Source organism: Nuphar pumila, chromosome 17 (assembly GCF_984573655.1).
Source record: "Nuphar pumila chromosome 17, dmNupPumi1.hap1.1, whole genome shotgun sequence".
In the NCBI taxonomy this organism is placed as follows: Eukaryota; Viridiplantae; Streptophyta; class Magnoliopsida; order Nymphaeales; family Nymphaeaceae; genus Nuphar; species Nuphar pumila.
The window spans coordinates 75588959-75648472 of record NC_143265.1 but is presented as its reverse complement, the minus strand read 5'-3'; the positions used below and the strand labels follow the sequence as shown (position 1 = coordinate 75648472).

Genomic DNA, 59514 nt, shown 5'->3' with positions numbered 1-59514 from the left:
TCGTTGACCCTAATGACATCAGGAATTTACGGTAGTGCCACTCTCCCTCCAACATGGATACCGCGTGCTGGATAAACGGACGTTAAACGTTCTGCCGTCAAACTAAACGGTGCCCTACCAACGACGTGGACGTCCTACCTGATCTGACGTGGAGGAATGCGGCCGTGACATCACCATTTTCCGTACTTCCAGGGTCACATCGCTCTCATCTCCATCTTGCCGTCCACGTGGACGCTGACGATGGGCCCTACGATGGACGATGTCTCCCGCACCTTGACGAGAACAAATCGGTGGACTTTTGGAATTACTAAATTACCCCACCCGTGGGCTGGGCTCTGAGTGAACCGGTTCCCTTCCCTAGTTCCGACTGGAGAAAAAGAATCGGTATTTGTACGGTTCATCTTGAAAGATGGACCACGACCCGATTCAGACCGGTTTTGGAGCAGCATATCGGTCGAGCCTGCCCCGTTCGTACGCATCCAGATCGGGTATGGAAATTGACAATTTGTCACAGATTTCTAATTTGCAAATAAGCCAATGTGAATTGTGTTTGTACGTTTCAGTTTGGAATTTGAAAATTGGAACTTTGATGTTAGTATTGCCATTTGATTGATTGGTACATCGATAAGGCGACCCATGGTAAAGTATTAGTTACATGAAGATAATATAACATGGTTTTCTCCGTGAACCCTAAAGCTAAAAACCCATTTTATATCTAATGCTGGGAACAACACTATATCAATCATAAAGCTATGATTGGATGAGTTTCTTATTGTATAAACTAGCTAGGCCCTAGAGGCCTAGACACCATTAACTATTTGGTTCACTATAAAATGTTCTTCCACCGCACCGCACCCCACCCCACCCCACCCAAGTTGAGGATGTGGGGTTTCATGTATGAAATTCATAAAAAAAAAAGAGTAAAAGCATGATTTTGTGAGTGGCTTGCTGTTCCTATGTGCTCTATGGAAAAACTGTTCAATCATCAATACAAATGATATTTATATGATTAGCTATGGTTGGTGTCAATGCATGATATCATATGATCATGGATAGGGTCTATGCTGCCTAGCACATACATGCCATGGACATGGTCTTTAATTTGATAGTGCCATAATCCTTTTCTGTTCTATTCTTTAGGTATTTCCTCTACATGGAACCATGTGTAAGGTCACATACAGAATTGGCATGTCTAAAAAAAAAATATTCACATGAAAATAGATGGTGCATTCTAGCTCTCACCTGTAAACTTTGAATCTCCCATGTGTGGATGCATGAGAGTAGAGACCGGCTTAGGATAGCAAAGTGGAACATACTACGTTAGAGGATGGCTGACTCGAGGAGCAATACTTTTGTCAATTTAATAAGGAAAGCATCATATAAAAGTAAAGTTTTATAACAAAAAAGCAAAGAAGGGAAAGAAAAGCAAGGGGGAGTTAGTTTTGACACATCTATGAATAATTGAATATTCATTGCCAATTGTTGTTTTTGCAGTTTGGGATGCTCCTTTTCTTTCAGTCTACGACCCCACAAGGGACAAAAAGAGGATGGGGCCCACTTCCATCAAGGCTCAGGAAAAAGAAATGATGAGAATCTCCTTTCCCACGCACCCACAAACACTAAAATAAAAGTTTTTTGGTTAGTGTGCCCCGTCTCTCTCTCTCTCTCTCTTCTCTTTCCTTCTTTCTCTCTGCCCCCATGTGCAAGACCTGCAACCTGCCACCTCTATTTCTCTGCCAGCCCGTACAGAGGGAGAGCTTGTCACATTGAAAACGACCCCCAGTTGGCTCACGCAGAGTGAGGCGTGTGCCCAAGCGTGTGATCAAGAACGTAACAGGAAAGGAGATTTCCTGCAAGTTGCAAGAGTAAAGCAAAATTACCAACTGAGTTTGGAGGGAAAAGAGCTCACAAAAAAAGGTAAATGGGCAGCAAAAGAAATACGATTCCTTCTCTGTTCTTCTGGTCTACGCCACTAGATCGGGGGCCTAAAAAGTTTTGAGAGAAAAAAAAGAGTGAAAGAAGTGAGGAAAATGGAACGTTTCCCAATCATAAGCACGACTTTTGAGATTGATGTTTTTGTCAAGGAGCTAGAATAGTTTAGTCAGTCTCCCTCAAAGGTCGTGCAGGGACACACCATTTTGGAGACTGCTCCGAGTTCACATCACCACCAAAATAAAAAGCATCTCTCTCTCTATATATATATATATATAACAACGGCTATTTTAGTGATCCTCCAAGGGCTAGGTGGTGTTACATTGCCCATGGTCATCTTTTGATTTCCAGTGAAACTGTCCGAATACTTTTTTTTGTTTATTTGAATGATTCAAGGTAAAACTAACCGTCCCCATCACCGACCTTACATGGGCTAGCCTTCCAGTCAGTGAAACTCTTAGGTCGAACTTGCTTACCGACACAACAAGAAAAATGTTAATTAGCGACGGAAATTTGTGATGAATTTTTTTCGTTGTAAATTAGCGACGAATTAGCTAGAGAAAACTTTCTTCATGAATCCGTCGCTAAGTAGCGATGGATTAGCGATGAAAGTTTTATCTAGCTAATTCATTGCTAATTAGCGACAGATTAACGACAATAATTGTTTCGTCGCTAATTCTTAATACAAGAAAAACATTTTAGCGAGGGAATTTTTTCGTCGCTAATTAGCGGCGGAAAAATTCCCTCGCTAAATCCCTCACTAATTTTCGATTTAAACCGAGCGCGAAATTTTCCCTCTTTCTGTTTAAAATTTAAATCGATCGCGCTCGATTTAAACCGACTTCTTCGGAGGACGGCAACGTCGGAGAACGCGTTGGAGAGTGGAGGACGGCAACGCCGGAGGACGGTCAGCGATCACTGGAGGACGTCAGCGCCGGTTCACGGCGGACGACGACGCCGGTTGACGGAGGACGGCGATGCTGGTTCACGGAAGATGACGACGACGCCGGTTCACGGAAGATGACGACGCCGCCGATTCACGGAAGATGACGGTGACAACGAAGAGCACCAGTTCACGGAGGACGGGGATGCCGGAGGACGGTCGGCGATCGCTGGAGGACGTCGGCGCTGGTTCACAGAGGACAGCGACACTGGTTCACGAAAGATGACGACGACAGTTCATGGAGGACGGCGCCGTAGAGCATCGGTTCACGGAGGACGGTGACGCCGGTTCACGGAGGACGGTGACGCCGGTTTACGAAGGACGGCGACACCGGTTCACGGAGAACGGCGATGCCGGAAAGCACCGATTCACAGAGGACGATACAAGTCCGGCGACGAGACTGAGTGATCATTCTGTGCAATGTCTATCGGGTGCGGTATAAGTTCGGCTTATTGCTGCCGGAATACCGCCCGACAAAGATCATTTTTTTTTATTTTTTTTTAAAATTTAGCGACGAATAATGTCTGTCGCTAATCTGTCACAAATTAGTGACAGAATTAACGATAGATAAGTTTTTCTGTTAATTAGTGAGCAAAAATTCACGATGGCCTCTATCCATCGCTAATTCATCGCTAAACAGTTTAGCGACGGCTTAACGACGAATTAACAATGAATATAAGCCGTCGCTAATCCACAATTTTCTTGTTGTGCGAGGCTTGCAACAAGTGACACCACCTGTGGATTTCAAACTTGTGAGATTCCATCAACATGGTGACTTAACAATCCGTCCCTACCACATGAGCGAAGCCCTTGTAGGCAGCGAGTATTCTTTTGAACCTTCAAGAATAGTTTCTTGTTAGTTTGAACTGAACTTTATGACAAAGGATCTATGTTTTTGACATGATTAACATCTAGTGTAAGAACTCTTGCCGTACGTGTCTACTGGAGAGAGCATCTAATAAAAGCTTTTCTGTTTTCAACATGGGCATATATACTGTTGTCACGGCCTCTTTCACCACCCTATTTACCAGAGTAACCAGACTACTTGAGGCAGTACTCGCTACTGCTCAAAAACAAAAGAGCACTGAGTAGTTTTTTGAATATTTCTCCCCCTCCCCCACACATTCCACAGTTTCCATCATCACCATCTTCCATCACCCCCACCAATACTGCATTATTTTACACTTTTTTAACATCCCAAAGTTGACATGTTATATCATCCCCACCTTAAACAAACACGATAAGGAGAAAGTTTTAGAGATCCTATATGCAATAGTGCAAGTCATCATCCCAAGTGGAACTATTTTTCAGCCGTTCATTTTGAAAACCTTAGACGCTGTTCATCCAGCTGCAGGGCATCGACGGCTCTGAAAAAAAAAAACGTAGGACCCATTTAAAAGGCGTAAAATCCATCATGGTATTTGAGATTCCGTTCATCTCGTATCGATGAACGGCATCAGAGCAAGCACTCAGCGCTTGCTTTGACCTGACGCACACTCTATGCAATACCTTTCCTTGTTCAACACTCTCATCACAACTCCTCAATATACGTTCAATTATAAACGTTCAATTATAAAATCATTACTAGTGAATGTGGAAATGATACTGAGGTAATCATGCAACCACCAGCAAAACGCCCATCACCGTACGTATCCGACAGTAAAACCATATAAAAGTTCAATTATAAAATCATTACTAGTGAATATGTGGAAATGATAATGAGGTAATCATGCAACCACCAGCAAAATGCCCATCACGAGAGCAACCCTATAAAGGAAAGATAAACCCCACTATGGTAAAAAAACACAAACAAAAATGGTGACAAGAAACGGTCAACTCACATCACTCACCGGAAACCACATGGGAAAAAAAGAAAGAACCAACCAAACAAGGGAGTTGGTTTTCCGAGGATTCACATTCTTAATCTTATTTCCTGGCACTGATCTACCTGGTTTTTCTTTATTCACATCACTTCCCCCTTTTTCCCTTAGGAAAATTTTGTACACCAGCCCAGAAAAGAGACATAAATACATTAAAAAACCCCAATTTTACAAAACCGCTCCCTGTTCCATCCCTTCTCTTCTGCACTCCCCCCTGATTTCCCAGGAATTCCTTTTCCTGTGTTTGTTTCTTCTCTTTCCTTTCCTACTTTCATGTCCATTGGTCGGAATAGTACCATGGTAGAGTAGGGGGCTGCTCGTCGTTGAAGAAGTAGCATGACTCCTCAGAGTTGAGGAAGTTGTGCTCTTCCATCCTCAGGAATTGATGGAAGGTTTTGTGAGAGGATGACGATGGTGAAGGTGGGGAGATAGAGAAGTTGAATTTCATCGTTGGGTTGGTGAATTGCTGGGGGAAGATCCCTGCTGTGATGGGCCTGCTGTGGGGGCTGTTGTCATCGTTCAGGATTGCACTGGAGTCGCTGTCATCGGATCCATTATCCTTGACATCACGGAAGATTGCACCACCATGAAGGCTGGGCTTCTCATCGATGGAGTTGTTCATCTCTGCCGATTCGTTCGCTACCATCATGTTGTTGTTGCTCTGCTCCGTCGCCCTGATCTCGTCCTCGCCTATCATCTCGATCTCTTCTTGTTGGCTGATCACGGAGTCCCTCGTGACGATGCCGGACTCCTGTAGCTTATCTTTTAGGTCTCTCACCTAATTTTTTAAGGAAGGATATAAAGACATAAACAGTCTTAGTCTTTGTAGTGTTGATCCCAAGAAAAGGAAAAATATATGTTTTTTCTTGTTTTGTTGTTTGTTTTGTTTATTTATGAAGTTGGGGGTTGAGTTGAGACTTCAGAGTTTGGTTGGGTGAATCAGAGTTGATTAGTGATCCCAACAAAAAGGAAATGGGTTACGTTGTTTCTCCCGTCCTTTTTGGTGTTTCTTAGGAGTTGGGGGTTGAAAACCTGCCTGCAAAATCAGAATTTCTTAATGATCCCAAGGAAACAAGAAATGGGTTTTTCTTCTTTTGTTGGTCTTTGGAACTTGGTTTGACAGTCTCTTACAAATGATTAGAATTTGTGGATGATCCCAAGGAAAAGGAGAAGTTGGTCTAATTAGAATTTCATCTTCAAATCAAACCTTTCTTATTGATCCTAACACAAATTTCAGAAACTGACTTCTTCCTAAACACCAAAAAGCTAAAAATTCATGATGATTTGGTGCTGGAGGATTGGTTATGATGGTTACCTCTTGCACGAGAGACTCCTTTTCCTTCTGAAGGGACTCGTAGCTGACCTTGAGAGTCTCGTAGTTTGCCTTTAGTGTGCTGTAGTCTCTCTCTAGCTGCTTCGTTTTCCAACGGGCTCTCCTGTTCTGGAACCACACAGCAACCTGCCTAGGCTGCAGGCCCAACTCCTGAGCAAGCTTCACTTTCCTCTCGGGTTCGAGCTTGTTCTCCAGCTCGAAATTCTTCTCCAAGGCCTTCACCTGATCCATTGTCAGGCGCCTCTTCTTCTCTGCAATCCGACCCGCTTCCTCACTGCAATCATCCTCATCAAAACCACCTAGAATACTCTGGAAGCTCCTGCTGTAGTTGCCTCCTCCTCCATTCTTCTCTTCTACGAAACAATTTATACAGACCCCACAAAAACAGAAAAATAAATATGAATAATCGTGCAAAGCACTAACTGGGTATCTTCCATGACACCATAAACATATTGTTTAGAAAAAGAGAAAGTGAGGAGATGAGTACTAAAACAAGGAAAAAGGATACCAACCTGAAGTTGGGCAGATAGGAAGCAAGCCTCCCAAAGAGTCTGAGCTTTCCATCCTCTTCATGGCTGTTGAAAAGTGTGTTGTGTGTATATATGGGTATGTATATATGAAGAAACAAAAGCGCTAGAGAGAAAGCGGAAGTGGGGGAAGAGTGCAATTAATAATGTTCTATGCTTTTAGTTTTTGGGGTGGGCGGATGGGGATGTGCTTCTTCTACTTGTGGGAAGCAGTTGTTGAAGGGAAACCCATGCGAAAGCCCTGTGAAGGTGCAAGGATTTCTTGATGGTCTCTCCATCTTGCTTGTTTTCCCCTGCCTCTTCTCCTTCAGCGCCCATCATGGGAAAGGAGAGAGAGGAAAGATCAGTTGTGTGGCTTAGATCTACCCACCATTAACCTTCATAGAACTTTGAGAAGAGAAGATGCGATGATACTCAGATTTTTGCCTTATGGAAGAAGATATGGAGAGGAAAACTTGTTGGAAGGGAAAGAAACAGAGGAAAAACTAGTATTTACAGACTCAACTCTCTCTCTCTCTCTCTCTGTATGTTACTATTATATCTCCGTTCATGGCTCTGTTTAAATAAACCTTACGTGGGTTGATCGAGGGGTTACAAATTTGACTTGAGTGGTTAAGCAAGTGACTTGTTCTAGAGGGACGGCAAAAATGAAATGCAGCCAAATTCATCTCAAATGAAAACTCTCTCTCTCTCTCTCTCTCTCTCTCACACACACACACACATCCCCTCACCTACGCTACGTTACGTTACGTAACACTCACTGTAGGTGTAGGCCATTCTAGATTTTACTAAAAAACCGTTTGAAAAAATATTTTTTTACGACAAAGAACCCTTGCCAAAGCGAGAAAAACCCCCGGTCGAGCCCACCATCACCCTGCCTTGTGTGACCCACCTCTGAAAGGCTACAGACACACCGTGTGCCAGTGGAGTTTGATCCCTTGCCTTCATCTCAGCACCCTCACAACCACAAGGCACACAAACATTTATAACCCATCTGATCAACGTTAACATTGGCCTGGAATACGTTAGTGCCCCTACAAGAATAATTCTCAGTTTCCGATTCCATCTTTTGTAACCTTCTTTTTTTTTTGATAGGCAAGCTGGGGTTAGTCCGACCCCTACCAGACATCTCTTAAGCCCTATGTGACAGAGGGATTCTAACCTGGGCCTTCAGTTTGGCACATGACCCGGCTTACCACATGGGATACCACCTCGGTGCCATTTTGAAAAAAAAAAAAAAAACAGATTAGAACATGGCAACCCATTAGAAAAACTTCGTAGCTTTATATGCATTTTGTTTAATATTGTGATGTGATTACTTGAAATTATTTTCCCATTTGGTCCAAAAAGGTGGAGCCTATGTTTCTCCCCCTTTTTTACTCATTTTTTACAGTTTTCGAACGTTGGTGAAACATTTTACTTGGCCTACTGGGTCCCACCATATGGGGATGCCCTCAAAGTGTTTGTTTGGAAGTGAGTCTCTTCTTTTCTCTTGTTTTACTTCGATGGAAAGAAATATCATATAGAATATAGAATTGACATGGTTTTGAGGTTAAGAACGGATCAAGTTTGAGCAGAGAGAAGGCGATTCGGTTGATGTCAGCGGATCGTTGGGTGCAATCGGCGTGGTTTAGTAGGTTGGCTCCTTTGCAGTGAGCAAATTCTTCCCAGACTTTGCCAAGGAAATTAAGTTGGCTTATCAGAATGGGTTGGAATTAGCCTGAATAACCACCTCACTGATTCAATTGAAGATGGGCCTAAATCAGTTTTCTTTTTTCTTTTAATTTTGTGATAATTATGATATTTGTAAGGCTGTCAATACCCGATTGAATGATGAATCCATTAGTCAGAATCCAATAAGAAAACTGAAATCAATTAGTAATGAGATTTGGGTTCAGTTTAGGCTCTTGTTGGGAGCCGGTGTTGGAGATGAGATGAGAGGGGTGATGGGAGTGGAGATGAAAATGAGATATGAGGCTAAAGTTGTCGGCAACATCGATCATTGTGAGGATACCAACACGGGCTCCGCGTGGTTGGTAAAAGCTGTCGGTGCCCGTCACCTTGTGGTGGGACGTTACTGGTTCAAACCCTTTGAATAATAACTGGTGGGGGTCTGCCTAACCCAGTTTGCCTTTAAAAAAAAAAACATGGTTGTAAGGATTTAGTTAAAAAAAGGTCCATACTCACTCCCAACACCATTCCCATCTCCCAAAACAGTGTTCCCGAACACACTTGGGGGATAGGAGGTATTAATTACACCCCTCTCAAATCTGGCTCTCAAATTTGGTATTGGTCCACTCACCCTAATTTGAACTGTTTATATATAGGATTAATGTTAGACCTGTGATAGATTCAACTTTATAAAAATTGATCAAAATACTTTTAAAAATGTATAGCTACCTTTTGGGTATTACGGTCTTTTTAACTTTATTAATTCATTTAAATTTACCTTCTCAACCTCAACATATAATATTCAAAAATATCATTTTTAAGAGTATTTTAGTCAATTTAATATAGTTAAAATTCGTACACTTAGTTTAATGTTATATATATATATATATATGGCCGTACTTTTTTTACCGTCACCTTACTATGGTCGTACAAATTTAATAGCCCTTGAATTGGGTGAGATCCAACGGCTATTTTTTATTCTCTAAAAGTTGACATCATTTCTCAAGGATAAAGAGTCGGGGCTGGCTCTTACATGGGGAAGTGCTAGTTCACACTCTCCCCGACGCCACTTTCAGATCAAGGTGGCCATGCATCTTGGGTGATACCAAATATGCTCCGGCTGTCTGCTGGCTAATTCAGCTTCCCAATGTTCTCTGTAAAATGCACCCAGATCTGTGCCAAGCTGAAATTCGAATCCCTCTGTCACATGGAGCTAATTAAGAGATATCTAGTAGGGGTCCGCCGAACACCAGCTTGAGTCTGGATCCGGTTTTATATGACTGCACAAAAATTATGTATTAAGTATCGGATTGCCCTTCATCAGGTCTTGGGTCCTACACCTGACATGCCCTGTCTCCAAGATGGAGGATGATCAGGTGCTGAATGCACAAATATTTATGCAAACATGTTGCACCTGATCTTTTGACCCCCAGCTTGCCTTTAAAAAAAAAAAGTACCCAGCTCTCCTTTTGGAGACTAAAGAAAATTTGAAAAGGCCATGAACTGCACCAAAGTAGTATTAGTGGAGAGAAAAAAGAAAAGAAAAGAGAAAACAAAAGATGGGAACATATAAAACAGGAGCTCAACCATAAAATCTTATGAAAGGAAGATACAAGAAGATACAAACCAATATTTTTTTGTCAAAATGACAAACACCAATAATGAGACCATGATTATCCACGAGTGCCGCTGGTGCCTTAAACCCACCTTATTCATAGTCAGAATATACTCTGCCCCCAACCCATACAACAGAGCAATGTTATCAGTATCGGTGTGTATCTGACGATATATGCATCGTATCGGGCAGAAAATTGATACATTGCAAGACTGAATCAGTTATTTTTTAATAAATATAAAAAATACCAAAACACATTCATATTATTTTAATAATTTTAACACGTATTAACATATAATAATTTTTTATTATTTTGAGCTGATACATAACGATTCACTTGAGTATTGAGTATCGGTGTCGGACAATACAACTGAATCGATGACCAAACATTGCACAAGGGGGCTTATACATTGATTTTGTTGAGCTCCTCTCACTGCTTGTTTGCTGCAAAAAGTTAGAAAAGGAATGACTTCATGCCAAACGTGTGGCGCCATTCTCGTTCTACAAGTGGTGAAACCACGATACGACACAGCATGTGTCATTTGTTATTTCGAAGAAGACAAAGAAGTGAGGCTTTCCATGTAAGAGCCAGCTTTCATGCGAGAGCCGGCTTCTATGTTTGGAGAATCAAAATCTCATCTAAGCCAACGGCTCTTAAATCTGCACCACGTGGCACAGAACCATCATATATATATATATATATACATAAGAATGAAATGTGAGAAGTAGAATATGAAAATTAAAAGTATTAGGCATTTCCAGCACTTTTTTTTTTCAAAACCCAAGCATGTGGATGTGCTTTGGCACGGTGAATTTGCTAGGAATCAACCATTGGATCATGTATTTTTAGGTAAAAGTGTGATTTTTGAATGCTTGAATATTTTTAAAGATTATAAGTTATTGATTTTAAAAGCTTAAAAAATCATGTTTATGCATTGTCAAGAGCCGGTTCTTATAAAACCAAACATGTAGATCCCATCCACACAGTTAGGTTCAAGAGAAAAGAATAAAAAATCCATGAAAACAGCATATCACACATTAGTTCTCATATTTTCAGTTCTTATATTCTAGTGATTATATATATATATATATATATATATATATAGAGAGAGAGAGAGAGAGAGAGTGAGAGATGGGTAGGTTATGCGCTTTCAGTGTTTTTTCTCATTTTTGACCCCATAAATGTGTTGGTTATGATTAATTTACGAGGAAGTCACACTTGGATCATGTGTTTTCCATGAAAAAAATGATATTTAGAGCCTCAAAATTTTATAAAGAGTTTGAACCATTGATTTTTTGAACCTTATAAAAACCTACCCATGTGTTGGAATCGAACCCTTCAAGAGCTAATCCCTATAAAATCAAGTACATAAATCACATCTGTGTACAGTTAGAATTTAAAATAAAAAAAACCTTTAAAAACTCATTTAGCACATCTCATTTAGCACCTACCCATTACTATATATATATGTACACTTTGCAAACCTATTTCCAGCCTACCACGAGGTAATGGGCATTTTCAAGTTGTTTTTCCCAAATTAGACCCTACGGAAAATTTCAGCATGGTTGATTTGCTAGGAATTGACTCTTGAATCATTTTTTTTTGATAAAAAATAATTTTTTAAGCTTCAAATATTTTTAAAAAATTTAGACAGTTGATTTTTAAATCTTATAAAACCTTAACTGCACGTCAAAAAAAATCAAGAGTCAATTCCTATAAAATTAAGCATGTAGATCATATTAATATAGTCAGATTTAAGGAAAACTTGAAAAAAACCCTTCAAAGTCACCGTAGGCTTCTCTCTCTCTCTCTCTATATATATATATATATATATATATATATATATATATATATATATATATATATAAAAGAAGAGAGTAGCTGCCTATGGCAGCCTACCACAAGCTAGGAGGGTTTCCTAGTTGTTATTGCCCGCGTCCAACAAGGTTGATTTGCTAGGAAACAACACTTGGATCATGTTTTGTCCATAAAATGATGTCCATAAAATGATAAGAAGTATTGAATATTTATGATATTTATAAAAGTTTTACATCATCAGTTTTCAAACCTTATAAAAATAAATCAAATGATGCAAGAGTCCATTTCTATAAATTCAAACACACATAATACATCTATAGGCAGTGATAAACATGGATCGGTGCAGGCAACTGCGCACGCACATACACACGTCTATGCATACCCTAATTTGGATTTCTAGCTCTGCCTCTGCAACCGAATACATCGTCTTCGACCTTCCTTCGGCAAGAGACACACTGCGTATTTCCAACTCATGATGTCCAGTCAAATACCAGATGAACCGAACTCATGATCTTGTGAGCTTGTTTGATATTACATCGTTTAAGCACTGTGCTTATTTTATAAGTCGATACCCCACGAGTCATCATATACTTCATTTCTTTGTTTTCCTAATTTTAAATAAAATTTCCTCAAGTGTTTTGTTTTCTTATTTTTATATGAATTTTTATTTTTTAAATCAAAATTTTTGGGCCGATTCAACACTCAATTCAATCTGGTTCAGGACGATTTTCTGAACCCTTTTGAAAACAAACAATTCGGTTCAGAAACCGATTTTGACAACATTGCCAAAAACTCGGCATTTAATCGGATACTGCAGAGTGTTCTCTTTATGAGAAAGGGATATGCATGTAACAAAAAAATTAACTGTATGGCAGGGAGCAATGTTATCAGTATCAGTGCGTATCGTATCTAGGGATGGCAGTGGACCGGGAGAGAGGAGCCCCACCCTGTTTGGACCGGGGATGAAGGGCATGAAACGGAGATGGAGGCGGGGATGAAGGTTAAAATCCATCCCCGTGCAGGGATGGACTTATGCTTTCCCCCGCCCCGTCCCTGTCTCGATCCCCGCCTTGCCCCACCCCGCCCCATCCCAATCTTTCTAAGGGATGACACTAAACCGAGGGGAAATGGGATCCCGCCCCGCCTCGCCCCCGTTTGGAATGGGGATGGAGGACATGAAACGGGGGTGGAGGTTAAAATCCATCCCTGTGCAGGGATGAAGGTGGGGATGGAGGTTCGGATTTTGAGACGGGGCGGGGGTGGAGACCTTGTCCCCCGCTCCCGCTCCGGCCCCCGCTCCAGCCCCAGTCCATTGCCATCCCTAATTGTATCAGCAGAAAATGGATAGGCATCACCCCTGAATAGGCTATTTTTTAATAAATATAAAAATTGTTAAAATCTATTTTTTAATAATTTTAAATACTATTTTAATAGTTTTAACACATGTCACCGTTCTGATTGACACGTAATATTTTTTTTTGGACGATACAGAAGGATTCACTTGAGTATTGGTATCAACCGATACAGCTGAATCATTGGCCAACCGATTCAGGGCCGATACCGATGCTCAAAACATTGGCAGAAAGCCAAACTCAGACAGTGAGATGCCTATATTGGCCAATTTTAGGTGCCGTTTACTTGTCAAATCTCTCTCTCTCTCTCTCCTTTTTAATGAGGATTCATCAAGTCTTGGTCAAGTACAGAAAATAACTTAAAAAAGAGAGGGTAAAATCTTTCTCTCTCTCTCCAACCGAATTGCCCCTCTTAAAGTGAAAGTACTTAATTATTCTTACCCAATTAGCTTAATTGTTAGATACTTATTTATGAAGCTGAGGTTAGAAAGACCTCTACCAGTTATACAACTATACCATTGGATTTTGAATCTGCAACTTCCCAACACAAGGTAACGTGCCCCCCCCCCTTGTTGTTAGGTACTTATTTGTAGCTTCACCTTTCTGAGATGATTGAGATACTTGTATAATCCACAGCATTGTTCATGCTTGTCTTGCTTGTGTATCCCAATATTCAAATAATGTACGATGGAAACCCAACCTGTACTACAATTAAAGACTAGGGTGTCTATGAGTAAAGCTCTAAACTAAACATGATCCGGATCCCATAAGAAACCCCACACAGTATGTCAAATTCCTACCACCAAGATGGCCAATATGACAGAATGATGGAGACAAAATGGAAAATCAAATGTGTACAAATCCTGGATGTGCATACATTATATATATATATATATATATATATATATATATATAGAGAGAGAGAGAGAGAGAGAGAGAGAGAGTAATGGGTCGGTGTTAAATTCATTTGGTGTTAAACAGTGTGCTAAATAGGTTTTCGGGCTTTTTTCATTTTATTTTAAGTTCTGACCGTGCACTATGTACTTGATTTTAGAGGGATTAACTCTTGGAACATTTGATTCCAACACATTTGTGGGTTTTTATAAAGTTTGAAAAAACCGTTCAAAATCTTTGTAAACTTTCAATGCTCCAAAAGTCATTTTTTTATCAAAAGCACATGATCCACGTATGGATGCTTAGTAAATCGACCATGCCCAATACATTTATGGGGCTGGAACCACATAAAAAACACCGGAGAAGCTCGAAAAACCCATTTAGCATGCGGTTTATCACCAAATTGGTTTAGCAAAGACCCATTACTCATATATATATATATATATATATATATATATATATATATATATATATATATATATATATATAATGAGAAATCATTGTTATGGTTTGGACGTCCCGTTACATACTTAGAGATGTCAAATTGATCGTTTGATCCTTGTCCACAATGTAAAACTTTGCAAGTACTCTCCAGAGATGCAAATAGGTTGGATCTGGGATGGAGGCTGTGCAATTTTTGGCTGTTTTAGATTGGATTCTGATCTGATCCATATCACCATGTATTTAGCTGTTCCTGATCTGAACCATTTGCATCCCCACTCCCCTCTGCCTATCAAGGATGGTTTCCCATTAATTTCGACCTCGCGGCAAGGGATGCACACTTTTGAGGATCAAACCTATTTGTTTTCATGCGTTTGGTAGTAATTAAGCTTTAACTTTTTTTTGTTCAAATCATATTTCTTACAAATGATGATCTAGTACTTTGTAAGTTTCCTAGGCAATTGTAGGAGTTACAGTCATTTGGAAACATGAGATGGAAAAACTTCAAGAACACTCTTAACAATGGATCAGGGAGAGTGACAGGACTTTAGAGCTCTTCAATTTGGTCCATGAGATATCAATGTGGAAAAGAAGATGGGCCCACAAACTAAGCCGGATTTGCCTTCATGCCCTTAGGCAATGTTGTCAGTATCTGTGTCTGCCCTGTATCGTTTGGCCAACGATTCAGGTGAACCGGCCAATACCGATACTCAAGTGAATCTTTCTGAATCTGTCAAAACATAATTAAAAAATATTATGTGTCAATACACGTGTTAAAATAATATTAAAAACAATTTTAAATATTTTTTTACATTTATTAAAAATAACCGATACAGGCTGATACGCACAGATACTGACAACAATGAGATGTCAATAGCAATGGGGCATGGCATTGATGTTAGGTGTATGGACCTGAGTTTTATTCATTTTATTCATTTTATTTATTTATTCAAAGTTTTCAATCTTCAATATCCAATCGTGATGGTGGTCCACAAGTGAACTGCAGAAAATGAAATGAGAAAGAGATTCTATATATGAACATGTGCTGATTTGAGGTCCCATATCACAGTCTTGCTGCTGAGTTAAATAGCAATACTTTGATGGTGTACAAAGGGATGATCAGACATTTAAACCATGGTGATTCATCAAAGTAACTAAACTCAACCAAGTTATTTTTTTTTACATTTATCATGATCATGATTTAATGGCAATGCAACCTAGTTTTGAATGTTGATTCACTTAAGTTTGGTTGCATCTCATGTGATTTCACATGAGATTTAGAAAGTGAATCTCATTTGAAAAGTACTCCAAAAGCAACCAAACATTAAACAAAAAAGTTTGGCACTTGGCACATAATCCCAAAAGCAATCCTCATAAAAAAAATAAGAACATAATCTTAAAAGTGAGATTTAAACTCATTAGTTTGAGATAAAATTTCTTAATGGGTCTTATAAGATTTGAAATCTCATGAGACTTTGAAAGTAAATATCTTTTGAACAGTATTCTTCACTTTTCAAAAACACAACCAAACATAACAGGTGACCATTTTCATTTGTCATTGTCACCACCACCACCACCACCATCGCTTTCATTTGCCATTGATTCAAGTTCACCACCATCATCATCAAGTACATTAGAGAGAGTGCCAGCAACCACCCATTACCCCTCCTTGATGCCAAGAGAGTGAGTCCAAAGTTCAAATTATCCAGACACGTTTGGTGAATGAGCTTCCTTCCAAGTAGGTCACACAAATTTTCTATTTTGACCCTGTATGGTCCCCTCTTATATGCTAGGCTTATTGAAAACTTCATAAAATTAGTTGTATCCATGTGACAACAAGTTTACGATTTAAAATTTGAAATAAATAATTTTGGGTAGCTTCCTTTCTTGCAAAGGTTCATATTTTTTTTATTAGAAGGTTGTTCACTTTCCATGGGATGAGAGTGATAAGGCTCCATATGGTGAGAGCACCATGATGTCGGGTGGTAGAACAACAGAGTCCTAAAATATGTGCAAAGCATGCGCTATAGGGGAAAAAACCATGAATTGTAGTTACTCATAGCATAGGCAATATATGCAATAAAAAAGGTTTTCTTGCATGTGGGGAGATTTAGTTATAGATGTTTCCAGCCATGACACAATAAAGTAGGTCTTGGTTAATTGCTTTTGACCAAAAAATGCTAAAAGAAGCACAATGATTGGTGGTACTGAACATTCAAAGAAAATTTGTGATAAATTATACATGGTAGGCAAGCTATGGCTGAGAAATCCAAAATTGAGGATTTGGATGCAAATCCATCCAGAAACTCAGAATTGAAGGCTGCTAGCGCAATGCTATCGTAATGCTCATATTTTCATCTTGGAAGCTAGAGCACCTTTTTAAAAAAAATTGTCAAAATCCTCAGCAATTATTCAAATGCTTTGTACTTTTAGCCTATGGTTATGGATAGGAGTAGGGATGGCAATGGACCGGAGCGGGGCGGGGGACAAGGTCTCCACCCCCACCCCATCTCAAAATCCGAACCTTCACCCCCGCCTCCATCCCAGCACGGGGATGGATTTTAACCTCCATCCCCGTTTCATGTCCTTCATCCCCGGTCCAAACGGGGTGAGGCGGGGCGGGGCCCCGTTTCCCCTCGGTCTATTGTCATCCTTTAGAAGGATTGGGGATGGAGCGGGCGGGGCGGGGGAAAGCGTAAGTCCACCCCTACTTCCATCCCCGCACGGGGATGGATTTTAACCTTCATCCCCGTTTCATGCCCTTCATCCCCGGTCCAAACGGGGCGAGGCGGGGTGGGGCTCCACTTTCCCCCGGTCCACTGCCATCCCTAGATAGGAGAAAAGCTGTTGGTCAAAACAGAAAATCACACACAAAATCATCTTTGAGCATAACAGCTCTTGACATCAAATCACTCAATCCAAAGCAGGTGTACTTGATCTGTAACTCAGCAAAATCAATAGCATATTTGCCAAAGCTCACCAACTATTGGAGTCTACTGAAAAACTAAGTCGTACCTTGGAATTTTTATATCCATGTTCCCTTAAAATGTCAAAACCAGGTGATGAAGCTCCACATGGCTAAGGCATCTCTCAATTGAAAGCATCTTTGGTACTAAATGGAAGATGACCATCACATCCTATCACTGGTTTTATAGCCTGCTGTAATTACAGTACTCACTGGATTCAAGAATCCCAACATAGAACATTAGTCAAAAGAAACTTTCTGGTAGTACCACTATTGTTGAGCTTGTAAAAGAAAATAGGGAAAAGAGTTATCAGTAACTTGGCTAAAATTACAGTAAAGTTGGCTGTCAGTCGAACCATGTAGAACAATTTAAAAACCATAAACTGGGCCACTGGCGAGTTTTTTGTTCATTACTTGTCACACCAAGAGATAGCCAATACCTATTGAGTATGATCTCAGATGGCCCACATTGCTAATGAATACCTACCCAATTGGGAGCTAGATTCCAAGCACTGATTGTAAATCTTTATTCATTCTTTAATGAACAATTACAACAGGAGTGGGCAGTTGGGGACCTAGTTGGAAGCATTTATTTTCTTCATTTTTTCACTTTCCTCCCGAATGGCCAAACAGAAGGCTCTGAAAGAAAAAAAAAATCAGGTATCCCACTGCAAAGGCACTCACTCAGGAAATTACCTATTCTTTGGTCTATAGAAACTTCCTACAAAGTTCATCGCCCTCGGTTCAAAGAATTTTGTATAAAGGATAGTTCAGATTCCAAAATGACAAGTAAAAGCTCAGAAGACACCAACCACAGGTCCAGAATGGAGGTGGACCCAACACCAGGGGGGTCCCAACTTTGGGGTGTCAACGGGTTGGGTTTGGTTCAAAATCAAGTGGGATCAAACCCATATGTGATATAAGATGCTGGTACCAGGTTCAATTGGACCTACCATAAAAGAAACCAGACCCGGACCATACCTGGTAAAATAATACTTTTTTATATTGAAAAGTTGCCGATCTTAGTCGGAACTCAGTCGGGCTGGGTCTGGTATGAAATTTCATAAACCATACCCAGCTCCATATATTTAACCGAATCCTTTGAATCTGACCCAGACTCTAATCGGACCACGTTGTTTATCACCAGACCCTGACCCTGTAGGGATTGGTAGTGGTCGGTTTCCCAACCAATTGACACCCCTAGTCCCAGCCAAGTCCAAGCATATCCATGCTGAATCTATTCCTGTCTTCATTCTTAACCTATGTTTTACTACTAGATCCACTGGTTGGATGGTATCTTGCTGATCGGTAGTTGACAAACGAACCCTGTTGCAACCGTACAAGCTGCAGACCACTCCTGTCCTATAGCAGCAGCTTGATGCAATGGAGTGAATTCACACGGCATGATATTTGGCAGATCCAGAACACCAAGTTTGTCTTTTTTTTTTTGAGTAACAGAACGCCAAGTTTGTCAAATAGCTAAAAGTAACACTGGGGGCAATGTAAATGAGTGATCTTAACAAGTTACCATTATCCATGCACAAAAAAGACAGAGATGTACTTTTGCTAAAAACAAGTTCTGAACACTAGCATGCATATAGGATGTGTGCATGTGGGTGAATGAACTCGGGCACATGTAATCGCCTTCCAAGTATGATAAAAAAGAAGAAGATGGTTTTCAATGTTCATTACAATAATGGGGCATTTCATTTCGACCATCACGGTTATCACCAATGAATTCCATGTGGGCGACTGAGTTGCCTTTTCATCTCTAGAAAAAAGACAAGTTGGCAGACAAACATGGTATCTAGAAGTGAAAAAAGTACTCTTGCAAGAAATTTTTTAATTGAGATTGATAAGCCTTACTGTGGTTGAAAAGGATGCCAGAAGGGTAAAAGTCCATGCCATGTAATGGTTAGATAAACATTGAACAAAAAGAAACATGTTATCGTAAAATTGATCAATCGATTGCCCGATTAATAATTTTAACTACGTGGGCTAGGGAAAACATAGACACCATCAGGTCAATCATCCAGTAAATGCAGTTTCAAGAAACCATCATATCTTTAACCCTATAAAAGTTGCTCTCTGTTTCCTCTAGTTTGGACAGTCAAAACGACAGCTGCCCAGGTAAAATGGTATTCAGGCTCCTCGATTCTTCCAATCCAGAAGGGCTTTTGGATAACAATCCGAAACTGTAAGATCTGAGTATATATATATATATATATATATATATATATATATATATATATATATATATATATATATATATATATATCGGATCCAGGTTGGATCCAAGCCGGATCTGGTTCCCAGCCCATGCATTGCGTGGGCTATTTAAACGGGGGGGTGTGTGTGTTTCTCTTTACGAAAAAAGGAAACCCTCTGGCCGTACTCTCCCGCTCCCGTCTCTCGCTCTCTCTCCCTCCCCTCTCCTTGTTGTTTTGCCCTGTGTCAAGGGCTGACTAGAGCCACTCGCTCGCAAAAAGGGAGGGTGCTGAGCAACCTTTCCCTTTTCCTCTTTCTTTATCAGCAGCAACGGTAGGCTGACTACCGACAGGGGGTGTCGATTCCCCTGCCGCAAACCCTTGGTATTCCCCCCTCCCCGCTCAGCCAAGCTAAGCCCCGACAGGGCCAGCTCCTGTCACACCCTACTCAGTCGAGCTGAGTCCCGACAGGGCCAATCCCTGTCGCAATCCCTTGGTACTCCCCCCTGCCTGCTCAGCCAAGCTGAGTCCCAACAAGGCCAGCCCCTGTCGCACCTCGCTCAGCCAAGCTAAGTCCCGACATGACTAACCCCTGTCTCACCCCGCTCAGCCGAGCTGAGCCCCGAAAAGGCCAACCCCTGTCACGCCTCTTGTACCAAGCTTGGCTCGGTCTGGTCGGCTCGAACTGGGTTCAGGTTTGACCCATGAGAGACGAGCATCACTTATTCTATTAAATTAAAACTTGTTTTATCATTTTTTTTGCAGCACGATAAAAATTACCATTTAGCGCACCACATCGGCACAATGAACAAGACACGCTTACCAAAGCATAAGTCTACACTCGAAATTGTCAACAAGTTCGACCATCTCCGAAGTAGGAAAAAGTTGCATACAAGAACAAATGGTAGAACACTTCTAATAAATATAATTTAAGAACGCAGTTTTATGTATTCTTGTCCATTTAAAATTTATGTCATTTACTTGCGTTGAGCTATTACATGTACATACTACTGCTTACGTAATTTATTTAACTGATGTACAATTTCATATATCGTGTCTCGCTTACGCAGTTTATTTAGCTCAATGTGTGGTTTCACACATCGAGTTTTGCTTTGCCATTTACTTGTCGTCGCGCTATTATGTGCATAGGCTACTATTTATGAAATTTATTTGGCCGATGTACGATTTTGTATATCGTGCACTACTTATGCAATTTATTTAATCAATGTACGGTTGTATACACCGTGCATCGCTTACATAGTTTATTTAGCTCAATGTGTGGTTTCACATATTGAGTATTGCTTTATATCATTTACTTTGCCGTCACGTTATAATATGCACAAACTTATGTTTTAATATATATATATATAGCTTTATAAAGCATACAATTTTGTGTACTCCTGCCTACCTTGCATTAGGCTTGCATTTAAAAACGCAGATTTGTGCATGATCATCAAATCTTTAAAGAAAAAGAAGATTTCACGTGCGAGATTTCAAAACTCATAATATTCGTTGTTTCAAAAAGCAAAAACGAATATTTGACGATTGCATATTTGCAACCAAGTCTTTTCCTCAACCCTACGTAGCCCTAAGTGGTACGTACAACTTTTATTTTGATATCCAAATAACTCAAATATCCCTGGCCCAAAGCATGGGAGTTTGAAATTTGAAAAAAATGTTGGGGTTTCCTTTTGAAAAATCGATATCTCTCTCATCGTAATGATACTATCAGACATACACAGCATGTGAGTATTACGATGATTGGATGAAAGGTTTATAGCAACCTCGTAAGGTGCAAATACACAATGAGAACATGAAAAACACATAAATTATGATAATCACCTTCATAGGCAAGATGGTCAAGTTGATTTGAAAGACCAAAGCATGCAGAATGACTCATCAATTAAAATAAAACCTGACATACTCATTCGTCTCTTTGGTTTCGTCAAGAGAAAGTATAAAATGATATAAAAAATCTGCTGGACAAGTTGTTAACAACTATACTCCTCAAGTAACAATTGACTCGATATCCTCGATTATCGAAGCTAAAAAATAAAACTACCAAAAATTATCCTAGGTGGTAAATCTCATAAACGTCTACAGAAGTTGGATGCATTCCTTGCCACGAATACCTCTGAAAAAATCTCTTTCGATCACTAGTCGTCCCCTTTGAAACAAACTTGGCTAGCTGTCAAAGGTATCGAAATATAGAGAATAACAAATCCTCAGAGAGTCTCAGTTGTTTTTACATGTCTCCTATATGTACTTTCACAGTTAATATCAAAACAAAGTTATCATGTTCATTTACTTATGTTGAATTGCATATCACGAAAGAAACATGTGTTAGTCTTATTCTAAATTGCTATATCTATGCACATATCAAATTTTCATCAATCTGACTCGTTTCATAGGTACAAGTGATGATTAGGTTGAAATGAAAGACATGATATCAACATTTTACTGTTTCTCTGGCATTTTATTCCTAAATACATCTTTTTATAAATTTTGTATAAGAGTTTTATAAAAAAAAATCGTTTATATGAATTGTAAATTATTAAAAACCTCATTTTGAATCTATATGGTTTCAACGATTATACGGAGATACAAATCCGTTGCGTAAAGAAGGGTTCGCCGTAATGCACCCAAATCTATCGACTTGTTATTTCAAATATCCCTTGAACCGCTATTTTAAAATTCTGAAAAATGAATGATTACAAGGCTTTTCAAATTCTTCCTAAAAGTTACAAGTTCAAGATTTTGAGATGTTGCAGAAACAATGACTGGCTCAATGCATGACTAGGCTAGCTGATGATTGGAGACGGACACTGATTATGAACAGCTCTGCAAGTTGCTGTTGCAGTAGAATGTGCAGAATGTGATTAGTCTTTGGAATTTTCACTATTCAAATACTGAGAAATGAACCTCTGATCAATCTGATGTGAACCTGGATAGGTGCGTGGCAATGACACATTCAGTTTGATTGTGAAAGACTAATATGAATACAAAAGATTAGGGAATCAACACTTATACAACTATGGGAACTCAAAAGAGGCCCAAAAACTTCTACCAGAAGGTTCTTACCACTCCTCAAATCACAGCAACAATAAACCCCTAGCTTGAAATCCTCCAGAAGCTCCACATATCCCACTGGAAATAGGAAAAATTACAGATTCAATTAGAAGCACAACTAAGAAATGGTCATACAAGTCGCAAGGATAAGGAACAGTACATTTCTGCTATGAAATTCTTTCTAAGAAACATACAAGTTCATTTTAGAAAGCTTAACGGAAGGAAAGGTGGTACAACACGCTGCCTGTGTAGTTAAGGATGTTAATCATTGGATCTAGGTCAGAACCAAGTGGACCTGAACCCATACCCGACCACAGCAATGGGTAAACAGGAGTTCGATCAGATCCAACAAGGTCTAATGTATATTCAGGTCAGGAACAGATATACATCCTCTTGTTGACCGGGTCCTAACCTCTCTCTCTCTCTCTCTATATATATATATATATATATATATATATATATATATAGTAGTTCTGTACCATGATGCCATGCAGTGGTATCTAGCATAGATCTAACCATCGGAATGTATTTAGCATGGTTTACTTACTATGTTAGAAGGTTTTATCATGTCTAATACACCACAAGATTCCATTTGAGATGGTGAAATCAACGGCTCACAATTCATGAAAATAAGGGCTGTCAAGAAATGGTATAAAACATCATACTTGAATCAACTTTAGAACATGAAAATGGTAAATAGAACATGCTCATTTAGAGCTTAGATCTATGTAAATCAAGTGTGTATCACCATAAGTTATGGTAGTACAGTACCACCATAGAATCAGGGAGTTACTGCTGATGGCTTAGATACAAACCAGGTACAGATGCACTTTTGAAGGGGTTTTTTCTATTTTTTGAAAGCTGACCATATAGATGTGATTTACATACTTGATTTTGTATGATTTTTCCCTTGGATTGCCCGATTATGACAAGTGAGCAGGTTTTTGTTAGGGCTTGGAAATCCATGGCCCATAATTTTCATAAATATTCAAACCTCAAAAGATCATGTTTTTCAACAAAAAAGACATGATCAAACAGTCCATCCCTAGCAAATGAACCAAGCCAACATCTACTGGTTGGATTCTATCAAGAGTTTCCTTACATCTATTTGAATTACAATCTCTATTTTGTGAGTTGCTCACTTTCTGTCATTCAAATGTGAATTGACCCTTATCTAACAATCCATAATGCACAATAGCCTTGTCTATCCATTTGCCAGCAACACAGATTATTGTAAGTGTATACATTATGCTCGTGCATGTGTAAAGAGCATGCATATGACGTTACTAATAACACAGAGTATACCTTAGTCGCCCTAGCTCACCTCCTTGATATTATTGGGCCTTGACCTCCTATGACTCCACAAATAACTCAACAAAGAGTCTCTTGTGACTTATATGAGCACCCGATTATCATGCCCATATCCTTCTGCTTATGCTATAGAAAGAAAAAGATCTTAAGTTGAGTTTGGGAAAGAAAAAGTCGCAATAGCAACTCCAAAATTTTTGGCAAAATGAAAAATATAACGCCATTCTGTAAAGCTGGAATCACGATATTCCTCGTTAATCCTGCCAATTTTCTTCTAATCATCATCAGATCTCAGCAACAACTTTATGATACCGGTGACACTAGGGAAACTCAAGAATTTCATTCCCAACATTGGTTACACATCTATCATTTTAGTTCACAATATTTTCTCTCTACCAAACTATCATATGAAAACTACCCACTATGGGAATCACAATTAAAGCATGTGCTCAAGAGTCACATATGACCTAGTGGTCGGGTTGATGGATCAAAAATATGCCCAGCCAAGTTCAAGGCTGGTTCTAAAACTGAAATCAACTCAAAATATGTACAATGGCATGGAAAAGACCAAATTCTCATGAGTTGGCTAATCTCTTCATTGACTGAGGTTGTTCACAGCCAGGTTGTGGGTTTGGCCACATCATTTAAGTGCAGAATGCATTAAAACAGCCGTATGCATCCAACTCAAGATCTAGAAATATTCATTGAAATCAGAGCTTCAAGACCTAAGAGAGGACACCATTCAGTTGATGTATATTTTGAGAGTGTAAAGATGATTGTTCATCAGCTTGCAGTTGCATGCAAACCAGTCCCAAAAGAGAGCCTAGTTATGCAGTAATCAAAGGATTGCCACCTAAGTACGCTGCATTCAAAATTGCCATTACAACATGCATGGATCCAATTTCTTTGTATGAACGACATGGATTACTATTTAATGTAAGAAGAACAAGTTGTTGAACAAGAGGAAAGTTCAGATATTATAAAACGAACCACAAATCTGTCTCAACAACAAGGTCAAACACAGGCTACAACTAGTCCACAATTTATGTTTCTGTTTCAAGCTCAGAATCCTCAAGCTTATCATGCATCACCAATTGCGTTTGGTGATGAAAGTTGGTACACATACTTTTTTTTAATGTGTTCCCCTGACATTGTTCCTAACTGTGTTTTACTATTCCATGGATGCAGTGGACGTGCTCCAACACTTTTTTTTTAAATGTGTTCCCATGTCCCTGTTTCTAGCATAACGCAGGGGTGGAGGGGGGTTGTGTGTCCGCAATGGCCATTGTTTGATGGGCACAACATCCTTCATGACATGCCATCAAACACGGCCTAAGTGCTTTGTTATAGAGACCATTTTTTAAGCAGTGGAACTGCATGGTTAACATTTTATTTTATATTTAACCCGGTATGGAGACTTAGTCGCCATCCAGGGGTAGGCAAACACCAGGGCTACAGTGGCGGAGCCAGGGGTGGGCATGGGTGGGGGTCGCCCACCCCAAAATTTCTTATTGGACCCGGGTCGGGTCTGGACCCGACCTGGATCCAAGAACCCAATAGGGTTAAGTTAGTAGGGTCGCGGGGAAGGGCTCGCAACGCCTTTCCCTGCGCCACCCTCCCCCTTCCTCCTCACCTCCCGTAACGGCCATCGTCTGCCGTTGCGTTACCAATGGTCGTTGGCTCCCTCTCGTCCTCTCTGTTTCCCCCTCTACGATTTTCGGCGGGCCAATCCCCCACGCCAACCCTGTCGCGATGAGCACCGGCGCCTCATGCAGGTAAACCCCTTCTATTTTTCTTTTCTCGTTCGATCGGGATCGCCGGAGGACCGACAGAGGGTCGATCAGAGTTACCAGTCAAGGAAGCGATACGGGAAGCGGGAAGCGAGGCACTTTAAAAAATTTAGGAAGCGGGGAAGCGTGGGACCACTTAGAAGAAAACTATGAATCGTCTCGGAAGCGAACCAGAAGCGAGGGGGAAGCGGAAAAAAATGGAAAAATGGGGCTTAGAAAATAGTTTTGATTAACCTTTTCTGCTATTGATGCTTAGAAAATTCTAGAGGGGTGAATGAAGAATATGGGTTTTGGTAAACGTGGTTTAAAAAAAGACTTGGTCCCAAGTTTGAACTATAGACAGCTTAACCAAGGCCCATCAACTTGTAACACTATTAAGTATGAATTACATAAATAGGTATTATCTTTGACATTCCCAACCATTTAAATTATGAAATCAAATTCTTGTTGACAGGCCTTTACATTTAAAACCAAATAAGTTAGCCCGTGGCATGTGTTTCAAAATTTAAATAGCTCCTGTTTCCACAAACTGCTGAGACAATGAGATATCATTTATCTCAATGTCACATGGATATGGCCATATATAGGGGATATAAACATTTTATGCATTTGGTCAAAATTAATATTCACAATGTTGTACAATATTATTGTCTAGCTGCCACACCGAGTTTCACTTGGCCAAAATTGGAGTCAAGATTAACTATATAATTTCCACTACAAAATGTAAAACTACATTAAATATTCTTGTTATCAGTTACATGAAATAAAAAGGACAAGAGAGAGAGGGGGAATCTTCTGAGAATGTCAGCAATAAAAATTAAATGAAATGGAATGATTTTCTTGTCCAATATGAGGAGCAATATAAATCATGTCTGTGTGTCTTGTTACCTATTCCAACAAAAAAAATGACCATTAAAAGGTCATGAGCAAAAAATATGAAGCACGACATGGACCTAGGAAGTATAATAAAAAAACTTTGCTAATGGAATATTTAATTCTGTGGAATTCTGTGGTGAAAATAGGAATAGGAGAAGAGAACTACCTGTCTTAGCAGGGTCATAAGATCTCCACCAACACAATACTCTAATACCAGCCATAAATGTGCCGAAGTTTCATTACTGTTGGCAGGCCAGCAGAGCAAGGTGGGAACTCAATCCCACCTGACCGATTAGTTGTTGGCATACCAGCATGGCCATTAGCAAGGTGGGAATGAGCTTCCCAAAAAGCCAGCCTGGGGTCAACATGAATGAAGGGGAACACATCGGCAAGTCTGATAGAAAACCCATGCCAACCCCTTTTCACCGAGGACCCAGCAGAGAGAGTGAGAGAGCGTGAGAGAGAGGAGAAAGAAGAAATAGAGTGAGAGAAGAGAAGTGAGCGTACCTGAATGGATTCATCGCCAGAAGTAGGGAGGAGGTCGCCGGAGGTCGCTGGAACTCGGAACTCGCCGAAAACTCGAGAGAGAGAGAGAGAGAGAGAGAGAGAGAGAGACTCGGATGCGTGAAAAAATAAAACCCTAAGCCCTCAGGGTTTTGTTTTTTCACGGGTTTTGTAAAATGCCGATTTTACCCTTAGTTAAATGGCATATTCACGTGTTGATTTTTAAAGCACACGTGTAAAAAAAAATATTTAAGGGCAAACTAGTCATAACCTTGAAAGCGTCCCCTTTTAAAGGGGTACGCGTACCCCTTTAAAGGGGGACGCGCTTCCTTAATGAAACATGCGCTTCCCCACGCGTTTCGGAAGCGTCGCGTTTCGCGCTTCCAAAGTGTGTCTCGGGAAGCACGCTTCCCCTATCCCATGAGTGTTTCCGGTAATTCTGGGGTCGATGCCCTCTACCGAAGCCTTCCTCTTTCCCCGTGACGGTTGGAGGTCCGGCAGAGGGCCGGTGACCTCTGTTGGAGCCTCCCCCTTCCCCTGGGGCTGTCGAAGGTCCGACAGAGGATCAGGTGGCCTCTGCCGGAGCCTCCCCCTTTTCCTTCAGTGGTTGTCGGAGAGCCGACAAGGCCCGACTGCCTCTATCAGGCCCTTCCCACCCATCTGAGGTCGGTGGGTGGGGTGAGGAGGGGGGGGGGGGGGGGGGCTCCGCCCCTGTCCTCATGCCTGCCGGCAGGGAGCTTTGCCCTCTGTCCCTTTGTTCTTTCTGGCATGACAGGGGAGGCTCCGCCCCTGTCCTCGTGCCTGCCGGTAGGGGGCTTTGCCCCCTGCCCCTTTTATCTTTCCGGCAGGACAGGGGGCTCGCCCCTGTCCTCGAGTCTGCCGGCAGGGGGCTTTGCCCACTGACCCTTTGATATTTCCGGCAGGACAGGGGGCTCCACCCCCTGTCATTTTGATTGTCGCCAGGAGCAAAGCCTTATTAGTCATAGGCTGAATGCTTCTCTTATGTGATTTTCTTGAAACATGCAGAACTTGGATACTTTTTTTTATCTTTTTAATGATTTGGCATTACTTGCAAACTGAAAATCGGGTTTGGACTTACTTGACATTACTTCAGATGAGGTAAACTGATTATTTCATGTAAGAGGAAGATCCGGAGATCACATCGGGTTTGGACTTTGGAGAATATTACAAGCAGTTGAAGAAACATTTTGTAAGAATAAATTAAGCATATCAAGTTTGCATGGACAGGGTTATGATGGAGCAAGTAATATGAGAGGGGAGTTTAATGGATTGAAAAGTCTTATATTACATGAAAATGCATTTGCATATTATATGCATTGTTTTACACATCAACTTCAATTGGCATTAGTTGGTGTTGTTAAAAAAAATCATTGCTTGATGTGCTTTTCAATATATTAGGCAGGTTGTCAACTTTTTTCTCCACTTCATGCAAGAGATGTGAGCTTATTCGAGAAGCATAATTTATGCGAATTGCTAAAGCACTTGCATTGGGTGAACTTGAAACAGGATGAGGATTAAATCAAGAAATAAGTTTCAAACGACCTGGTGATACTTTGTGGGGTTCTCATTACGATGCTTTAGTTAATTTACTATGTATGTATTCTTCTGTTATTCAAGTGTTAGATTTCGTTGCAGAAGATACATATTCAGGAAAAAATTCATATGCAATTATTTTATATCATCAATTGCAAGATTTTGAATTTTTTTTTTCTTACATTTGATGTATAAAGTTTTGGGAATAACTGATGACCTTTCACAAGCACTTTAGCCAAAAGATCAAGACAGTGTGAATGCTATGAGTTTAGTCACTACATCAAAACAATGCCTTCAAGGTTTGAGAAAAAATTGATGGGACTCTCTCATAAACAAAGTGTCCATATTTTGTAAGAGATTTGATATTTTGATTCCTGATCTAGGGGGCTCATATACACCACAAGGACGACCAAGACGTAAGGTTGAAAAGATCATCACATTGCATCATTATTATATTGATGTGTTTTATGCTATTATTGATTTGCAACTTCAAGAGTTGAATGATCGTTTCACTGAAGCAAATACAGAGCTCCTCCTTTCAATGACATGCTTGAGTCCAAAGAATTCTTTTTCTGCTTTTGATAAAGATAAGTTGATTCGTCTTACTGAGCTTTACACTAAGGACTTTTCTAGAGTAAACATAATTAGACTTGAAAATCAATTGGATATATATATTGCAGAAATGCGAAATAGTGATCAGTTTTCAAGTTTAAAATCTTTAGCAGAGCTAGCAGAGATGAAGCACATTGTATTTTCTCATGTGTATCTATTAATTAAGTTGACATTAACTTTACCAGTTGCAACAATAAGTGTTGAAAGAGCATTTTCAGCTATGAACAATATCAAAAGTCATCTACGTAATAGAATGGGAGATGAATGGATCAATGATGCTTAATTTGATTACTTACATAGAGAAAGAGACATTTGATACCATCAGTGATGATGTAATTATGAATTGTTTTCAAAATATGAAAAATAGAAGATGCCCGTTGTAAAATTTTCATAAATTTAGTTGTTTGTATTTCTCAAGTGAACAATCTTTATTTTAGTTTAAAAGTACAATTTAAGGTTTTATCTTATTATGTTCATAAATTTAGTTGTTTGTGTTTGTAACAATTGTTATTTTAATTCAAAGGCTTATTTAAGTTTTATCTCTCCACGAACGATTGTTCCTCCAGCGATTTTTTTTTGGCTCTGCCACTGGTCCGAATAAATGGATCGTCCTTCAAGACCATAGCATTGTCCCCGAGACCCGAAGTCTGCCCACCCAACGAAAAACTTCCGCCACTGCAGTGCTAGGACCCTCACCCCACCCCCAGGGCCTAGTCTTATGCAAGGAGAGTACCGCCCACAGGAGTCCTACCCTGACTGCTCATCTAACATCCAAGGCCCGCTCCAACTATGCTATCCCCTTTGGGGTACTGCATGCTTGGCAGTAGTTAACATGCAGCTCTACTACTGCTGACTATCCATCTCAACCTTTCTTGGGACAAAAACACCCATCACAAAGAAATGCCAATATAGAGGATTGTCAAGCAGATCGCTGCAGCAACGCTGCATATAACGTGAAGTCTTTCTTATACATTTTTTTTTGTTGTACAAAATTATGTCCGGGTCAGGATGGATACACCCGAAACAGTCCGACCTATAGACAGCACTGACTCATCACCAAAACACCAAGCCCACCCTAGCTTTACCTGCTGGAAAACTGCACGGACTCACCTCCCTTGCAACTCTCGTGCTTCATGTGGGAGGCAAAAATAAAGGAAGGACAGTGACGACTAGGGGTGTCAACGGGTCTGGTTTACCCGGACCAAACCTTATACAGTCCGGGTATGGTGATAAATAATAAGATCCGATTAAGACCTGGATCTGGATCTGAAGGTCAGATTAATACATGGATCGGGGTATAGTTTGTAAAATTTTATACCAGACCCGGGCCCGATCTGAGTTCTGATTAAGACCCACAAATTTTCAATGTAAAAATGATAAAAAATATTATTTTACCAGGTATGATCCGGGTCTGGTTCATGTAGTTCTTATCGTTCTGGGTATGGTTTCTCTTATAGTGGACCCAATTAGACCTGGGTATGAACTCGATACCATACCCGAAAATCGGACCCAAGTTTGGTTCTACCTAGGTCCGAACCAAACCCGACCCGTTACACCCTAGTGACCATACTCATGGCACCATATCCCTGAATTACCAAACTACCTAGCGTTCTAAATCTATATGAAGATAGGTTTTCCTGTTTTCATAATCTAAGGTGAAGCTACTGTAGCTCAAGTTGCTTTGGATAGCCTCAGATTGGGTGAGGAATAGGGAGACAAGCAAGCAAGTTAGTAGCGGATCTGCAGATCCGCTCAAGCAATCTATGTTGTTTTTAGGTTAGAAAACAAAACAAAGCAAGGTGACGAAAGTGAAAGTCATGTTCATGTACTTAAAGATATGGAAGGTGGTAGGGGTAGTTTTATCCTTAAAAGGACAAAGGCTACTTCTGTCATTATCTGTATTATGGTGCCCTATATTAATTGTTTGTTAATGACAACTCGTTCTTCAGCAACTATAAAAGTAGAGAATGGGGAAGCCTTAGCAGAGCAGTTCATAAAAGAAAGAGTCAAGTAGGAAAAAATATGAGGTTGGAAAAATCTATAGCAGTTTCTACAATTTTTTCTATTTTCTATTTATTTTTATTTTCGCTTCATTTATTTTAATATGCATTCAATTGTTTGCAGGTGTTGATTCGCAAAGAAAATCCACGATCCAAATGCTAGCAGGTGAGTGAAATTTTCTTTCTGCTCTCTCAAGTTTCATCTTGTAAATCGTGTCTCAACTTTCATGACACGTGAAAGTGATACTTTCTCAAGTTACTGTGATTATAAATCACAACCACAGAACTTTTACAGTGCAATACAAACATGTCTTAAGTAACTCCAAGGAAGGTTGGCACAGTGGGGTGGGGCTTTGGCGGCTAGATGGGCAGTCAAAGTTCAATTCTCATGAGCGTCACACCCCTCTGCAAAAGCCAACGCCCAGCATAGGCCCTGAGGGTAAGGGTACTAGCCTCGGAGTTTTGTGGCATCGACATGATGACCTTAGGTATGACATGCAGGCCGAGCCAGCGCGACTAGATCTTCATGTCGAGTACGGTTATTTCAAGTTATAAATAAAAAAAACTTCATTGTAAATACAAACATGTCTAAGTTGAATCACTCACTAGGAATCACTGTAATTCTATACATATTCTAACCTGTAAAAGTTGGTCATAAGATTCAACTTATGACAAAAAATCACAGTTGTGACCAAAACAAATGTATGATGTGTCATCGTGATTTTCTGTTGTTGGATATACTAATTAAATGTATTACACAAGGAGGAAAGAACCCTCCACTTATTTATTTTTGGGTTTTTTTACAAATTATTCCCAGTCTTATTAGTGAGTTACAAAATAGTCCCTATCTTATGAGGTTTTACAAATTGGACCCTACCATTTGCAGCGTTATTGCAAAATAGTCCTTCCATTACGTTGGCGTCAACCTAGCCACACAGACATTGACAATGGTCATAACCTAACAAAAATAACCATTATACCCTCTAAAATGTACTCCTTTTTTGCAATTCAGTCCATGCTTTATTTTTTTATTACAAAATGGTCCGTCTTATTTATTTTTTTGCAAAATGGGTCTCCCAAATATACAGAACCATCAATGTGTCTTCCCTAAAACGGCTGTTAACCTCAAGAACTAGTTTGCAAAGGATAACCAAAAGGCAGACTAATTTGCAAAATCTCATAAGGCAAGGACTATTTTGCAAAACACCCATAAGGCGGGGACAATTTTGCAAAAAAACCCTTTATTTTGATTTTTTTTTTTTGTACAGAGTAAGCTGGGGTAGGCAGATCCCTACCAGATATACAACCATATACTATTGGGATTCGAACTTGTAACGTCCCTGTCTTATGCATTCATAGATGTGTTAATTTGTTTAACAAAATAAAAAATATCTAATCTAATACATGTTTTTACACTAAACATGCCGTGGAAATAATATATGTAGGCATTTATTTTTTGTGACCTTGAGGTTTCCATACCCTGTAATAGAAATATCTGGTTGCAAGTTTGATTTAGTTAATTAGACCTGTAGATGTGTTTGCTGTGACTTGTTTCCTAAGAAAACTCTTTTTTTTAGAGAAACTTGTTTCCTAAGAAACACATTTGTAATCATTTCGTAGATCATGGGTCTTTTTTTTTTCATGTCCACGCCTGAAAACCTTATATCATCGATTAGAAAAAACTAGAGTAATCTATAGATAGCGCCCCATGTATATCAAAATTATGTTTAGCAGCCTTAAATTTCAAGCATTTAAGATAAAATCTAACCGATTTCATCATATAATCGCATTACTTTTACTCATTCAAATTATTTATTTTCCCTTAACTATAGCGACAAATATGTAGAGAAAAAGTTAAACGACTCTTTTTCAAGAGTTAAAATTTGAATATTTAAAAACTAAGGCACTTCTAAGTAAATTAACCAAATAACTACTTTTTTTTATGATGAGGAACCCTCACCGAAAACTGGGTCACGCCTATTCCACTACAAGGTAAACCCTGGGTGGGGTCACTGACACCCAAACCCTTATGAAGCCCACCAGTTGAAGACTTGAACATTCGGCAGGATTTGAACCTATGACGAATAAGTCAGCACCTTCTCTTCAGACCTACTGCCACTTGGGTGACTCAGACGGGTGTAACTACAAATATACCGAGCAATTAAGAAAAAACATTAGCCACGCAACCACCATGCCTTGTGCATAGTGACAAACGTTTTTATCGGCAAAATTTCATAAATCTCGCATTTTTGGCAAAATCTCGGCAATAAAAAAATAAATTAAAATATATAAAACTTATTTTTTATAAGAAAATATTAATAAAATTTATTTAAAAATAAAAATACATGATTTTTTCGCGATAAATAGCCGTTAAAAACGTAAATATCGTATTTAAATCACGGTATTTATGTTTTTTTCATAAATCTCGCGAGAAATTGCCGTTTAAAACTTTCAGACAATTTCTCGTGATATTATCGCGAGATTTTCAGAAATCTCACGATATTTGTCACTATGGCCTTATGTGGCCCACCTGGAGGAAGTGAGAAAAACCCCAAGTGAGGCCCCGCAACCACCATGCCTTATGTGGCCCACCTCTAAATACCACCGAACTGGGGCTTGATCCGGTGCCTTCATCTCAACACCATCACTACCACCCCATTCGCCATGCGGGTGAATTTGTGGTGGCCAACATTTTAAGATATTAACTCAGGTCAAATGTCAGAGTTTAACAGTTGCTTCTTGACAATTTTCAGTAAAAGTTTTGTCTGTTTCAGGAAAATCAGAAAAGGTGAGACTTAACATTAAATATCAAGAAGTGGGTCTATATCAAAAAATTGCTCTTTCATAAATAATATGAGCAATCGAAATATTGTGCTCCAAGCCACAAAAATTGACCTTTCTAAAAAGTAATATTCTGAAACAAGCGGACTTCAATTTTTTCTCACCACCTACCACTTTTTAAGTGTAAATCATTTTACGTGAGAATCAAACAAACAGGCCATAAGTGTCTGCAAATTTAAGAAAGCATCAGCTGAACAAGAATTGGTACTCACCCATGGTGTGATACTTTCAAGTATTGGTACTCACTTGAGCCCATGGTGTGATACTTTCAAGTGTATTAAGTATTTTGCAGATATGCATACACAAGTATACATGCACAAGCACCCTTTGTTCATGCTTGACTCATTTGCCTTTGGTAAGGTGAGGAAACCAGACCATAATGCACTTCTATTAAGCAGTCAAACTAGGAATACAGTGGCCTCGTCATTTAAGTTCTTTCGGTTTTGGACGATTCAAGAGGGATGCAAAGACGTCATCACGATGCTGGGCCAAGAGAGTGCATGGCTGCCCAATGTTTAAAATGATCACGAAGTTAGACGCAGTTAAAAAAGGACTCAATGAGTAGAGTAGAGAACAAATCCGCCAGATTTCAAACATAATCAATAAAATTAAAGAGGATTTAGAGATAAGCCATCAGAAATTAGAGAAGGAAAATCACAATCAATTATCTAAAGAATTGCAACTTAGAGATGAGCTCCACACCCTTATGCATGAAAGAAGGGATGTGGAAGAAAAAATTAGGATGCAAATGGATTAAAGAGGATGACATGAATACTAAATTCTTTCATGAGGTATTCAATAAAAACACAATGGGTAAGAACATATCTTTCATTAAGAAATAAGATGGGTGGAGGTCAGAGGAAAAAAAGAGATTAAGAAAGAGGCAGTGACTTATTTCAGGAGTTTGTCTGAAGGGAAAGTGCCGGAGATAGGGGAGGAAGAGGAGATAGAATAATCACAAGTAGTGGGACATATGGAGATCCAGAAGGCGGTCATTGATTTGAACCTTGATAGTGCGCCCAGGAGTCTTCTTCCAAAAATACTGCGAGAACTCTATAAGATATTGACATGTCGGTTTAATGTCACAAGAGTTGTATATAATTCGCATGCTTCTAACTAACAACTCCTAATCGAGGCAATATATATATATATATATATATATATATATATATATATATATATATATATATACACTAACCATACCTGGAACTAAAATAAAAAAATAAAAATGACACTAAGTAATGAAGTACAAGTGTGACAAAATGAGTATGTGGGTCCTATGACCGAGAACTAATGGTTTATGCTCTCGTTGAGGAAATGAACCTATGTGGGGACTTTCCACTAGAGAGATTGATTTCTAAAATGGTGAGGCGCACAAGCACACACTTAATGATCTACCAATCCGACTAGACACGTGTTTATACACAATGTAACTATATGCAAAAATTATAGAGATGGATTAATTGGGCACACAATCAATGTGAGTTTAACCCCTAAATGCGTGTAAACATATAAAGATGTGAATCTGCAAAACACATGACAAAATTCACAAAAACTCAGCATAATTCAGCTCATTGCAGCATTACATCAAACACATGGTGTGTACTTTGTACAGAAATTTGGACAGGTGTTCTCTTGTAATTTCAACACGAATAACCATGAAAACACTCAATATATTATCAATACGACTCAAGCAATTAATCAAAAGACAACTCTGTTTTAATCCAACATCAATGAAATAGATAATAATAGGAATATCAGTTCTTAAAAATCAGAATTTTAGAGAAAAATGCAAATAGGATTCGCATAACAGGTTCTGAAAATATCACACACTATAACGATGGAAAATACATTCAAATGCAATCTAATAAACAGAGAATATGTCCTACCAGATTATTTATGCTGGAAGTTAACATCAGTCAAATAAGCAGACCAAGGGACGATTCCAATGGGTGAATCGTCCAACTAAAAGCTATCAAATTTTTGAAACAAAATGAATACAATAAACAGGAATACATCCAGCAAATATGCTACAAGACACATGCTCTCAAATGGGAACAATCTCAAACCTAGGCCCGTTTGAGGGAGGGAATCAACCAATGGGACAGGGTGTTATCAGCTCTGACGACTTGCAGTGGCCGAACGAAATCCACACCAATAGCTCACGAAAAAGAAATGGCTCACAGGAAAGAACAACAACAAGTTCATCCTGGCCTAGTCTCAAGGGCAACTCGAACTTATCGATGGTGTGTCCAAGGAGGTAGCAACGGAGGGCATCTCAGCAACAAAAAAATCCCTCTTTTATTCATGCCCTTTTCTTTTAACAACAAAAAAAAATCTCTCTCTCATTTCGTTCTTTTTTAGGCACTGCCTCCGAGGACCCAGGTCCTTGGGGAGTTCCAACTAGGGGTGGCAAAATCTGACCCGCCCGCCAGCCTGCTTCTTAGCCGGGTTAGGGTTTGGCTTAAACCAGTTCGTGTCTTAAACCGGTCGACCCGCCTAACCCGTTTATTAAACCCGTTGTGTTCGTGTTAGGGGTATGCCAACCCGTTTGACCCGTCTAATAAACGGGTTAGGAGGGTGGGTTAACCCGTTTACACGAACCCATCAACCCGCAACCCATTATATATATATATATATATATATATATATATATATATATATATATATATAAACTTATCTAATCTTAACTCCTAACTTTACACTTTAGTCACCCACCTAACTCCTTCCTACCCAGCCGCAGCCTAGAGCCCGAGACCTCTCCTCTCCAGTGATGGTGTGCGGTTATCGTGTCTATGTTATCGGGTTAACCCGTTTAATAAACGGGTCGCTGTGTCGTGTAATTGTGTTGTGTCGACCCGACCCATTTATTAAACGGGTTAATCGTGTCGTGTCGGGTTACCCGTTTAATAAATAAGTCGTGTTTGCCACATTCGACCCGTTTAATAAACGAGTTGTGTTCGTGTTGAAGTATTCTAACCCGCCGACCCAACCCGATTGCCACCCCTAGTTCCAACATGTGGGAGGCTTAAAAGCCCCTCTCCCAGCTGGATGTATGTTGGATCCAGACTCACTCCAGTTTGGATCCATCATGGCTAATTTATTGAATCTAAAATAAAAATTGCAAAAACTGTAAAACCTGCCCGACAAACCCGTTAGAACTAGTCCTAATAAAAATTAAAATTTATTTTGACTTGAACTTTACGCAAAATATCTTGGATATGAGCGAGTATGCTCTACAAAATGGAGTCCGGCTTTATCACACCAACTTGGTCTTAACATTCGGGTTCGATCTCCTCAAACTCACCCAAATGCGCTGCATCAGATAGTGGAAAAGGAGCTGTGTGAGGCGATCACTAATTTTTTTAAGACTGGTAAATTGCTTAAGCGCCTTAACCTCACAAATATAGTTATTATCCCGAAGGTGAAAAGAGCATGCGGGTTCAGTCAGTTTAGACCAATTAGCTTATGCAACTTTGTCTACAAGGGCATTACTAAAATCATGGTTAACAAAATATGAGTGCTTGATAAAATCATTAGCAAAAATCAGATGATCTTTTTTAGAGGGAGGTCAATCCAAGCTAGTATTCTCGTAGAACACGAGATGATAGATCACTTAATGGCATTAGGATACAATATGTGTTTTATATTCAAAACTGACCTAGGAAAAGCATATGATAGGATAGGGTGGATTTTTTTAGCCAGCAATCTTCCAAAGTTTAGATTTAAGCAGAAGTGGGTTGAGCTCATCAGTGTGTCGATCAGCACCCTCCAGTTTGCAGTGATCATCAATAGAAAAGCCAGTGAGATTTTGGCATCAGGAAGGGAGATCATATGTCACCCTACTTATTCTTGTTGCTTATGAAAAGATTGACAAGATGGATGAACCTGAAGGCTAGGGCAGGAAGAGTAATCCTGGTTAAGATTAAGAGTTTCTCTTGACACCATAGCTTTTATGGTGATGACACACTCTTTTTTCTGCAGGATAAGAGAGAATCGATAATGCATTTCCTCTTGTTAATGAAAAAAATTTGAGAAACAGTTGGGTCTTCATGTTAGTAAGAAGAAGACAATTTTCATTTCCTTCAACCTTTCACACTTTCGGATAACCCATATTCAATAATAGATAACCTATATTCAATAATAGACGGGTTGATAATCCAAGAAATTACCTGTCACTTACCTGGGCCTTCCTCTATTGAAAGAGAAGTAAAAAAAAAAAAAGATGTGTGCCAAGTTAGTAGAGAAGTTCATATCCCAAGTAGAGTTGTGGCACGAGAAACTCCTAGTCTTGGCGGCGAGAATTATTCTTATATGATCAATCCTTGAATCTTATCCAATATTACGAGTGGACAACTTTCGCCCCTCAACATCTATATCCAAGAAACTGAAACAAATTATACGAAGGTTTCTATGACATGAGTCAGAAGGATATAGGCACTATCATCCCATGAGTTGGCATCATGTATGTAGGCAGAAGCTGGAAGGAGGTCATGGCATTAAAACTATCGATGATACTAATAGAGCTTCCTTAGCCAAGTCTGCTTGGAAACTCTGTCACAATAGTAAAAGCCCATGGGTAGAAGCGGTGCAAGTCAAATATTTTGGAAAAAAATAGTCAATTTAGGTTCTTAGAAAGAATGTAGTGGCTTTGCATGGATTGAGAGGAGTCAGGTGGGAAGCTGGAGCACTTATTGATGGAGTTGAATGGGAGATAGATGGGTGACAGAGACACAGAGTTCTGGTTTGATCTGTGGGATAACAAAGAGCCTTCTTATAAATCGATTGCCCCTTAATTCCCAGTTAATTCTGTATAATGATTTGCTTTACATTACCGTTGAGCAAGTGGTAGACATGAACTCGACCATAGCTAAAACTTACAGATGCCATAACCCATTTGCCACCCCAAATCATGAGAGAGGTGGAGCATAAATGATGCCAGGAGAGAAAGGATGGAAGGCTAAGGAGGGGTTGAAACCTAATCAGGAAGGAGGAGCAAATGGATAAGATTCTAAAAATGGTTTGGCATAAGAAAGCTCTACCAAACGTAGCTATCACTCTGAGATTTGCCTTAAAAAATAGACTTCTCATACAATCCCACCCTAAAAAGCTAAGATTTCAATTTTCAAGTGTGAATTTTGTAAAAAAGAAGAGGATGGAGACCACCTATTGACGATGAACGGCATTAAATCACTGCAATTCAATTTCTTATGGTGCAGATGTGACCCACAAAACCATTGATGCTTTGGCATCTCCAATGAATGGCTGAAAGCAAAAAACATATGGCGATTGCGTGCCGTTGATCTAATGGATGAGTTGCATCCCAGGGTACCCCTGATATGATTCACACTCATTCTCCTGAAACAGAAACATATATAAAAATGAAGGCCTCAATTCGAGTGGCAGTCTAGGGTTGGTAAATTAGCTGAAGAAACCGAACAAGGGTTGTTCGGGCTCTGCTCGTTTACAGCAAGACACTGCTCAGCTCAACTCATATGGCTTGTGCGAGCCGAGCCCGAGCTTGTATGAGCCCTAAGCAGATGAGGCATGGGCCTGTATTCTGGCCGAACACCCATTGTTCATGCTCGGCTCGGTTATGCTATTCGACCAGCTCATGGTTCATCTTGCCAAGCCAACTTGACGATCATGTACGAGCTTCAGGCGAGCTGAACCGAGCCAAGCAAAGAGCTGCTGGGTTCATTTACCAGCCCTAAGCGGCACAAGGACAGGCAATGCCAATTGAACCATAGAAACTGTGCCTAAACTAACCAATAACAAAATCCAAATCACCAAGGAACCAAACCCACCGAACCTAACACGGATCTAACCGAGTCTCTTTTAAGCGCCACCCAACCAAAGGGCCCATCTAGATTCGACCTTGATCCACCTGTGCCCCAACACTCTTTCCTAATAACCAATGAACGAACTTTCTGATTCGCTTTTGTATTGTAGCCGTCTCTTGCAGGGCACTGCGATCGTTATCGGTGGGTGGTACGAGCGAGGTGAGGTAGGGACTCAAGTCAGAGCTGCGATCGTTATCGGTGGGTGGTACGAGCGAGGTGAGGTAGGGACTCAAGTCAGAGCTGCGATCGTTATCGGTGGGTGGTACGAGCGAGGTGAGGTAGGGACTCAAGTCAGAGAAGCACAACGTTCTCGTGGTTATTTATAGCACACCCAACTCCTCTCTCTCTCTCTCTCTCTCTCTCTCTCTCTCTCAACCATTGGTGCACAATAATCACCATCGGATCCCCAATCAGCTACATTTCAGCGTCTCTGTGCATTTGCAGAGAAGGTACGCCATCTAACCATCGAATTCTGATGTGAATCCGTTGATACTGTGATGGGTAATTCGTTTCTTATTGCGGGTCGTCTCCCTCTCTTCTGCAGATTGATTGATTCCCGTTCTGAAGGAACCCCACGTCTCGATTCTGCTCATTGCGAATGGCGGCAGCGAGGGGATTGGGTTGCTTGACAGTATCTTGCCCCACAACGGAGATGTAAGCTTCTCGGCCGGTTTTATGACTTTGGTTCGATCTAGAAATGTTGTTCGGAGTCGAGATTTCTTGGTTGAGTGTTTTTTTTTATTTGGTCCAAAATTCGTTCTGTTTCGCTTGACATTAACTTGAAATGATGTATCTGAAAAAATATGTATCTGTTTTCTTGGCAAAGTCGGAAGGATTTTCATTAAGAAGTTAGTTCCAATTCTCACTTCAACAAAGGCGTTTCTCTAAAGCAAATCAAGCATACTGAGTGTAATGTATAGCTTCCATACCATTTATCTCCCAAAACGTCCCAGAGTGCACATTACTCCCAAAACGTCCCAGAGTGCACTCAGGTGGAAGTCTGGGAGATAAATGGTCTGGAAACTGCACATTACTCCAAGCATAATGGAGATATGTCGCTTTTGTATAGTTTCTTAGTAACAAAGAAAATGGAAATATGATTTCTAGTTACAAGATGAAGAGATACTCTTGCTTAGTTTATCTCCTGTGATTTCGGATATATTGCAGCTGAAAAGATTTATAGTATCATTAGGAATATCTTTAGAAACTAAACAGCTGTAGGTCTCTATATGAGATGCAAAGTTGTCTGATATATATGAGCTGATTATGCTTAGCATCATTAATATGGATTCTTGTACTTTATTTTAATTGCATGCATCTGTTTTTCCCTTTTCTCTCAGGGGTCAGAAGTTACTACATGAGGCTACAGGGCTACGATTACCAAGAAATTTAAGAACTTGGAACTCATTGTTGATGAGCTCCAGAAAGGAGAGTGCAATCTGCTTTAGCGGGAAAGGTGATGGTGGAATTTCTGTTGCACAGAGAACTGGAGGCGGCGAGCCTTCCTTTCAAGGTGGTCTGCCTTCAGAAAATATTGATGAAGTTCGAACTAATGCTCTGGAAGTTAGATCAGGTGAAGCCAGTGTTGTTCTAGATGGTGATGACTTTTTTGTACAGCAGAGCAACAGCCCTGATGGAAATCTGGATTGCCCTTCAGAAGGGCTCCATTCCATACAGGAAGCAATTGAGGATATTCGCCAAGGCAAGGTTAGCTTTGACAATGCTACATTTCCCCCCCTTCCCCTCATAATTTCTGTTCTTACTGTGAGATTCTTACCATACTCCTTGGACATCTGCTATTTGAACTTGCAGTTTGTAATAATTGTAGATGACGAAAGCCGAGAAAATGAAGGAGATCTCATAATGTCAGCCTCCATGGTAACACCAGAAGCCATGGCCTTTATTGTAAAGCATGGAACTGGAATTGTATGTGTGGCCATGAAGGGAGAACACCTGGAGAGATTAGATATTCCTTTAATGGTTTCCCGTAAGGAAAATGAAGAGAAGCTTTGTACTGCATTCACGGTATCAGTGGTATGTACTGGCTGCATAATACATGCATCAGTTTTTTATGATGCGGAGTCTGATTGTGTGCATTATACCTTGCAAATTCCCAAGGGCATCTGGTTGACTAAATGTTTAGAGTGGTCATTAGTCATTATAGGGATGGAAATAAATGGGAGTGTCATTTGTTGATCAAAGGTTACAAGGTTGTCTTGAATTCAACTTAATCACTCATTTATGAATTCATTCAATCTCTTTTATTCGACCAACTACAAGTAGGATATTTTTTATCCTTTCTTGTAATCTTTAAGAACTGATCACATAACTTCCTGATTATTTACTTGAAAGGGCTTGTGTCTTTTGATTTCAAGTAATTTATTTTATTTAATCAGTTATACTTTCAGATGATGTATTTCAAGATTTAAAATTTATCTATTCTTATTCATGACACATTAGCTATTTCAGTTGTTTATTCATGTATTTATATGTAGGATGCAAAAGAAGGTACAACTACTGGGGTATCTGCAAAAGATAGAGCAAAAACCATCTTGGCTCTTGCAGCTCCTTATTCAAAGCCTGAGGATTTCAACCGTCCAGGTCATATCTTTCCTCTGAAGTACAGGGAGGGTGGTGTTCTTAAAAGAGCTGGGCATACAGAGGCATCAGTGGATCTTGCTATGCTGGCTGGTTTGGACCCTGTTGGGGTACTCTGTGAAATTGTGGATGATGATGGTTCCATGGCCCGATTGCCAAAGCTTCGTGAATTTGCAAAAAGGGAGAACTTGAAGATAATATCAATTGCAGACTTAATCAGGTACTAAAATATTTTACGTCAGGAAAATTAGGCACTAAAAGACTGAAAATACCACAGCAGGAAATTTCTGTTTTATCTTTTCACTAGACTTATGAAACTTTTCAGTGCTTATTTCTTGTGAGGCCTTTAATTTTTATAAATATTTGGCTATGTCACAGGGACTCGGCCAACTGGGTGCCGCACCCGCGTCGACGCGACGCAACGCGGGTGTGCGTGTGGGTGTGGCACTGGATGCGGTCAATGCACACAGGGTCATTTATGTCCAACTTTTTGGACTTTATATATATATATATATATATATATATATATATATATATATATATATATATTTTTTTTTTTTTTTGCCGCACTCCCACCCCCGCACACACACCCGCACCCATGTGACATAGATATTTGGGTAGAAATGATAGAGATACTGTGCTTTCTTGGGAAGGGAAAAATTTGTACTGTATGTTGACATGACACAAACATGCTTCACAAAGCAAGCAAAAGTCTTTTGGTTCATTTTCAGGGAAAGAAAGGCTTTTCTTTTGGGAAACCCATTTCTTTGAACCATATCCTGCAGACTTGGCTTTAAGATTTGGGATTCACCACATCAAGTTCCACCGTATTTTGGGCCTGACAGATGAGGCAGGTTGAATTACTTGTTTTATGCCTCTGCTAAGAGTTGGGGTTAAAGTGTTTAACTTAGAATGACAGGGGGCATGCTCTTGAGTTGAGTACAACCATAGTCACAGATATTGGTCTGGGCTGTTATCTCAGCCAGGCAATTTCTCGTGATAACATAGGTTCAGTTGATAAATCTTGGGAAAATCTTGGGTTAGAGCTATATTATCGTGATATTTTCAAAATATTTGCTTATATTTGTGACCATGATTTCAACTACTTTTAAATTACAGTTCAAGTGGGATTATCTGATAAAACCATGTGCAACTGAGGAATCACCAATAGAATATCAAAAGGTATATGGAATTGTGTTAATGCAAGTAACACGGTCATGTCTTGATCAGGTATAGGAGGAAGAGGGAGAAGTTGGTGGAGCAAGCATCTGCTGCTCATATACCTACAAAGTGGGGTCCTTTCCAGGCGTGTTGCTACCGATCTCAGTTGGATGGAATTGAGCACATCGCCTTTGTTAAGGTAGGCCATGATAATCAGAAATTTCTTTCCCCATTTCTGATAAGTGGCACCTGGTGCAAGGGATACTATAGTTTGACAATATTTTCTTACCAAACTCCGGGAGATAGTGCTGCCGCCTACCACTGTTCAAGCTCTTAGAATAGTGGTTTAGCAGTTCTGGAGCCATGACTCCCTTTGGATCAAACCAGCTCTAGCCACTGCACCATACTTGAACATTATGATACTAATCTTAGAATCATGTTTGATATTATTTTAATTTTTTATTGACTTCCTGTTTGATCCGTAACACTCATATTGTTTCATTATTTTATTGAACAGGGAGAAATTGGAGATGGACAAGACATTCTGGTCCGGGTCCATTCAGAGTGTCTTACTGGGGACATATTTGGATCTGCAAGATGTGACTGTGGGAACCAACTAGCACTTGCAATGCAGCAGATTGAGGAAGAGGGCAGGGGTGTACTTGTTTACCTACGTGGACATGAGGGAAGGGGTATTGGGCTTGGTCATAAGCTGCGGGCCTATAACCTCCAGGACGATGGACGTGATACAGTGGAAGCCAATGAGGAACTAGGTTTGCCAGTTGATTCACGGGAATATGGAATTGGTGCACAGGTAATAGATAATTGTCTGATTTTTCATTCATTTGTATCATTGTATGTCTATTGCTGCCAAGTTTATTGTAATTCTCTTTCTGGTGAAGATACTTGAATTCTATAGAGCCACCACATCTAGCATTTGGATACATAGCATTCCATTTTCACAAGAATGAAGGAGCCATATACATTCGTTAATTGATATATGTGAAATTTGAGATCTGAGGTCACCTTTATGAGCTGAAAATGTTGCAGGACAAGCTTAAGATTCACAATCTTAACCTCTTGAATTACATGCTGAAAAAGTGAACTGTTTAGCACTTTAGCTGATAAAAACATGCTGGCATTTTCTTTCAATAGCACAGCCTTCTATGGCCTATTAGCATTTTGGCTGCAACTTATATGAAATCCCTTTTTCTTTTCTTGGTTATTCTGATACTTCTCTATTTCACTTACTAGATTTGCATTCCCCATTTCATTGATGGGGCATTATATGGAAATGTTACTCAGTTTAGCTTCGACATAACATATGGGTGTCTGTGCATCTTGTCTGTTTGGTTTGCAGATTCTGCGAGATTTGGGTGTTCGGTCGATGAGGCTGATGACTAATAACCCTGCAAAATATATTGGCCTCAAGGGTTATGGTTTGACTATTGTAGGCCGAGTACCATTATTGTCTCTAATAACAACAGAAAACCGGAGATATTTGGAAACAAAAGGGTCAAAGATGGGGCATGTATATGATTCTGAATTCAGCAGCCGTCTAAATGGCTCCTCCCAAGCAGCGGGTGCCAACAATGTCACTTTATCCTGATATTCTTTCTAGATATGGCTAGTCAGTAGTCACTCAGATAACATGTATTCTGCTTATCTTTCATTGGTATAATTCTTGTTTTGAAGAGCCATGTTTGGAAAGGCAAACAAATATGGTTCAGTTTCTTAATTGAAAGAAATTCTGTATTCCTTTCTATCGACAAATCAATCATACAATTGATGCAACCAGAATGTAATAGCTACTAGATCTGACAAGTCTTTGGATGGTCTAGACTGCAGCATAGTTGGCAAACTCGTGACTTGGGGGCTAGGATCGGACCCCTACTGGGTCACCAAGTCAGTGGGTTGACTCGTTGACTTGGACTAGTCTAGACTTTCTATTTTATAGTTTAAGCATATGAACAAGACATGGAAATAACTAAATTTCAAGCTAATATGTCAATAGCTAAGTTACAAAAACATATATTATTCATGATTATAAACTTTTTTCATTGAACTATATTAGATTCTTCGTAACAAGAGACTTTATATAAGAATTATGCATTAAAATAATAAAATACATGATAAAAAAATTTATTTAATAGGTTGGATCGGCTGAATTGTGACCCAGTTGGGGTCCGATCCCGGTCAACTCGGGTGATTCCTGAGTAGATTCGCTGGGTTTGCCAACTATGGACTGCAGAGCAAAGTTAAACAGCAACTATGAAATTATTGCTTGATCAAGGTCGTGTGGCCAATTTGAGTATACAAACTGAGATATCTATTCTCATTTGTAATTTTCAATGTCACTAAATTGTGGATGAATTGGGAGAAACAGAGGTGAACCATCTGATTCTTTGCCAATTCCAGTCCACTTGGTCTGCCTGATCTAGTTTGAAGCTTGTTAACTGAATTTATTTCGATCCTTGGATAAAATATTGCCATTATTTGATTTTAACGCAAATTTAATCAAAATAATGACCTGGTATCAGTTGGGTTTGTTCAGGACTATTCAGTCCAGTGTTTTTAACATGGTTATATGGTTCAAAAGTTTAATTAAAAGAGTAGGGAAAATTGTATAGTGACACCTATCTTTGGTAGGGATGACAGTGGGGCGGGGCGGGGCAGGGGACAAGGTTTCTAACCCTGCCCCGCCTCAAGATTAGAACCTCCATCCCCGGCGGGGATGGATTTTAACCTCCACCCCCGCCTTCATCCCCGTTTCATGTCCTCCATCCCCGGTTCAAACGGGGATGAGGCAGGGCGGGGAAAAGTGGTAGGGATGGGGCGGGGAAAAGGGTACGTCAATCCCCGAACGGGGATGGATTTTAACCTTCGTCCCTGTTTCATACCCTTCATCCCCGGTCCAAACAGAGCGAGGCGGGGCGGGGCCCCGCTTTCCCCCCGGTCCACCACCATCCCTAATCTTTGGTAATATTTTTTTTAAAACGCACCTCACCATTTTGAAATTCTAAATGCAGCCCTACGCATGTTTCCGCTAATCAAATAAGCTGCCATTTAAATAACTAGGCTTATTATAACCCAACTTAAGTTAGCATATGAAAATTCTAGTTTTACACGATGGATTAGGAAAACACACACACTCTCTCTCTCTCTTGAGTGTGCATGCGTGCATTTCCTCACCACCTACTTCACCAATTTTACTCCCTTATCATCAACTATGTTGTTCATACTCGATCAAATCGATGATTTTCTCACTTTTGAATTCTTGGAGCAAGGAGCTTTTGGTCTAGTTTAAGTTTCCTCTTTCTCGAAATCTTTCATTTTAAAGATCACTTTTACAAAATTAGTGAGGCTGATCCAACACAAGGGTCGAATCTATAATTTCATTAGGGCTGTCAAAGGATTGGGCATCTGACTCATCATGGTGAACCTGAACCTGCCCAATTAACAAACAGGAGCTCAAATCTCATATGTTGGGTTGAGAAAATAGAAGCCCCAAAGAGGCCCATTTAACTTAAAAATCTTAAGTATGCAAAATACTCGGGTAAGGCTGGATTTCTGACAAAAAGCATAGATCTAAACTGGCCGACATATAACTTGGGTTAGGGTCGACCCAAATACAATTCAGAGCAGCATTTTTTATGATCATACCTGGAGATATGGGCACGATAGGGTGCGTACACAGTAACAAACCTAACCCATTGACAGCCCAAAATGCACATCTTATAACAAAATTGAGGGCTTCAAGCTTTGGGCATCTTAGATCAACCAAAGTAAATATTAAGTCTATTAAAAAACTAAAAGTTTGAGTATTTCTGAATATTACTTAAAAGTTGGGCCACATATTGAACGCTTCCAAAAAGCTATTAAGAGAGAGAGAGAGAGCATTCACCATTCAAGAGAGAGAGAGAACATTCAACATTACCAAAATACATCCAACAGAGAGGAACATAAGACCACAATCTAGATAATAGTTCAGAGTACAAGCAGATCTAACCCCCCTCCATCATCTCTACTATGTAATTTAAGAGCCAAATAATATCAGACATAACTTGCTGACAAAGCCTTTCAAAATTGAATTTGATGTCCCTGAAAAAAATGTCATTTATTTTGATCTAGATCACCCACCTTGCTGAAACCAACCATACCTGCCACAATAATCTTTATTTTTTTTGTATCGTAAAAATCATAGGACCAAGCAAGATGTCCCAAATAACGGAACTCGAACGAGTTTGAACAGACGGTTTACCCCAAGTCTGAAAAAATAGGTCTAGAACGATCGGGTAAAACCAAAATAGGTGAGTCATATCCTCTACTGTCTTCTCGCAAAGAACACACATGCTGAGAAATTGAAGCCCTCGTTTCCTGACATTAATCTGGGTTTGAACACGATCCAGAGCCACTAGCCACGCCAAAGCTTTTGCCCTTGAAGTGGGTCTCTTACCCCATATACAATCAGTGGGAAACCAGTCCATCTCGGATGGCAACAAGGAATGGTAAACTTGCTTAATAGAGAACCTATCTCTGCTCGTCATGGCTCAGTGAAGCCATGAGCGACCATGGTCAGACCTAATATCTCTATCACTGAAGGAACAAAGTGTCTTCCGACACTCCAACAAGAGGGACGAATGACACATTGAACTGAGCGTCAAAAGAAAGGAGTCAAGTAAACTATCATATTTTTGCCTAACAAACGTAGCCCAAGGAGATGAAAATGTGGAAGCGACCCCGACCCACTTTAAGACTAAAACAATGCTCGTCTTTTTTAGAGCTAGAATCTCTAAGCTACTTTGAGATAACAATATGCTGCCAAGAAACAATCGAGTACGACTCTTGACTCAAGTTCTACCGCTCGTATCCCGAAGCGGTTATTGGGAAGCGTTCTTCTCAACCGGCGGCAAGCTGGCACATTCGCCCTAACGACTTGGTTCTCGGAATGGAGTGTGGGTCCATATCTCTCTCTCTCTATATATATATAGATAGATAGAGAGAGAGAGAGATGCTATATCTGACAAAGTTCCAAAGAGTAGCTCTTTATCGAAACACTTTTAAGATAACATCTGCTAACCTATGACATCACAGAGCTTTCATGTATATCCACAGGTCTCCAATCTCAATAATAACCTCCAATAATCAATTTACACTATGATCATCTAGATGGTGGAGGAACCAAAGCTCAGTATGGCCCATCCCAAGCCTCTCGGCTGTTGAATCCAGCTAATGAATTCAATGTGGCCATAGGGTCTCATACTGGAATCCAATGAGCCACGCAATGGTGGGCTCGTAACTCACATAAAGTGTGAGCTAAAAGCCCATGATAACGCATTGAATATGATTAAAAACCACATTGAAGGATGGGAAAACGGCTACCCAGGGGGGACTTTAAAACGATCGAGTAGGAGAGAGAGAGAGCAATAGATTGGAAACCCGGCACCTCCCTTCCTCTTATATCGATAATGATGATCAATCGATCGATCGATATGTGGAGCAGTGCTCCTGCTTCACGTCCTGAAAGTGATGTGCCTCGTCCATGGCTTCCAAACCAGCGGTGCCATCATGAAACAGCAGATTGACAAGTGGCCCCAGAACTCGTACTGGATGATGCAGCAGAGCTTGTGGCCGTAGTCGCGTCGGAGGGTGTCGCGGATGCTGTGGAGAGGAGCGGAGATGGGGATGTTCACCTGCCGTACTTGGGCATTCAGCGACGACGAAGGTGGTGGTGGTGCTCAGGTGAAGGGCAGCGGAGCTGCCGGAGGGCGAAGATGGCGAGTGGCGGAGCAGCATAGTATAGATGAAGGCGGTGGTTGCTGTCGGCATTAGGGGCGGGGAGACCCCCCTTTGTCGGGTAGTTGTGCCGAAACCGACAGCGGCGACCACAGAGGATACTGTGGAAGAAACAGAGAGAGAAAGAAGAAGAAAAGGGGGCATTAGGGTTTTTGAAGGGTTGACTTCTATTCCTCTCTTTTATTTTTATTATTTTTATTTGTTTAATAATTTTTACTTAGTTGGTCTATAAAACATTTTGATATTTCTGTTCAAGGCCCTTATTTTTTTTCCTCCGAACAAAGGCTCTGTTCTGAAAATACCATAAACAAGCATGTTCTCTGAAAAATATCAGAGACATGGTTGCAGTCGATGATTTTTTACCAGATTTGACTAATTTAACTTTCTGAAAATGTCAAAAAACTGCATGAAAATTTTTATTTAACTCAAAAAAATTGAAAATTCTATTTTTAAGGTTCTAGTTTGTAGTTTTTTTGCCCAGAACTACCTTCTCACTTTTTTTATTTTGCAAAAAAGCATCCCAAATTTGCTCTTATCCCAACATGTTTGAATCTGGATTTGATAAAGTTGATACAAATAGTTTCTTATAAACCTGATTGGATCATGTAAAACTTTTGAATCCAGTTATAATTTGGATTTGATCTCTATCCGGATATGAGAGGTTTTTTTAGCATGCATCTATTTGTTGATTGTGAAATGCTGTATGTAATTGTAATTTATTTTTTTTATATTTTTTGAGTTAATTCATATTTTAGAATATATTAATATAAGGATCTAATATGGCTTAGTATTGAACCATTTTTTTTTCTATAATGGATTAAGTTTAACTAGACTATGATTCATTGGATCAGATATTTGGATCAAGTAAAGTGACATAGACCTATTTGAATCCAATAATACATATTTGAGTTGCTTAAACCTGAATGGATCTGGATAAATTCAGTTGAATATTTTTTAGATTCATGAAACACCATTAAACATGCTTACACTATTAACATGCCTAAATGAGTCATGTATGAGTTTTGAGGTTATTTTGGGTGTTGAGTAAAATAACTCAATATAGATCAAGTATTAAAATCTAGTTTAAAATCATCTTTTGACTCAAAACTCATAGTATGATATTTATTTAACTTGGTTATGTAAAATTATGTATGGTTTGATGCATGTATATTTTGGATAATTTCTTATTGGGTTCTTTAATAGAATAGATCTATACTTGATCCAAAGACGAATATGAAAATATACTGACAGATATGTTGTATGAATCTAGATCTGATTCAAGTAATATGAAGGATCTAGATAGTATCAAGCCAGATATTTGGACCTAATAATATATTCTGCATGAGTCCTGGTCGATTCAAATAAGTATAATATTGGATGTATGACGTTGATTCATTTGAATTTGAAACATATGGATATGGATTTGAATTATAGTCAAATCTCTTGTGATGCATTATTCTGCATGAGTTATTTAAGCTTCTATAAAGATCTATTTTTTCTCTATAGATCATGTTGGACTTAATGATAACATCTCAAGTCTGGATATAAATTCATAAAAATTTAATGGATTTGGATATAGATATTTGTGTGGATCTAATAATAGATCCAAACTTATATGTTGTCATTCTTATTGTTTAATTGATTATTATCATATTTGATAAGATTAAAGCTTTAAAAAATGAATGAGCATGTCATGTTTGACATATCCAAATGGTAATGGGACAAAAATGACAACTCTCATTAGATATAGATCTGGTGCATATCCAAATTGTATTTAGATACAATTTGGATTTGAGGACTTAAGTTTTGTTACATGTACATATTGCTTTTAGTTTGTGATAGCTTAATGCACATATTGCTTAATTGTAATGCATTAGAAAAGTGTGAGCTAAATTATAATTTTACATATTGCATGTGAATATATTTTATTTGCATATGATGATAAATAATCATCATAAGTCACGCTCTTTATGGTTTGTTTTATGAATGCACAAATACGTATTTTTCATGTTTTAAAAACATATGCATGGTACACAACATAATGTTATTCATGTTTTTAGTAATATATATATATATATATATATATATATATATATATATATATATATATATATATATATATATATATCGATCCAAATGAGGTGATGGTTAACTTGACGATAGTTAACGCATATTGCATGCGATGATGATGTACATGGATAATGAGAGTATTAACTATGATAAAAGCTTAAAAAGTGAAACTGTGAAAGTATTTGCTATAGTTGCAAATCATACTTTATCATGGATCCATGAGTTACGAAAATCCATTATACTCCACTAATGTGCATGATGATATCCAATGGGATGGTCATAGAAGAGTCATAAAAACCCCATGACTAACTATGAATGTGATACCGACGATATGATGTATTTATTTGAATATAGGATTGTATATTAAGGGTTATTGTTTAAATTATGACATGATGAGAAACTCATATGGTTACGTGAAATTAGAGCATGAAAAATGATGTCATAGCTAAACCCATACCATATGTGAAAAGAGTCATGTCTTATATGATAATGAAAATACCATATGACTATGTGGGAAATAACTTATAGCACGTGTGAAAAACATATACTTAAAAAGAAAGAAAATGTACATAGTTTTGTAAAAAGTAACTCATAACATGTGTGAAAAACTTCATACTTAAATATGAATGATGCAAAGTTCACATGATTATGTGGGAAATAACCCATAACATGTGAGAAAATATCATACTTACATATTGATATAGCGCTTGAAATTATGCATGGGTTATTGGGTGCATGTTTTATCATGAAGTACCGTATATGATACATGATACACTGATTGTGATATAATATGGTTGTTCGCCCCGCATGACCAAGTGGGAGATGTTGGATCGAGATAATGGATCTAGTGTGACCATAAGATCTCACACTAGAATCCAAAGAGCCACACAATGGTGGGCTCTTAACTCAAATAGCGCATGAGTTAAAATCCCATGATAACATATTGGATGAGATTAAAATCTCCATCCAAGACTGAAAAAATAGCTATCCAAGGAAGAACTATAAATCCCTAGTCCCTATGCACTGCAGGTAATGACCGAGTAGGAAACCCCCTTGAAGGGGGCTATTTTCCAGATTTTCCCCTATCACCTTATTCTATATATTCTTTCCTCCATCACTCTACGCACACCCAGATCCAAATTCTAACATCAGCCACCCCCTTGCCTACCAGACTGCTGCATTGGCCTTAAGACAAGGGGTGCACAACCAAGGTATTATTAACTTTTGATATCCATCGACTTCAATGCCTATCCAGGCTTCAAGAGTACTCTACTGCTACATGCCACAGGTTTGAAAACACAAAAAGGGACCACCTATTTCCAGTAACTAACCAGTGAAAGATTGTTGTGAAAGCTCCAAAACACATGATATAAAGCATAGGTGAATCAGAGCTGCTAAACTACTAACTTTCAAAGATTCCAAAGATGAGACATTGACTTGAAGGAGAACCAATTTCATGCTTGGTAAAAGGAATCTGTTTCACATGGCATTCATGTTTTTTTTTCCTCCAACTCAATTTTGCCTTCCATTGAAATGCTAAGTGTTCCATGAGCATAAACAACTCATCTTTTATGAGCTAGTCATATCTACAACTTATGAAAACAATCACCAGCAGGAAGGCCTAATAGTAAACAATCTCAAGAATTAGCATCAATTTTATGACTACAACCAAAAACTATCAATGTGCCTCTCATCGATCTTGCACCTGATTTAGAAACAAATTGTGCTTCTCTAATCGATTGTGCATTGGATTCAGAAATAAATAATTATCATACATAAATCTTGAGACTTCGAAGTCTTAATTTTTGTTAAATGAAGATATGATATTTGAACTTGAACCAGTCTTGGAATTTCAAACAAGAAAAATGGATGATTACTTCAGTCATATATTTATACCGAGCATCCTCGAGATTATCCTGCATTTGGGGCGGATATTGAAGGACAGCGTACGATTAAGCATCAGGAAAAGAAAAAACAGAAAAGAAAGAAAACAGAAGGTATGAATCTGTAATTGTTGCATTTTAACTTTTTTGCTGTTAGTAACCCATCCAAGAACCAACAAGCTGTGAGATCTTAATACTGAAATAATTGAACAAAAGCTCCTGAAAGAAGAATAAACATGATAGATTCCACACAGGTAACCAAACAGCAGCATATTTAACAGTTTCACAACTAACTTCTTACAAGTTGGATTAAGGATGTAGCCATGACGACCCTTGGTAGGTCATCACGACAGAGACCACTCAATCTCCACTCTCTGCTCCATGTTAGTACAAACCCCACACTCGCCAAACTTAGACACAGGGCAAGAGCCCAATACTGTGCCCTGTTCGAATCATTGTCAATCCGAATCTTCTCTTCCTTGAGATTGGAGTTCATGGAATTATCTGAGCACCTGCAGCTGTCATTGGACTGAGAAGAAGAAACATGTGATTGTAACTGCCAGATCTCCAGCTCAAGTAGCTTCACCCATTGCTGATAAGCCAAGAGCCGAGCAGAATCCTTGAAATACACATTCATCAGACATTCCTTCTCCATGCTTATAACACTGGCTTTCTTCTCTGCCATCCTTGCTCGCTTCTGTGAGAGTTGGAGTGCTTTCAACAGATCCAATTTCTTATCCGGATGCCCATTCACACATTCTACTTTAGTTTGGGTAGTCTTGCTGTCAATGTTGATAACAAAAAGTATCAGCAATTTTGACAACAAGAAGAAAATGCTCATAACACGCAGAACAGAAAAAAATCATGTAACATAAATTCATAAGGAAATGCTCAGAACATGCAGAACAGAAAAAAAAACATATAACACAAAATCCATATATGGTTCAATCTTCTAAATGAAATAAGCTGAACCCATTTGGGTTCTTTCCAGGACTATCTTTTCATGAAAATTAGAAGACCATCTTGGTTTTTATTTACATATATCAATTTTACAGACGTGTAGCTCATATAGAGCAAAACTTGGATTGAGTTCCTCCTCAAATCATCCTACCATTAAAAGAAAATCTAGATTCCCATAATTTGAAATGAAATAAAACAACAGATTACAGAGAGGAATTCAAACGCAAGCTAATCTCCGTGACAAAAATGAATAAAAGAAAATATACACTCCCTCACAAATTCCTTTAAACAAACAGAAGAATAGCTAAACATGATTTTGACTAAAACAAAGCAAAGAACTACAGGGCGGAATTCAAAACACAGACTAACCTCTGTGACAAAGGATCGTCATGCTCAGGTGAAACAGATTTCATTGGTAAAACGGGCTTGTCGCACTCTCTCTCCCCCATGAAATTCTTCAGACTCTTCCTCTGATGTGGGGTTGGGAGGTCACAATTCTGAAGCGGCTCTGCATGTTTCTCAGCAATCATGAGCGCCAATTCCTTCTCCTCTGCCATGTACCACCTAAACCTCCCATCTCTCTCATCAAAAGGCCACTCCCCTTTGATTTCGGCCACACCTTGACACCCACTCCTTCCTTCCACACCCAAACAATCGGGCTTCTTTGTCATGCCTTTGGGGAAAACTGTAGGAGAATTTGGGGACAGATTAGAATTGGGTGCTTGTGAACTCATTCTCTCACGGTGTCCTGCATCAGACTGCAACCACCACCTATTGACAGGGATTTTGCTCGTTGGGTTCATCTCAGAACAACCCCAACCTGTTCGGAAGAAGAGGAGATGGTAGGTGGTGAGGTAGTCAAAATCTAAACCAGGATTCTGAAGAAATAAGGGAAAACCCAACTCATCAGAGAGCCTCTCGTTTATGGGGGAGATGGAGAAGTGGGTGAAGACGTGCCGCAAGGAACGGCTTGTAGTTTTGAATTCAAGGAATCTCCGTCTGGCGTGCATGATACTCCATAAAATCTACTTCATACACATCCTCTCTCTCTGTAAAAAGTAAAACCATTTTTGCGCGTCTTCTTTGTCTCTTTCTCTTTTTGAAAGAACTTCTATCTCTTTCTCGCACTGCAAATTTATCCGACTTTCTCTCACTAGACCAAATTCATGGCTCTCTCTCTCTCTCTCTAAAAAATAAAACCATTTTTTGTGCGTCTTCTGTCTCTCTCTCACAGCTCTCTCTCCCTCTGTTCAATCTTAGCATACTACGTTTCTTGTCATGGAATGATTTTCTTGGAGAAAAGTTGGGAGTGATATGCATATATTATATTATTTTATTTATGTATTTTAAAGGTACTTTTCGTATAAGAAATTGTCGTATTCGTGAATGAACAGTTCAAATCTGACCTGATACAGATCACGATTTTGGAGTTGGGGAATTTTGAAACGTACCACCCTGTATTCTTGTTGTAATAACAGCCTATAATCAAATTATTATCCTCTTCAATGAGCAATATAAATTGTTATTCCTCAAAAAAAACTTTGTAACAAACTTTTAAATTACAGTATGATTTCATTCCCCGTTGCTAACAAAATCTTCTCTAGCTCTTTCAGAAACCGTTTTATAATGAACCAATGACGTGAAGGTTTGATTGGAAAGAGGTGTATTCAAATTAGCTTCAATCTGAGGGGTGGTAAGGATGATGATGATGTGCTGGAAATATTCATATTTAAAAACTATTATTTTGCTAATATACAAACCCAATATAATAAGATATTGAGAAGAAAAGACCAAGAAGAGGATTTGGCGAATCTTGGTGTATCATAAAAAGAAGTGTAAAGAGTGGAGTTTCAATGTAACTGCTTAATTTGCTATTAACAGTTGTATATTTCAAGTATTAACAAATATTGAAAAGTAAAATAAATAAATAAATTAATATACACAATAACATTACCATGGTAGACCCATCTTATACTTAGGGCTTACTAGTGGGACCCAGTTGGTCGAACCAACCGGACCACAGGTCACAATCTTTCCTTTTTTTTCTTTAAAAAGGTGAGTAGATGAACCAGACTGTATTTATGACCTAATTCAGAGGAATAAATAATGCCCAAGATTTAAAACCGTGGTCAACATAGTAGTTATAATGTATTTAAGAAAATAAAAGAAAATAATAACCATAACATAAATCTTAAAAAAGGGAGAAATAGCAATATATCAAGAGATTCAATACCTTTTGCAGAGAGAGTAGCTATATCTTCCAGGCTAAAACTGAAGCTTTTCATTACTATTTAGTTTTTACAAAGGGTAAATAATGGAAGGATCTATATTTTATTTCCTCTTGGCTCCGTCAAGGAAAAAATCCCATCGACTACACATTGACAGGCTTGCTGTTAGTAAAAAAAATCCATTATCATCTTTTAATATTGTTGTAAGTGGAACCACTCATGGGTTTTGAACCGAGATCATTTGATGTTAGTTGACAAACCACAGTCACCCCTAACCACAGAGCCCTTGTTGGAAGCCCAAGGATCCTTAACCATCAACTTTTTGGTCTAATGCATGGGTAAGTGAAATATTTTAAACCAGCAAAATATGTAAACTGTTATGCACCGAGATCTTTATAGGTTTTTTTTTCTTTTAAATTTCACCCCACAAATGTGCTCTAGATGCTTGGTTTTGTAATAATAGACTCTTAGATCAACTTATTAAGATGTATAAGAAGGGTGTTAATGAATGGCTGAGAATTTTCATACATTTCTTGATCCGATTATGATGATTCAATTGTCCATTCCAAGCAAATAAAATGCATCTGAAGGGTTAGATTTGCAAAAAACTCTATGAAAATCTTGGTTCATACTAATTTACATATTTTACTAGTTTACATATATTTCAGTTTCTCATGTATAACTCAACTCAACTTTAAAAAAAAAAAAATTGCATCCTACCCAAAAACTGTGAAATAATAGCAATTGGGTCCGTTGGATAAAGTTTGTCATTCTTGTCCATTAGCAATTTCCAAATGGAAGCTCAAATTGGTGCCTTCTTGTACGTGTCATGCAAGAAGTGCCACTCAGACAGACTTTTTTTGTCACCAACTGCACATAAACTATGGGCAGGCACCCAGGTTTACAACACCCCATTTGTTTTTTGTTTCCTCCTCTTTTTGACAGTAGAAGCTCTTCATTTCTTTGTCAAGGAAAAGATGAGGGATGATGCGTCTCTTTCACATTATTCATCCTACTTTTCAACAAACGACCAACCTTCAACACGGTACTTTTGCTCATCTCTTTTCTCTTCAATGCTATAAAAAGAGACATGGGAACGAACAGTGTGGCTGCAACAGGGGTTTTTCATGATTTTGACACTCAATTTTACTTAAATGCAAATGAAATTTGAGTCCAATACATATTGAGATCATTATTAGAAGCAATAGATCATGTTTGGACATGACATTAGCCCACCAAATGAACACCACATCAACATAATTCGACTGCTAGGCACCTTCACATGCCTGGTGTTTCAAGCTTTGGTGTATTCCTAGCTATGCTGGCTCTGCCTGCCGTGCTTGATCATTGTCCTGGCAGCGTAAAACTTTGAGCTTACTCCTTTGTTCCCAAAGAATCGTCACACTTCGGCTTGTACAAGAGATGACACCAATGAGCAGGGCCGTACCTGTGTTTTATGGGGCCTGAGGCGGAGGGAAAAAATGGGCCCCCTATTAATAGTAGGAGTTCGGGGGCAGGGCTTCGAAATTTTTTGAGCCTCTATTAAAAATGGGCTCCCTAATAATAGCCCCCCTATTAATAGTAGGAGTTCAAGGGCAGCGCCTCGAAATTTTTTGAGCCCCTTATTAATAGTAGGAGTTCGAGGGCAGTGCCTCTATTTTTTTTGGGCCCCTATTGAAAATAGAATCCCTATTAAAAATGGGCCCCTAAATTTTTTTTTGGCCCAGGGGGCCTGAGGCCCAAGTCTCATTGGCCTCTTGACGGGTCCGGCTCTGCCAATGAGATTTGAATCTAAACGGCCCGTGACTAACAGCCTAGGCCCCATCCCACTACGCCAGACCCCTTTGGGGGCGTTGATTATGGCATTTGATCATATCCCTTGATCTCAACTGAGCATCACAAATTAGAAAATACATAACAATCTCTGTGGTTCTTCTCTAATGCAAAAGGCACATTGCGGTATAAAACATCTCATTAAGAGGTCAGCTTAATTATTTTTTTTTGTTTGATAATTGAGTGCAAACTCATTAATGTTAGTCTTCATTTTCTTAATAATAAAGATAAATCACCATTATCATTCAGACGTCTCGTTATGGGTTAAGAGGTGTTATATTGATGGTGTCCTGTTTTAGTATCTGAGGTGTAAAATTTCATAAGTGCTCCCCCTCATGCCCACCAAAAATAATCTCCCATTAGTTTCGACCTTATAGCAAAAGCCACACACACTGAGTATTGAACTCATGACATCCTTAAACTTGAATGCCTTTAAGCTGACTCACCCAATTAGGTGTGTAGAGCTCTTATGAACTAACCCCAGGTCCCCTTTGCCTACCATAGAATGCACCCTTGTAAGCAAAAGAATTGGGTTTCTAAACTCATGATGTCTCTTCAACTTGGTGAAGTTTACAAGTTACATGAGTAAACCCAAAAAAGGTTTGAAAGCAAATTAGCACTTAATACCAACGAGGGCTCCGCTTGTCTGGTAGAAGCAGTAGTGCACGTCACCTTGTGTTGGGGGCGTTGTAGGTTCAAAACCCAATGGTATAATTATATAACTCCTAGGGGTCTGCCTAACCCCAGCTTGCCTTTCGAAAAAAAAAACAAATAGCACTTAAAGCCTCCATCTTGACTACTTTAACTGTTTTATGCTTAGTGTCAATCCAGTTATATCACCTTAGAGGCCATCAGTGGTAACTGGTAACTAGTTATTAACTGCCCACAAGGGATCTGGTAGGGGCGACTTGTGAATGTCACCAAGTTGACGGGAGCTCACAAGTTCAAAACCCACGGGTGACATCCCTTGCTGCAAGGTTAAAGCTGGGTGTACTCCCCGTCCCGGTGA

The 59514-nt window shown here is 39.3% G+C and overlaps 3 protein-coding genes and 1 long non-coding RNA gene across 4 annotated transcripts; 1 reads left to right on the top strand and 3 right to left on the bottom strand.

Annotated features, from left to right (window-relative positions):
• Positions 1–4771: 4771 nt before the first annotated feature.
• Positions 4772–7150, bottom strand: LOC149812260 (homeobox-leucine zipper protein ATHB-16-like). Its single transcript, XM_089993626.1, has 3 exons — positions 6601–7150; positions 6071–6441; positions 4772–5533 (listed from the first exon to the last, which is right to left on the bottom strand). Exons 1-3 carry the CDS (start codon positions 6659–6661, stop codon positions 5027–5029), a joined length of 939 nt encoding a protein of 312 aa, XP_089849752.1. The 5' UTR covers positions 6662–7150; the 3' UTR covers positions 4772–5026.
• A 15283-nt stretch (positions 7151–22433) lies between these two features.
• LOC149812259 (uncharacterized) lies at positions 22434–36455 on the bottom strand. The gene is made up of 2 exons (XR_016428464.1): positions 36203–36455; positions 22434–22726 (listed from the first exon to the last, which is right to left on the bottom strand). It is a non-coding gene; the product is annotated as an uncharacterized LOC149812259 (long non-coding RNA).
• A 3883-nt stretch (positions 36456–40338) lies between these two features.
• LOC149812258 (bifunctional riboflavin biosynthesis protein RIBA 1, chloroplastic-like) lies at positions 40339–45498 on the top strand. The gene is made up of 8 exons (XM_089992604.1): positions 40339–40425; positions 40521–40630; positions 41317–41683; positions 41789–42010; positions 42472–42794; positions 43805–43934; positions 44253–44549; positions 45096–45498. Exons 2-8 carry the CDS (start codon positions 40575–40577, stop codon positions 45342–45344), a joined length of 1644 nt encoding a protein of 547 aa, XP_089848730.1. The 5' UTR covers positions 40339–40425; positions 40521–40574; the 3' UTR covers positions 45345–45498.
• Positions 45499–53707: 8209 nt separating this feature from the next.
• LOC149812257 (uncharacterized) lies at positions 53708–55676 on the bottom strand. The gene is made up of 2 exons (XM_089992603.1): positions 54814–55676; positions 53708–54266 (listed from the first exon to the last, which is right to left on the bottom strand). The coding sequence occupies exons 1-2, from the start codon at positions 55452–55454 to the stop codon at positions 53774–53776; spliced, it is 1134 nt and encodes a 377-aa protein (XP_089848729.1). The 5' UTR covers positions 55455–55676; the 3' UTR covers positions 53708–53773.
• Between the last annotated feature and the right edge of the window lie 3838 nt (positions 55677–59514).

What these genes read in the sequence shown, in the direction of transcription:
- LOC149812260 (XM_089993626.1), bottom strand. Translation starts at nt 6,661, where the DNA reads ATGAAGAGGATGGAAAGCTCAGACTCTTTGGGAGGCTTGCTTCCTATC. An exon ending in TCCTATCTGCCCAACTTCAG is followed by an intron (nt 6,442 to 6,600) that starts GTTGGTATCCTT and finishes ATTGTTTCGTAG; the next exon opens with AAGAGAAGAATGGAGGAGGA. An exon ending in AGGAGTCTCTCGTGCAAGAG is followed by an intron (nt 5,534 to 6,070) that starts GTAACCATCATA and finishes TTAAAAAATTAG; the next exon opens with GTGAGAGACCTAAAAGATAA.
- LOC149812258 (XM_089992604.1), top strand. Translation starts at nt 40,575, where the DNA reads ATGGCGGCAGCGAGGGGATTGGGTTGCTTGACAGTATCTTGCCCCACA. An exon ending in TCAATTGCAGACTTAATCAG is followed by an intron (nt 42,795 to 43,804) that starts GTACTAAAATAT and finishes TGTCTTGATCAG; the next exon opens with GTATAGGAGGAAGAGGGAGA. An exon ending in AGCACATCGCCTTTGTTAAG is followed by an intron (nt 43,935 to 44,252) that starts GTAGGCCATGAT and finishes TTTATTGAACAG; the next exon opens with GGAGAAATTGGAGATGGACA.
- LOC149812257 (XM_089992603.1), bottom strand. Translation starts at nt 55,454, where the DNA reads ATGCACGCCAGACGGAGATTCCTTGAATTCAAAACTACAAGCCGTTCC. An exon ending in GACGATCCTTTGTCACAGAG is followed by an intron (nt 54,267 to 54,813) that starts GTTAGTCTGTGT and finishes CAACATTGACAG; the next exon opens with CAAGACTACCCAAACTAAAG.